Below are 65,507 nucleotides of genomic sequence, written 5' to 3'. Positions count from 1 at the left end.
GGGGGGGGGGTTGGGGGAGGGGCTAGCCTGGTGATGGGTATTAAAGAGGGCACGTTCTGCATGGAGCACTGGGTGTTACGCACAAACAATGAATCATGGAACACTATATCAAGAACTAATGATGTAATGTATGGTGATTAACATAACAATAAAAAATAAAAATAAATTAAAATAGTTTACTAAAACATTTTTTTATCATATGGTACCCTTATTATCTCTGGTAATACTTTCAATGAGAAAGCTTCTTTTATTTTATATTAATATAGTCACACCACAGTTCTTTTGCAAGCTGTATTTTATTCCATCCTTTTACTTTCCACCATTTTATATCCTTGTATTTCCTAGTGGGAGGGGTGATGGGAGGAAAGGGAAATTTAGAATGAATTGCACATACCTTCCATGTGTGCCAGTCACTTAGCTGGGTTCTGAGTTCATAGAAGAGAACAAGATACAGTCTCCTCTCTCCAAAAGTTTACAGTATAGTAGCAGAGATGACTTGGGTACTTCAAAAATCACGTGGAATGTAATAAGTGCCAGACACCTGATACGTGCCTTTATAAGTCATCGCTGAGTGAATGATGTGAATTGCCACAAGAGTTCCGAGGAGAGAGAAATTATGTCTGATGGGAATGGATCCAGGCAATCTTTGGAATGGCATTTGAATTGGGCCTTGGAAACCAGTTATTTTTGGATATTCAGAGAAATAGAAGAAGGTAAGAACAATTCGGGCATGGGAGCAGCATGAAGGCATGAAATATCTTTTTATGTTTATGGAGATATAATTTATATACCAGAAAGTTCATCCACTTAAAATATACAATTCAGTGGTTTTAAAGTATATCTAAGAGTTATGCAACCATCACCATAACCTAATTTCAGAACATTTTCATCATCTCCAAAAAGAAAGTACTCATTAGCAGTCACTCCCTACCCTCTTGACTCCACCCTGGCCCTGGCCCACCCCGTGGCCCTAGACAACCACTGATCTACTTTCTGTCTACTTGTCTATTCTGGACATTTCGTATAAATGGAATCATCCAATATATAATCTCTTATGACTGGCTTCTTTCATGTAGGCCTAAAGTTTACCAGGTTCATCCATGTTGCAGCATGTATCAGCACCACATTCTCTTTCGTTGCTGAATAATATTCCATTATATGAATGCCCCACATTTTATTATCCATTTGTGAGTTGATGGACATTTAGGTTATTTCCACTTTTTAGCTACTGTGAATAATGCCGCCCTGAGTATCTGTGTTCAGCTTTTGTGTGCAGGTATGTTTTTATTTTCTGATTCCACTAGGAGTGGAATGGATGAGTCAAATGGTAACTATGTTTAACCTTTTGAGGAACTGTCAAACGGCTTTCCAAGGTAGCGGCACCACCTCATTTCCAGCAGGCACCTATGAGAACTCCAATTTCTCTACATCCTCTCTCACATCTGTCTTGTTGATCACAGCCATCTGGTGGGTGTGAAGTGGCAGCTTGTGATTTCGATTTTCGATTCCCAGTGGCTAATGATGTCGAGCCTCTCTTCATGTGCTTATTGGCCATTTGTAGATCTTCTGAGACATGCCTATTTAAATCCTTTGCCTAGTCTTAAATTGGGTTCTTTGACATTTTATTGTTGAGTTCCAAGAGTTCTTTATATATTCTGGCTACTAGACTCTCATGAGTTACATGATTTCAAATATTTTCCCCAACTTACATGTTGTCTTTTCACCTTCTTGCTGGTATCCTTTGAAACACCAAAGTATTAAGTGTTTATGAAGTCCAGTTTATCAGTTTTCTCTTTTAGCACTTGCGTTTTGGGTGTGGTATCAGTCGTTCTATTTTGTTCACCTAAGTGCTGGTCCCCTAGGTGGTTCAGTTTGTGGAAACCCATCGGGCTATTATAATTTGTGCACTTTTCTGCACATATATGCAAGATCTCCATAAACAAGTTTTTTTAAGGGGCTGATCATAATTGCCGCTTCCTCCACTGTGTCATTGTGGGGACTGGATGAGTGAATGCATGCACGGTGCTTGGCCTAGGTCTGGCCCCACTTAGTGCTAAGAGATGGCAACTGCTGTTGGCATCATTGTAAATTCTAGCTCCGCTCCTTATTGGGTGGGTGATCTTGGCCCCAAGTCACTTCACCTCATCAAGCCTCACTATCCTCATCCATAAAATGGGTTAGTGCCACCCACTTCACCAGGGCCAGCAGGGACCTCGATGACATGAGATAAAATATCGTCAAGCTTGAGGTCTGCCCCAAGGAGGCCCTCATGAAGGCTTGGATCAATAAAACAGGAAAAAAAAAGAAAAGAGAGAAAGAAAAAGAAAAACCAGAGTCATGACTGAAAAGAGACAAACTGTCAGGGCTGTGAGGGTGTGAGTGGCTGCCAAGAGCTGGCTGTGGGCCCCTTAGGGCTTGCGTGAGCTGGGCTGGCCAGGCCTGGGAAGGAATGAAGGGGGAGTTGGCTTCCAGGTAAAGCCTGGCCTGGTGGTGCCAGGGTACCTGGTTATTTGTGAAGTCATCAGAGACCAGACCTCCTTCTATCCCTCAACCTCCCACCCCGGTTGTCTGGGTTCAAATCCTGTTTCTTCTTTGCCCAAACGCTCCCTCCACCTCCCCAATGCCTGTCTTGCCCTTGAGGTCCCACCAAGGAAGACTCATCTGCCCATTCCCCTGCCCTGGGCCACTCCACATCCCCCACTCCGTCTTCACCCTGGTGCTCCGACTCCCTCCCAGGCAGCTGGAGGGAGCTTCCTAAAGCATCCAGGAGGTCATTATCACCCGCTGCTCACAACCCTCCAGTGGCAGTGGCTGCCAGAGGATAAATTCCTTCTCTGGTCTCAAGGGCAAGTGCAAGTTTTCTTTTACCATTGTGTGAGCATGGGCGGAGGGGGGTGTTGTCATTAAATATGACATACATATAGAGAAGTTCCACATACTGAGTGTACGACTCGATGAATTCCACCAAACTGAACACATCTGTGTAAACCGACACCGCAGTCAAGAATCAGACCGTTACAGGCACCCAGACACCTGCCCCCGGGGCCCCTCCTAGTTTATCACCCATCACCTAAGGGCAACCACTTCTTACATTACAGAGGAGTTTTGCCTGGCGTTGCACTTCACATGAATGAAATCATTCGGTGTGTACCTTGTGTCTGGCACCTTTTGCTTAACACGTCTGTGAGAGTCAGGCAAGCTGTTGCCTGGAGGCAGACATTGTCTTTTCTCATCCCTGTGCGGGCGCTTAGAGCCCCTGCACTGCCCTTTAGATGCCTCTCCCACTGGGTTTGGGCCTCTAGGTTGTTTTCGGCTTTGGGATATGACGAAAAAAAGCCATTCTTGCCCATGTCTTTTGGAGGATACATGGACTCATTTCTGTTGGGTAAACATCCGTGAGAAGAATTGCCACCCCATCGGGACAAATGAACGTTCGGCTTTAGGAGATACCACAAATCATTTTCCAAAGTGGTCCTGCCAATTTACACTCCTCTCCCGGCCACATAGGAAAGTTCTTGTTCCAGATCTTCATGGACACTTTGTGTGTGTGTGTGTGTGTGTGTGTGTGGTGTGTGTGTGTGTGTGTGTGTGTGTGTGATATAGACAGAAAGAGAGATTATATATATGCAGCCTCTTTCATTTTAGCCATTCTGGTGAGTAGGCTGTGTTATCACATTGTGGTCTTAATTTTTATTTTAGGGGACTATCTTTTTTTAATATTTTTATTTATTTATTGAGAGAGAGCAGGAGAGTGAGAGAGAGCATGAGCAGAGCGGAGGGAGAGGGAGAAACAGACTCTCTGCTGAGCAGGAAGCCCGACATGGGGCTCAATCCCAGGACCCTGGGATCATGACCTGAGCCGAAGGCGGACACCCAGTGGACTGAGCCACCCAGGTGCCCCAGGGGACTATCTTTAAGAGAAAAAATATAAAATAGAATTTTGGATATAACATTGGGTACAAAAGTGAATATTTATTAAGAATGTGAAAAGAAATCATAACAAATTTCTGGAGACTCAAGCTTCAGATTCCTTTCTTGTGAGATTTTTGTGAGGCCGTTTCCCAGAAATGCTTACATGGAAGTTCTTCCTGATAGCGACCTGGCTCCCCTCCCTGCCTGCAGTGCTCAACAGCTGCTTTTGGTGAACAGGCCCCTGTGAGCGAGGCGCCCAGAGCTCAGGCGTCACCAGCTTCCCGGGAAAGGACCTCTGGCCCCTGCCCATCTCCTACTCTTTAGGGTCTCAGCTTCCACGTCAGCTTCTCAGAAGGCCTTTTCTGCCCTCATTTTGTAAGGCCACATCCTGAGACAGATGATGACAGAGCAGGAGCTTAGGAGCAGTCACTGTGGCCCCAGCCTGCCTGGGTTGACCTCTTAACTCCACCATCTTCTAGCTGTGTGACTTTGGACACGTCACACAACCTCTCTGGGCTTCAGTCTCCTCACCGGTAGAGTGAAGTAGGCCGTGCTAGCTCCCACATGGTGGGGTGTCATGAGGACCCAGCCAGTTAATGCACATAACGCAGTTGAAAGGGTGCTTGGCACCCTTGTCTGTAAGATTGTCACGATGGCCCCCATCATCATGAGCCTTGGTTCTCTCCTGGCACATCTCACCTCACACTGATGATCTGCTTGAGTGCTCCACAGGACGCGTCTGCCATGGTGCCCGCTGTATCCCCAGGCCGAATGTGGCCCCTGGCACATAGCAGGAGCAAAGAAGATGTTGAGTGGCTGTCTTCAACGGATCTCACATCCGTCCAGGTGTGTCCAAGCCACAGCCATACCCTGGTCTGTCTTCATCATTCCATGCAGGCAGCGGCCCCCTTGCTCACCTGGAGCAGGGACTGACTGAATACATGAGCCTTGGCCGCCTACCTGATCTTACCTTTCTCAGATTGGGGCCAGAATTTCTGTTGGCTTCTGTGTCCCCCAGGCCTTTACAGTTTGCAAGGCCTGTTCCCTTCCATAACCACGTCTCTGGGTTCGGTAACAGGGCTGCGATTGGGAGCCCCAGTGCAACAGAGGTCAGGAAGGGGTAAGTGGCTCCTCAAAGTCACACAGCATGAGAAAGCGGGGGGATGGGACACATGCCCAGGACTCCTGGGTGGGCTGCCCACCCTTGGTCCCAGGGCACCTCTCATCCCTTCTGATGAGCACCAGAGGCTGAGCACATAGTAGGCACTTAGGCTTGTTCAGAAAGAGTGGAAAGAGGACAGGCTGGGCTTTAGTCGTTGGCTCTGGGACTGTGGGCATGGCCTTGACCCACCTGTGCCTCAGTTTTCCCATCTGTAAGAGGGGTTCACTTACCAAGTGAAAGCAGATTTATCTCAACTGGCCTGGGTGGTTATTTCTCCTCGGTCCTTCTGTCTGTCTGTCTGTCTGCTCCATGATGACTTTGGAAAGAGCTGGCGTGTAGTCGGGACTGACTAATGGCATGAAGAGAACCTGGGATTTCCCTCCAAGCCTCTGGTGTCCGTCCTGACCCAGAGCAGTGGCCGGGAGCCATGTTTGGAGAAGCAGCTCCTCTGCCATCTTTAAAGGATACTGACAGATATTGATGAAACGTGGCCTGCCTCTGGCGAGCCCAGATGATCTGCAAAGATCTTGGTGAACGGTTAGGGGGTTGCCAGTCCCTGGAATACACCCCCCCACCCACCGCTGCCACCTGACAGGGTGGGCAATGAGCAGACATGATCTTGAACAGTTGTTGTGAACAGTGTGGTAACATGACCAGATCAATGGCACTTCATGACTCCTCTGCTCCAACTCTCTCCTCTCCCAGGTGACACAGGGGCAACTAAGGCCCAGAGAGGGAAGAGATTTACCCAACGTCGCCCGGCACATCCAGGCAGACCTCCCGAATCAGAATCAAGTCTGTGATTCCAGGTCTCAGCCTTCTTTCCCCGCCCCCCACATTATTAATTATTTTTAAAAATAGCTTTGTTAAGATATAATTCATGTATGTTACAATTCACTTTTTTTTTTAAAGTAGATAATTCAATGGCTTTTAGAACAGAGTTGTGCATCCATCACCACAATTACTTTGAGAACATTTAACCACTCCAAAAAGAAACCCCATACCCTTTAGGTGTCAACCCCCTTCCCCTCCCCCAGCCCCCACGAGCCCTCCATCCCCTCAGCCCCAGGCAACCACCCATCCATTTTCTGTCTCCCTATGTTTGTCTATTCTGCACATTTCACATACGATATGTGGTCTTTTGTGCCTGGCTTCTTGCACTGAGCATGGTGTTTTCAAGTTTTATCCATGATGTAGCCTGTATCAGTACTTCATTTCTTTTGATGGCTGAGTAATAGTCCATTGTATGGGTGTACCACATTTTATTTATCCAGTGATCAGTTGATGGACACTTGGGTTGTTTCCACTTTTTGGCTATTGTGAATAATGCTGCTGTAAACATTCATGTAGAGCTTTTTGGGTGGGCATGTTTTCAGTTCTCTTGGGTATATACCTAGGAGTGGAATTGCTAGGTCCTATGGTAACTATGTTTGTGAGCCCAGGTTCCTGGCTCTGGCTTTCTCAGACCTTCAGGGTGCTGATGGTGGAGAGGCTTGCCACTTGCTCTGCCCGGGGTCTGGGAACCTAGTCCTCCCTTCCACTTTGCAGAGTCTTGTGCATGGGAGAGTCAGCTGGATTCTAACTCCTGCTCTCTGCCATCAGTCAACCAGCTAGGTCACCAGGTGGGCTGTGTTACGTCTCTGAACCTTAGTCTTCCCATCTGGGAAATGGGATAGTAATCTCTGTGGTCCCTTCTGAGGGTTAACTGAGATCATAAAAACACAGTTTGCGTCCATTCATTCATTACATTCATTGGTGGCTGATGTGCCATGCACTGTTCATAGCAGAAGAGACACACAAAATCCCTTGTATTTACACAGGAAGCATCTTCCTTAAGCTTCAAGATAGCCCTGGGAGGAATACCTCCCAGTATCCCATCTCGAAGAAGAAGAAGAAGAAGAAGAAAGAAGAAGAAGAAGAAAGAAGAAAGAAGAAAGAAGAAAGAAGAAAGAAGAAAGAAGAAAGAAGAAAGAAGAAAGAAAGAAGAAAGAAGAAAGAAGAAAGAAGAAGAAAGAAGAAGAAGAAGAAGAAGAAGAAGAAGAAGAAGAAGAAGAAAGAAGAAAGAAGAAAGAAGAAGAAAGAAGAAGAAGAAGAAGAAGAAGAAGAAGAAGAAGAAGAAGAAGAAGAAGAAGAAGAAGAAGAGAGAACTCTGGAAGCTAAGTCCCTTTTCTCCATCCCCTTTGGGACTTAATTTTAGAATCTAGGACTACTCTATCTTTTGAACTTTTATTGCGGTAAGCCCTACAAGCAAAAAGAGCACCATTGTGCGTAGCTGAATGTACCGGGTGCTGAGCACCCAGATGAAGGAAATCGAAACCCGTTCCCATCCCCCCAGTCCCCTTGCGCTCTAGCCCCGTCTTCCCCGCCAGGGAGAACACAGATGAGTTCTGCCCGTTCGTGAACTTCCTATGGGGGCAGTTCCGTAGTTCACGGTCTTTTGTGTTTGCTTCTTTTGGTCAGCGTTAGGTCCGTGAGATTCATTGTATTGTTGTGTGTCATCATGGCTCCCCTGTATTCGAGGCCGTGCAAATGATTGAAAACAATGATGATTGTTTTCACTGCCTCTGCTTTTAATGGGTCTCTTTGGGCTTTTCTTCTTGAAACAGAACACCGGGTCTCACACTCTCCGGAGCGTGTGTGTCTGGGCATCGGCCCAGGTCTGTGTGGGAGGGAAGTGGGGAAGCCAGGACGGGGTATGTGCTGACCCAGTCCTGGCCCCAAGGTGCATGTGCTTCTAGGAGGCTGCCACCTGGCCCTCTTCCTGAGGCCCCTCCCTTTTGGACTCTGTCAGTATTCTGTTATTCTAGGCTTGGCTTGAGGCTGAGGGGTGAGCTGGCAGGCATCCTAGGAAAGCAAGAGCAGCTGGAGAGGAGAGGGACTTTTAGGGGTGGGGAGATGGACCCAATCAGATCCCCACTGAGGCCTGTACAGAGCTTGTGTGGAGTATGCTGTGCCACCCGTCCTGGAGTACCATGGGAAGGGAGGGTTCGGGTGGAAATCAGACCTCCCCTGGGCTAGGCTGTGTGCTGGGGAGGGCAGGCTGCCTGGGTGCCAGTCCCAGCTCTGTGACTATAGAATCTGTAAAATGGGGGCAACAACCTGTTAGGGTTGTCCGAGGAGGAAAGAGCTCAATGCACAGAAAGCTTCCTGACGTGAAGTTGGCTCTTAGGATTATAACATGTAAGAGCCAACTAGTTTATGTGTGTCATTGTTTTGAGCCTGCATACTGGTCATGGAAGGAGACACCATATCATCCCCATTCAACGGATAAGAAAGCGGAGGTACAGAGAGGTTGAGAACCTGCCTGAAGCCACACTGTGAATCTATGGCAGAGCCAGGCTTTGATCCTCGGTCTGTTTGGCTCCCGCACCCAGGCCTTTGAGCCCAGGGCTCTGAGTCGTCTTGGAGCAGGGCATAGCCCTGCAATGTAGAGACCTGGACTCAGCCCTCCCCTGGTTCTGGGAGCAGGAGCTCAGGCTCCTTTTCTTTGTCTGTAAAATGGGCCAATAGGAGCAGCAGGGCCTTTCTCCTTCCTGGGTTCCTGGCTAGTAGGCTCCCAGGGCTGGTCAGGAGAGGCCTCTGAATCTGCTCAGCATCGGCCGACTTTGCTGAAGCAGCCTTGCCCTTGCATTTTAGAGGGGAGGTAGTCAGGCCTGGAGGCAAAGTCAGCAGTCCTGAGTCCACCTGGTGACCCCCTTGCAGGGTGTGTGCGCTGACTCTGCTCTTGGGGTGCTCCAGAGCCCCGGCCAGGCACACAAACAGCTGTTCCTAATCCAGGCTGCTGAGTGGAGCAAATGCTACCTATGACAGACCCAGGAGAACCAGAGATTGAAGCCATTGGCCGCAGTCCAGGAAGGCCTCCCAGAGGAGGCCTCCTTGGAGCAGGGTCTTGAAGGCTGATTAAGAGTTCCTTAGGTAGAGATGATGGCAAAGCTTAGCAGAGGGAACAGCGATAGGCATCAGCTACTCAATTCCATCCCCACGCCCCACCCTTGCTTAGCCATCTGTTTTTCAGGGGGGCTGGAAGCCTGAAAATGATATTTTCCAGGGCCCCTTGCCAGCTCGTTTCTGGTTAGGCTCTGCCAGTGGGGAGAAAGCAGGAGGAGGAGAGATGCCTGCCCACCTCCAGCTCGTGCCGCGGCCGGGCCGGCCCACTTGGGCGGACCTCAGACATTCCGGGCGGCTCTGTTGGCTCCAGCAGGCAGGTGGTGAGTGCCAGCTCGGCTGGGGGCTCCCGACTATCCTGGATGGCAGCTGCCTTGTCATCTTCCATCTCCCTTCTACTCTTCCTGCACGTCGGATGCCTTTGGAACCCATGTCCCTCATCCAGTCAGCCTGAAATGGCCCAGAGGTTTCTGTTTTCCAGCCGGTCACTAACTGATAAACTGCTCAGGCCACGTAGGCCAGGACAAGCTGTAGTTTTCAGAGGACAGAAGGATTCAGTACCCAGAAAATGTGATGTCATGTTTTCATTTTGATTCATTTTCTTAGGTGCGTGTCGTGTGTTTCAACAAGAGTTCCCCCAGGGCAGAGACTGTCCTCCATTGTTTATTCAATCAACAAACATTTACTGGTGGCTGGTCAGTGGGGAATGAGGTGAATGACCAAGTTCCCCTACTTTTACAATCCCAGTCTAGAAGCCAGCTGTGGCTGTGGAGAACTTGAAACGCGACTAGTCCGAATCGAGATGGACTGTGGGTGTAAAACAAAGGCCGTGTTTCACACACTTAGTATGAAAAGAATGTAAAAGATCTCACTGTTTATATTGATTACATGTTGACATAATATTTCACACATACTAGGTTAGATAACATACGTTATTAAGACGTATTTTACCTGTTTCTTTTTACTCTTTTTAACGTGGCCACTAGAAAAATTTCAGTTACTATAGCTTTGCATTTGTGGCTCCCAAGCTCTCTCTCTTGGACAGCCCTGGTCTTACGGGAGCTGAGCTGAAACACATTGGTTTATCAATTCAGCATTTATTGGAGTCTATTTAAGAGACAGACTTCAGATAGGAAGTTTTTGGGGACTTAGATAGGATGGGAAGGGGGACAGATACAGCAACATGGAACTAAAATTCATGGTGATAAATGTTTGAGTTGGTCCATGTTCCAGGGCTCGGGGCAGGGGAGCTGAGAAGAAATCTAGGAAGGCTTCACAGAAGAAGTGACTTTGGTGTTAAGCATTATAGGATGAGTAGGAGTTTGCTAGATGGATAAGGAAGAGGAAGAGCACTCCATGCTCAGGGAACTACCCATGCAAAAGCTAAGAGGTTGACAGGTGCCCAGGGCATTTGAGGGAGTCAGGAAATTTACTGTGGCCCAAACATGATTTGTTGGAGGAAGAGGCTAGAGATGGAGCTGGACTGGGTAGAAGCTTAAATGCCAGTCAAGTTTCGACCCGGAGGGTGGGGGGCTGAGGCTGGGGAAAGACTCTTGGGCAGGAGGAGGTGGCTGGTCCCAATGTGGGTGAGTTCACCTACCTACCCACCCTCCTCAAAAGCAGAAAAAGGACCAGCCAGACCAGACCTTGTTTGAACGTGCAAAGCAAACGCCTTTATTTCGGTGCTCATGCTTTGTGGCTCAAAAGCACATCTACTTCCTGCTTGGAATCCAAAAACGTTTACAGAACCATAGAGAATCACTGCAACCTTTGGAAGAACATATACATGTGGGCTTATTTTGTGATCCTTCCCTGTGCAAATCAGAAAGTTCTACGTGCATCAGAATGACTTTCTCCAAGTCCCCCTCTGAGATTTTGGGGGCCCTGGAGGCTGTGACCCCACCCCGGATAGAGCATTCTCCTTCATCCTTCTTCCAGCCCAGTCACATGGAGAGAGGCGGAGATAGAGTCAGAGATGACAGCCCATGGGCTCTCGGAGCTTAGGGCGAGGGCTGTGTTCCTGGGCCCTAGCCCTGCAGAAAGGGGGTGGCTGAGGCGCTAACTTTGTTGGTTAGTGACCAACACAGGCAGCTAAGTCTCTCGTGAAGTCTAGGCATTGCAGTGGGCGGGTTCATGGGTAGGACAGGGGCCTCTGGAGCTTTCTTCCCCAAAATTGTGGTCTGAAGGAAGGTGCCTGGGCACAGGCAGGGGACCCAGACAGGGCTGGGGGTGGGAAGGTTTGGTCATGGTCAGGGTTTCACACTCAGAAACATCTAGGCCTGTGGCCTCAGGCTCTGTGGAGCCAGGGAGGAGGACTTGCTGTCATTTGCAAGGCTGGGTCTTATAAGCATTGGAAGAGCAGAGCTGAGAGGGCCTTGCTCATGAGCTGGGTCAATACTCCATTGCCCAATGAGGAACCCGAGACCCAGAGAGAGGAAAGCAGTGGCTGATCGGACTTGGGGCTCAAACCCAGGGCTCTGACCCCTCCAACCTCCTCCCCACCTTACCCCAACTGTATCATTTCTGCTCAGGTCCCAAATGGCCTCTTTAATATTCTCAGGTCAGGGCTGGTGCCATGAATGGGGAACTGGACTCGGAGTCAGAAGTCCTGGGTTGTGTTCCAGTGCCTTCCTACTACCCAGCCTTGCAAATAGCCTGCTGGTGCAGAGTGAGCTGCCTCTCCCTCCTCCAAGCCCCAGTGTCTTCACCAAGAAAGCAGCTCCTACTCTGCAATTTCCCATGGTGACTTAAATGGGTCAGTAGCCATGTGAGCACTAGCAAGCACAGGAAGTGCCCGGCACATCGTAGGTGCCTCACAATGGTGGTGGTGGGGAAGGTTGGGCCAGGGCTGCTGGGATGTGAGGAGACCTCGGGTCTGGCCTTTCCTGGGACTCCACCTGCACCTGCTCTGGTTCTCCCAAGGGCTCCTGGGGCCTGTGTATTGCCTGGGATCTGGTCAATGGGCACACTGTCTCCCTTTGCTGGTTCCAAAGGGCTCTGGAGTAAGCCAAACAATATGGTGGGTGGTCAGCGGTTTCCAGTGGCATCTGGGTTGTAAAGGGAGGCATGGGTCCCTCCTCCCCCACCCCAGACCCAGTCAGCCAAGGGCAGTGCTCCTAATGGGGAAGCACAGAACATTCTTCACAGTTAAAGGGAGATGGGGATCCAAGCTCAGAGGCACAAGATAAGCCAGGAATACATTCCATTCCAAAGAACCCCCACAAGCTCTGAGGTCTGGGGCCCAAGAAGGGGCAATTGGTGCATTAGCTTGGAACAAAAATTGGGGTCAAGTTAGGGGCTCTTAGCTGGCTGAGGCGGGGCTGGGCACACGGCCCTTAGGCGGGACCAATGATGATGTTCCTGAAGCCTTTCACGGCCTTCAGCTTGTCACTCTCGAAGTTCACCACCAGCTTATGGCGGCCCACGTGGCATGGCAGCAGATCCACTCTCACCTTGACCTCCTCCCCCGCCGCCACGGGGTCCGGGCTGTGGAGAGGCCAGGATGACGTGTGACTACTGGGGACTTAGCACAGAGCCTCAACTTCATGCAACAAGAACAAAATGGGCCCACTCACCGCTCTCCAAGAGCCTGAGCAACCTGCTCTCCCACGTGCAGAGGGGCCCGCGTGTGTGTGCGTGTGCACAGAAGTGGACGCTGTGCTTTGGGGTAAGAGTGGGAACACTCAGGGGACTCCATGTGTGAAAATGCACTGAGCTGTACATACAGGACTTGTGTTATTTACCGTATGTAAGTTACCATACAATAAAAAAGTAAAAAAAGGATCGATGTTTGTCTTTGTGTATGTAGATAGGTATCTATGAGGACACACCCACACGTGTACACTCGCACACATTCCAGATGTGGATGCTTGTGTGTACGTGAGGCCCTAGAGGCGGGTGCTTAGTGACTGAATGTGTTAACTGTGCAGGTTCGGGAGGACACGGGCACAGAAGGCAGCTAGAATGGTACGGGTGCTCCGGGAGGATGCGAGGGTGGAACTGTGCCTAAGGGGCTGGGGAAGGGTCACATGGTGTATTAAGGCAGGTGTGTGGGTGGGTGTGTGAGAGATGAGAGGAGGGAGTTACTGGCCAGGGTTTGGTGCCTGCAGGCAGCCCCTCCCTCCACCAGCACCTGCCCTGTGCTCCCAGGCCCACCAGCTGGAGTGACCGGCACTTACACGTCCATGATCTTCTGCTCCTCCATCAGGCCGGCGCCCTCCATGGTGAAGGTGCAGCCTAACAGGGGCGTGGGGAGGGGGTTCCGCAGGGACGCCTCAGCCATCAGCTTGCGGTTCTGCTTGGGCTCTCCCAGGATCTGGAAGACGGGACAGATGTCAGGCGCAGGCCTGAGGGAGAGGAGCCTAGAGACCCTCAAGGGCAGGCAGGGGCCTGGCGGGGCCATCTCTATATTTGCTGCGATTTGGCCCCGCTCTGGCACAATCGCTCCCCACCTCTGTGCCTGTTTCCTCATCTAGAAAACACGGACGTTCACGGACCTGCAGTGAGGCTCCACGTGACTCGGGGGATGTAGAAAGTGCCTCCCTTGTTCTAGGGCCTGGATGGAAAGATCACAGGCTTTGGGGCCAGGCTGATCTCTACCCCTTCCTCACTGTGTGACCTTGGGAAAGTAACTACCCCCTCTGAGCCTTGGTTTCTTCTTAGGAGAGAAATGCCTTGCTGCAGGGCTGTCCTGAGGATTAATTGAGCTAATATGTGCAAGCTCCTAGCGGAGCGTGTGGCATGCAATGCTCGCTCCTGCCCCCTCTTGCCCTTTACCACTTATTTGTAACTGCAGCATTTGGGATTCTGGGGCTGTGGCTCCTCCAGGCGAATCACTATGATGCCGACGATGATGGTGATAAGAATAGTCAGCCCTTATGAGCCCTTATAATGCATTTCCTGGGATGCGCATTTAATTCGTACAACACACCTAGGTGCTAGTATTAACTCCACCTCGCAGACAAATAAACCGAGGTCGAGAGGGGCAAAGTGACCTGCCCAGGGCCACCCATGCACAAACCCAGGGAGTCAGACTGCAGAGTCTGTGCCCTTAAACCCTCTGCCTCTCCCTGCCCCACTAGGGCCCCAGGGCCTGGGGATCTCACCTTAGCTTTCAAGGGTCCATGATTCTGAGATCCCTAATTTCCACCACCCCACCACCACTCTGGGATTCTAGGATTCATTCCTAGAGGTAGGAGTCCCAAATTCTTTCAGCTTCATGATGCTTTCCTTTGATGAAGTTAGGATTTGAAGAACCCTGGGGCATCAAAGATCTGGAGGTGGCAGGGCTGCTGGTATGTGCATGTGGGGTGGGGGGAGCTGTCCTGGGACCCCGCCCCCAGCCCCATACCCTGCCCAGCCCATCCCGTACCCGGATCTTGATTTCTGGATTCTCCAGATAGATGTCCCTCTCGGCCAACAGGTAGCTGTTGGCATCCGGCTCCATGAGGAGGCCCCACACCTTGATGAGGTTTGACTCGGTCAGACACTCACAGTACTTCTCATAGAGGATTCGAAGTGGAATGCTCTTCTCTGCAGGAAAGGAGAGGGAAGAACACTCATGATAGCTGATATACGGCCCCCATCTCTCCCACGGCATCTCCACGAGGCACAGAGAGGGGAAAGAATGTGCTTGAGGTCACATAGCTAGTGAACGAATAGGCAGATCCCAGGCCTTTTCCCCCATCTGCCCTGGCTCGGGGGTCCCCAGGAAGGAGCTGGGAGGGGAGGCAGGACAGCTGGTCAGGGAAGTGTTGGAGCTCCAACAGGCCTGGGTTCTGATCTTGCCTCTTTGCCCTTAGCCAGCTGGTGATGCTGGGCAAGTCACTCCACTTCTCAGGACCTTAATTCCCCCACATGAAGCTGGTGGGATTGTACCCATTTTACAGATGAAGAAATACTTCCACCAGTAAGTGCTCAGATCAGGAGACCTGGTGCAGCATGGCCACTGACTGGCTGTGTGACCCTGGGAAGGTGACCTCTCCTCTCAGTTTCTCTTCTGTTCCCTGGGACATCTGGCACCTGCTGGGAGGAGCTAAGACCAGAGGACACTTCAGAGCAAAAGCCACACAGTGAGGAGGGGATGAGAAGAGCCAACCCCTTCCACCGCGGAGAAGCAAAGTGGGGTTTCTAGCCCCATTTTTCTGACAACACTGAGGCACAAGGACACTAGGGGTCAGCTTGCAGGAGGCAGGAAAGAAGAGCAAAGAGCACAGGACTGAGAATCTGCAGGCTTGGCCGCGAAGTGCTCGTCCACTCAGTCTCAGAGAGCCTTGGGCAAACCCCTTCTGGAAGGCTCCGTGGACCTCCCCTCACATGGGAGCGCTGGAGGGCTGGTCTTGGGGCTCAGTGGAGCCCAGCCAACCCCGGGCCATGATGGGAGACATGGCTGCCTCTTTTCCTGCCATCTGTCCCCTCACTCCTCTACCAGGCTCCAGCCACTCGCCGGAATTTGCACACATCTGAGGATAACCTCATTATTTGCTCATTGTTTTGCTCTCAGTCCACTCGCCTTATACTTTTTAACCTTTTTTGCCTGTGGACGCTTTTCCTTATTTGCGGCAAACCAGTCTCATTTACTATAAATAGAAGGTAACTGGCAAAAATAAATATAAGCCAAGTCATGCTCGTTCAGTTCCAGCTAGATATTCTTGTCTGCCGAGGGCTCTGCGCTGAGGCGGGCGGTCGGCGAGGGGTAGGGGTGCTGAGCCTGCAAGCGCCACTGAGATTCTCCTCACGGCGTCCGTCTGAAAGACGGTGGGGGCCTGGGCGCCGGGGTGGCTCAGTCGTTAAGCGTCTGCCTTCGGCTCAGGTCATGATCCCAGGGTCCTGGGATCGAGCCCCGCACCGGGCTCCCTGCTCCGCGGGAAGCCTGCTTCTCCCTCTCCCGCTCCCCCTGCTTGTGTTCCTGCTCTCGCTGTGTCTTTCTCTGTCAAATAAATAAATAAAATCTTAAAAAAAAAAAAAAAAAGATGGTGGGGGCCTGACGGACAGCCACCTTCTCGCTGCAGGTCAAGGTCTAAGCCCCGGCCTGCCCCACGCCCCAGCTGTTCGTTCCCGGGATGGATCTGCCCCAACCTCTGCGCAGACGACGTGTGGGAAGAAAACCCAACCTTCTGCCAAAAAAGACAGAAAGGAGTAAAAATCCCCTGGTCAGGGCCTGGTGGAACCGAGTGGAAACCGGCCAGCTACACGGGAAGGGATAACACTGCCCTCCAGGAGCTTAGAGGATGTGGCCCCAACTGTTGACTTTTCCAGAAGGCTGAAGCCAGGGTGGGGCCGAACCTTTGAGAACCTTGGTCCATGGAAGCATCGTGGCCTTGGCTGAGAGAGGAGAACACGTACAGCCAGTCTCAGTTGTTCCTTAGATGGCTAGCCCTGTTCTAGAAAGTGCTCTGGGCGTGGCCGCAGAGGCACAGTGGCCGCACTCCCAGTGACCCACCTGGAGGGGTGAGGGGAGGAGAGAGAGCACAGGTTGGGGCAGGAAGGGGAAGGGAGAGAAGCAGTGCAAGGAGGCAAGGGTGGGGATGGCTCTCTGTCCTAGGCCCGGTTTCCTATCAGCACATTCTGGAAATTCCCCAGATCTTATCATCAAAGAATAACAAGCCAGCCAGCCAAAGGCTGGGGTCTTGGTGGGGGGCGGGGTGGTGAAAGCATCTATCTGAGGCCGAGCTTGGCACTGGAGGCCTGACCGAGCACCCTAGACTAGCCCCACCTTGCAGCCCGAGGGCAACACACAGGACCTCTGCCCTCCTCCGCCCTCTCCCTGCAGGCTGCGCCCCTCACGGGTCTCCGAGGCAGGAGGGAGCGCTCTGCCGTGAACACATCCCCGGGATGATGGGAAACACCGACAGGCTTGGCTGAGCCTTGGCGGAACAATGCTCCAAGGGCCCAGATGGTAACTGGGTGGCAAAGCGTGACTCAACAGGAAGGAAGTTCTTCTGGCATCGTTGGCCCCGGGCTGGAGTTCACCTAATGCCTCACATTCCAGGAAAGACAGTTCCTCCCTTTGAAGCGGTTCTGAACATGAGAAGAACCTGTTGGTGCACAGTCACACCCCGGGGCTGGTGGGCTCTTCAAAATCAAACAGCCTTCCTACAAGTGGGGAACCTGAGGCCTGGAACGGAGAACACAAATCCCCAGGGGCCCACAACCCATCGTCAGAATGATTAGGAACTAGAACTTGGGTATGCTGGCCACGAAACATACCCGTAGGGACGGACCCCTGCCGAGGTCCCCCGGGGCCGGGATGCAGAGGTGACAGCTGGGTCCTTCGAAAGCCATCGGGGTTGGGAGGGGCTCAGGAGCCACTGGGCCCAGCACCGAGACCGCCATCTGGCACAGTAGGTGTTCAGGACACACCCTCAGGGCTTCTCTGCCTTCCCATGATCAGGCCCCATTTTATACTTTCCAGGTATTTCCTGAGCGCACGGTCTCCTCCAGTCCTTCCAGCGGCCCATCAGCATGGTGTGCTGTTGCCCCATTGAATGATGGGGGTGATTCGAGGCTCCGAGAGCAAGTTCATCCCACCCAGGTTTGTACATTTAGAGGGTGGGGGAGGCCAGAGGCAAAGCCAGGCCTGGCTGACCTCAGAACACATGTTCTAGCAGCCCGAAGTGTTGGGGTCCTGTCCTGGTGCCACTGGCTTTGCCCCTGAGGGCTTCCCCCTGCTCAGGGACCCTGCTAGGCAGTCTGCTCTGGGTATGCGGCCCCAGGAGTGCCCGTGGTGGGCCCGAGATAGAGAAACCAGGAGGTGGCACTGTCGCTACCACGGACTCCAGGCCTGAAACACAGACAGGCCTTCTGAGGAACTCCAAGGCCGTGGCCCTCACGCCGGACCACTGGGGGCCAAGGGCAGAGGCAGAGGTAATGAAGGGGAGGAAACATGCGTCTGACAGGCAAGAGTAGGGGGCCACGCGAGGGCAAACAGACTCCATAAACACAGAGCTCTCCGCGCCCTGGGCCTCTCCACCAGCTCCGCATGTGAGCATGCCGGCTCCCGGGTATGGAGCACCTACTCTGTGCACGGCCTCCTCCCCCCCCACCCCCCGCCCCACCGGACAGTCCTCCGCTGCAGGGTCATGACTGACACGGGCCTCATGGGGACACTGAGGTTCAGGGAGGCAGCCATTTGCCCAGGTGACCCAGCAAGTGGGACCCTCCTTACCGAGGCCCCAGGATGAAAAGCGTTCACACTGCCCCTCAGAGGACGATCAGAAGACCCCACCACCAAGACCCCTTTGCCTCCTCAGGCCTGAAGGCTGCCAAAGCACAAACCAGGATCAGGTGGCTGGGGGGCAGGACACCAGGCTCTATGCTGCCTCACTAAGTGACCTGAGTGGCCACAACCCCTCCCAGGGCCTCAGGCTTGTGTTTAGGAAGATAATCGGGTGCAGTGACCAAGCCAGGCAGGGAAAGAGACCCAGGAGGCCTGTGTGCGGGTTTCTGACCAGGAGCCTTGAGCGACAGAGGCTCTGTCCGGGGGCTGCCGACTGGGTCGGCTCTTGACATTATTTTGCCCCAGAACAGGGCAGGGGATCTGCCTCACAGGGAGGCCAGGGCGGAAGAGAAGTTCAGGCCGGGAGGAAAACACTTCCTCGCCGGGGGCTGGGCCGTTCTCCTCTTCCTGCTCCCAGAGCTACACTGCCCAATAGGGCAGCTTCTGGCCACAGGCGGCTGGTTAACTTGAAGTGGAATTAAAACTCGAGTTCCACAGTTGCACTCAGTTCGTCTCAAGTGCTTACCGGCCACATGGCGCTGGCCGCCAGCGTCTGGATAGCGCAGACGCAGAACAGCTCCCGCATGGCAGAAAGTTCTAGAACCCCTTCTCTCTGAAGCTGAGAACCTCCCGAGGGACAGGGGCCGTGGGGGGAGCCGGAGGGAAGGAAAGAGCTGAGAGCAGGCAGTACCGCGTCCAGGGAAGTAACCTGAGGTCCCATGAAGGTGACATGGACCAAAGCAGTATAGTTGCTAAGGGTAGAGGTTCCAGTCTCAGGCCTGTCCCTTCCTAACTGTGAGGCCTTGGGAAAGTTCCTTAACCTCTCTGTGCTCAGTCTTCTCACGGGGAGAATGGGGCAATAAAAGAATCCACCTCCCACTTTTGTTATAAGAATTAAATGGGTTGCTCGTTATAAAGGACGTGGGCGGGGCCTGACCCAGAGGACGTGCCACAGAAACATCTGCGAGGTCCACTGCACCTGCCAAGTGCTGAGGTCACTACCTAGCGCATCATTGCTTGGCGGTCAGTAACTGCCCCAGGAACGCAGGGCCTCACCGGACAAGGGCTCCAGGGAAAGACTGAGCAGGTCCTTGGTGCCACACTCAGGCCCCAGGACCCCGTTGTAGCTGACGGTGCGGGCATGCAGCAGGAGACGGCAGGTGTGGCTCTTGGCCGTGTTGTTGGTGATGTAGGCGAAGACGTCAAAGTCACTGCCCATGTTCATGCTCTGGCCCACGCGGATCCGCATGGCCACCCCCGTCTCCACTTTATCAGTCAGCTTGTTCAGGTGGTTGGCCCTTTTGAAGGCTTCTCTCTCCTCCGGGGACCCTGTGAGGATGGGGAAGAAAGCTCCACTATGGCCCTCGAAATAGGGACCAAGGACAGCAAGGCTGGGGCAGGGTGAGCTGGCTTTTCAGAGTCCGGGTGACTCAGAGCAGCCCTGGAGGAGCCCCTTGTCTACCCTGCTGTGCCAGGAGGACGGAAGAATATTTTATTTACTTTCCACAAGTAAACTCCCATACATCCCTCAAGACCCAGCCCCAAATGACACCCCCTCCTCCAGGAAGCCTTCTCTGACCACTCCTGCCCCAGGATAAATGAGTCACCATGTCTTCTTGAGTTTCACCTCTGCCTATTGCCTATCATGCTTTTCACTTAACCAAGTTGTTTTCTGTTTATGTACTTAACCCTCTTAAGCCGCTCAAAGCCCAAGACTGTATTTTACTTATCTCTGTCATACCCAAAGCCTCTAACAGTGCTTGGGGGATGGGAAACACCAATAGGACGATGCAAACTTTCTCACCTCCCAGTGTCCGCCCAGGGATTACTTCTCCCTGAAATCTTTTCCTCCTCCTGCCCTACCGGTGAAGCTCCCCACTTCTGTGTCCCATCGACCTCTCTCCTCTGCTCCTTTTCATTTCTTCCCTGGTGTTGCTGGGTGCATATCTATGTCTCCCATCAAACCATCAGCTCTAGACCTTTCAGAGACCAGGGGAAGCACCTTTGCCTTCTGTTGTCTCCCTTCCGGCTGGAGTATGGCTGCTTGTTCCCCAAACCGTGGGACAGCGCCGCTAAGTCAGCGGGAGTCAGATGAAGGCAGGAGTGATGTCTCCTTAGGCACCTAAGTGAGCCCCCCTGGGCTCCCGGATGCTTAGAAAACATCTACTGTATTGAATTGGCTGCTGGTTGTGCTCCAAAACAATTTAAAAAAATAGGCTGTGTCCTTTCTTCCCTCTCCGGATTTAACACGAGATGTGGAGAGCGGCTTTGCCTTGGTATTGGATTGCAGCTCCCTTATTAAGTTGCTCTTGCCCCATTTCTCTCCTCCTTCCCCATCCATCTTCACGCTCACCTCCCCAGCTGTGTGTGAAATACGGCACAAATAAACACTACAGTGTTCCTGGAATCTCTTCTACAGGACCCGCCCCTCTGGACTTTCAAGCTGTTCTAGTCCAAACACATTGCAATTACAAGAAAAAGGGGGAGGTGGGATAGCCCATCTTCGGTTGGAGGTGCCATTACGACAAATACTGTTACAAAACAACACAGACATCATTAATCTTTCTGTTCAGATGCCTGCGTCTCCGACATAACTGGCATCCCTTCAGTTGTATTTAAGTCAAACCAGCCAAAAAAGCAAGGCTTAAAAACCCCATGGAATCCTTTTGTGGAATACAGAATTCTTTTCTTCAGTGAATACTCCTCTACTACTGTCTCCCAGTGTGCTTTTTTCTAAGAAAAGATGTAAAATGGAGAGTAACCTACAGGTCCTTATTGTATGCAGGCTGCCAAAGAAAACACGCATGCACGCGTGTGCGCACGTACACGCGCGCACACACACACACACACACACGAGCCCGCTGGCTGGTAAAACGGGCGGGCAAAGACTCTGGGGAGCCGGGCACCTACCCTCCGGGTACTTGTAGTTGTGGGTGATATCCTCCCGCTCATCACGGCCCACGCTCTTTGTGCTGATCTTCATCCCCACGGTCTGGGAGTTGTTGGTGGACTTGCACAGGGACCCATCGTCCTGCAGGATCCAGTTCACAACATCGGCATTGACCTCAGCAAAGACAAAAGGAGCGTCGTACTTGATGCTCAGGTCACCCTCCTTGATGGCACGAACTGGAACTGGGCCACAGCAGTATGTCCCTGGTTGGGGGTAAGAGGAGAGATGGGCCTGGACTGAGGGGAGGGTGGCACCCTCTCACACCTTCCACATTTCTTTTTTTTCAAAAAGATTTTATTTATTTATTTGAGAGAGAGAAAATGAGAGGGAAGGAGCATGGCGGGGGAGGGTCAGAGGGAGAAGCAGACTCCCCGCTGAGCAGGGAGCCCGATGCGGGACTCGATCCCGGGACCCCACGATCATGACCTGAGCCGAAGGCAGTCGCCCAACCAACTGAGCCACCCAGGCGCCCACACGTTCCACATTTCAACCACACTGTTGCAAAGAATCTCAAGCCCATCCAGCCCTTTGACTTGGGGACTCCATTGCTGGGAAGGAAGGCAGCAGAGAGTAAGAATTGAGAATGGAGACTCTGGAGCCCGTCCAGCTTCTGGGGTTCAAATCACAGCTGGCCTCTTATTAGCTGGGTGACCTTGGGGAAGCGACTTAACTTCTCTAAGCCTGTTTTGTGTGGTGGGGATATCCGTACGCACCTAATGAGGATTCGGGTATACTAAATGCTATGTAAGTGTCTGAAATATAAAATAGAAGCGGATCCTCAGGCATCCCGAGGAAGGGAGGGAGCCATGCGGTAGAAGGCAGTGCGTCCGTCTGTCCTGCTTCCTGCCCGCACAGAGAGCCACACCCGCCCATCAGGGTACTCAGGGAGTGGCACGTTGACTGAATGAACATGAGAGCTGGATGTTTCTCTCACTGGGGTTCACAACTGCTTCAAACTGGTCACAAAGTTAAATGTGGAGGGCTAGAGGCTGGGTAGCTTACTACAGTATATCCATTTGATGCAACACGGTAACATTCATTTAAAATTAAAATCGCGGAGGGGCACCTGGGTGGCTCAGTTGGTTAAGCGACTGCCTTCGGCTCGGGTCGTGATCCTGGAGTCCCGGGATCGAGTCCCGCGTCAGGCTCCCTGCTCGGTGGGGAGTCTGCTTCTCCCTCTGACCCTCCTCCCTCTCATGCTCTCTCCATCTCATTCTCTCTCTCAAATAAATAAACAGACAAAAATCTTTAAAAAAAAAATTAAATTAAATTAAATTAAATTAAAATCGTGGAAAACTATGTATAGAGAAATGCCAAGGACGTATGGAGAAGTGACAGGGCCCAGACAAAAGGCCACGTGCAGCCGGAGATCTTAACGCAGGGACCAAAGACCCCCAAAGCACTGCAAATAGAATTCAGGGGTCCGTGGACTTGGATGGGGAAAAAAATTACATCTTTGTCTTCACTGAATTTGGATAACGCTTCCTTCGATTGTGAAAGCAGACAAACGATAGTCTTAGGTGCACTTCTGACTTCTCACTCATAAGGAACACAGACACTTATGTATCACTTTATAGCTGTCATAGATCACTGGAAACACCGCTTAAACACATCTGTACCAGTACTTTATGGAACTTACTATCTCTACCACTAGATCTTGTTCTGTAGACCACATATTATTATATCATAGTTATTTTTTTTAATTTTGATAACCATGTTTCAGTGCGATTGGTTTTCTTTGTTACCCTAGGTAATATATTCTATGCATTTAAAAATATTATTCTCTTGGGGGGATGGCGAAACTGGGTGGTGGGCATTAAGGAGGGCACATGATGTGATGAGCACTGGGTGTTATACGCAACTAATGAATCGTTGAACACTACGCCAAAAACTAATGATGTACTATATGTTGGCTGATTGAATTTAAATAAAAAAAAATAAATACAAATAAAAATATCATTCTGAGAAAGGATCCATTTGGTTTCACCCAAATTTGCCTTGGTGTTCTGTCTCTTTTTCTCTTTCTCTTTTTTCTATCTCTTTCTCCCTCTCTCTGTCTCTGGCTCTCTGTCTCTCACACACACACCTACAAACAAATATATAATAGGAAATTACTGGAAGCTGTGTGTGAATGTTAACGACATTTCTTTTGAGGGGAGAGGACAAAGATGCTGTTTGATTTTTTTCTTTGTGCTTTTCCATATTTGCTGTTCTCCATAATGCATGTGAATTACTTTTCAAATCATAAAAGAAGCGGATGGTACACTACGAGTGAAGACCCCCCCCACACTCGTGCAGACCAATCAGTGGTCTCTGGAGTCAGCCAGACTGGGGTTAGAACCTGGCTCTGCCTCTCCGGGCTGAGGGACTGTGGGGGAGTTCTCACCAAGCCTCAGTTTCCCCGTCTAGGGAAGGGGACCACGCCCACCCACCTTCACTCTTCTCCTGGGGTGTGGGGTCGAGGGCCTGCCACCCCTCGTAGCCAGGCTGCAGGTCCGGCCTGCTCATCCATGACTCGGCCCAGCAGTGGTAGTTCCTGTGGGAGAAATGAAGTGAGGACTCACACTCCTCCCGCGGGCAGTCCACACTCGCCTGTCCTAGGCTCAGCCCAGAGCGTCCCCAACACTCCTCCTTGCTCTTCCTCCCCTGGGCCGCAGCCAGGTGCTCACTCCTACCTGGGGAGTCACTGTCAGTGCCTCTCCCACAGCCCTCCCCTTTTCAGTGGCTCCTTGAGTCCAGCTGATGGGACCTCCTTGCTTCTTGGCTGTCCCTTCTTTTCCAGCTCCGGGGCTCTGCCGCGTTTCAGGCCTGCCTGGGCCACACCCTGGCCCCCCGCCTGCAATCTCTCCCCTTCTGATCTGCTCCAGTGTCATCAGTGTCCCTCTCCCAGTTTGAAGCCTTTGGTGACAACCCGTTGCTTTTGGAGTCAAGCCCAGACCCTCTAACCTGGCATTCCAGACTCCTGAAAAATCATTCCCCTGACACCTTTTCATGCATTGTTGACTTTGTGTGTTGACTTTCCCTCCTTTGCTCATGCTGGGGCCCCTAACTGGAGAGCCCTCCCCAGGCCCTGTTCCCCCTTGTCCAAATACTGTTCAACTTCTAACCCCAATTCAAATGTGACCTCCTCTGAGAAGTCTTCCTAGGTTTCCCTTCCAGGCGACCCTCCCCAGTGGGGTCTACCCCTGACCCCGGGCCCCAGCTTACCAGATCATCTCGCTTTTGTCCTTCTGGATCTCCCCAGATTTGTTGTAGACATACTCAATGAGCAGGTTGCTGTTCTGGTCATGGGCCGAGTTAAAGTTGGTCACCACTCGGGTGGGGATGCCAAGGCACCGCAGCACTGGGGGTGGGGGAGGGGACAGGATGGGGAGAGGGATTAGGGGATGAGCTGAGGATCTGGAAACATCTGCCCTGCTCTGCACATCCACATGCCCATCTGTATCCCAGGCAGCACTGTACCCATTATCCAGGTGGTGAGGGTGGGCACCATCCCCTTACCTGGATGATGGTGCCCACCTCACTGGTCACTCCATGTCTACTCTGCCTCCTCACATCACAGCTAACAGAAGAAGCCCCCAAAATGCAAGTCGGACATCAACACTCCTCTGCTAAACCTTCGATGGCTCCCCATGGCCCTTGAGGTCAAGGCCAGACCTCTGGCTATGGCCGCTGGCCCTACATGGTTTGGCCCCTGACCATCTCCTGCACACTTTGCCTGAGCCACACTCGCTGCTCCTCCAGCACTCTGCACTCCTGCCAGCCACAGGGCATTGGCATATGCTATTCCCTCAGCCTGGAAGGCCACCCACCAGGTTTTGATTGCTCCACCATTTGCAGTCATAGCAAGATTGGGGATTCATCATCCTTCACAATGGACGGGCATGTGCGGGATCCTTTAATTTGTCCTCTGAGGGCAGTGAGTGATCTGTCTTACTTTACGTGCCCAGAGCCCAGCACAGGCCTGGCACAGACAATTTTGTCAAATGGATGAAGGGGTGGACGAAGCAGAAAGAGGAGGAGGAAGAAGGGGAAAAGGGAAGAAGGGCAGGAATGGTAGAGATTAGGGCAAGGAGCACACAGTGGAGCAGGCAGAAGAAGGAACAAGGGTCCGGGGGGCCTTCCATGCAATGCCAGTTGCTTTGGGCTGTGTGGCCTGGGGCCAGTCCCTCCAGTTCTCTGGGCCTTGTTTCCTCCTCTACCGCACAAGGTCATGGTACACACGCAGGGCCCGCCGTCGTGCTGGGGCACCGTCGTGGAAGGGGAGGGCCCTGTGCTCGCGCCAAAGCATAGTTTACAGAGGTCACAGTGACGGGGGAGGGACAGGGGTCACAGTGATGGGGGGGGACAAAGAAGCTGGACAGCAGGTGACACCTACAGACTTCTGAGGAGGGAGGGGGGCCCGGGGCGGGATTCGAGCCTGAATGGCGGGGTGCTCCTGACAGGTGGCGTTTTGGGTGCCTTTTCACTCCCTCATTTTTTAATGAGTTTTTTATGTGTTTTGTGAAAGTAACATACTCTTGGGGTGGGATAAAGGAAATAAATAAATCTTTTTTAAAAAGTGAGAAAAGGGGGCGCCTGGGTGGCTCAGTCGTTAAGCGTCTGCCTTCGGCTCAGGTCATGATCCCAGGGTCCTGGGATCGAGCCCCGCATCGGGCTCCCTGCTCTGTGGGAAGCCTGCTTCTCCCTCCCCCACTCCCCCTGCTTGTGTTCCCTCTCTCGCTGTGTCTCTCTCTGTCGAATAAATAAAAAATCTTTAAAAAAATAAAAATTAAAAAAAAAATTAAAAGTGAGAAAAGCCCTACTGAATGGGACTTTTGCCTTTTAGTTTTGATTGAGATTGAGTCTTGGAGTTGGTGCGTGGAGTGTGTGCACGTGTGCGTGCGTCTGTGCGTGAGTGTGTGTCTGTGCGTGTGTGTGTGTGTGTGAGTGTGTGTGTGTGAGGGACCTTTGCCCTGTTGCCCTTGGTCCACTGTCAAGCAGGGTAAGAGGTCCCGGGATGGCCCTGGACGAGGGCCCCTGGGAGCGGGAAGGAAGGACCGTGTTGACACTCCCCCTCCTGCCTGGTGGCTCCCCCTGAGGCCCGGGCAGTAGATTCTCTGCGTCCCGACCCCAGGCCTTGCCCCATGACATGACAGGCCTCAGGATACAGACCAGGCGTGGGGAGGAGCAAGGCATCACCCCTGTCCTAGAGCCGGTGTCTCAAGAGGGCTTGTCATCACAGGCTCAGGCCAGAAGGCTGCCCCAGAACCGGGAACACCTGACCTCAAGCCTGGCCGTGCCGCTCCCCAGCTGTGTGACCTTGGGCAACCACTTCCCGTCTCTGAGATTCCATTTCCTCTTTTAAGAGGGGCCAAAAATAGCAGCTTTTTGGGATGTTGCGGTGATTCAGAGAGGCAGTGGATGTGGCAGTCTCGTCTGCCCCGTGCCCAGGGTGGAAGAGCAGGGTGCCACGGTGCCCGTCACTGCAAACGTCCATCCAGTCACGGTGGGCTGACTCTGGGACATTTCAAAAATGCTCCAGGGTCCGGCTGAGGAATCCCAGCTTCCCCCAGAAGCCCACAAACCCAAGCCTAACCTGAACCAGAGACTGTGCGAAGTGACATCTCCCCGTGAATTAGGTCCGTCACCTCTGTGTCCATTTCGTAGGTGAGGATACAGGCTTGGAGACCCCAGTTCTCTTGCCCAAGTCCACCCAGGGACTGGTGACAGAGCTGGGATTCAAAACAGGCAGCGAAACACCAGAGTCCCTGGGCCAGTCCAGCAGGCGGCTTCCTGCAGAAGCCCCGGGGGCCTGCTCATCCAAGTCACTTTTCCCCAGCTCTGTCACACCAGGCCTGGGAGAAGGCTGCAGGGACCCAGACTCAGCCCTGGCCTTGGGGAGAGAAGGGTCTGGAGCAAGACCTCCAGAGGTCACAGCCCCAGGGGAGGGAGGTGTCCACGGGTGAGCTTGGGGACCCAGGCCACAGATGGTGGTGGGTCTCCAGAAAATCCTTGGGGTTCTCTGAGGAGGCATTTCAGGCCCCTCGGAGGAAGAGGTCTGGGACAGGGGAGTTTGCACAAGAAAAGGGAATGCCCAGGTCCCAGAAGCAGGCAGGCATGGTGGTTCGGCCATGCGGAAGGGGGTGCAGAGACAGCCCAGCTGGAAGCCCGGGCCTCACCACCCCTACCCAGACTGCTGGTGCAGAGGACAGTGCTGGAATGCCCCGAGGCCCTTCCCTGAGCCTGGGCCCTGGTGCCGGAGTCAGAGAAGCTGCAAGTCAGGACCAGCCTCTTAGAGTTCCTGAGCCTAATAAATAATAATAGCAGTGGTAGTCATCGTAATAAGAATAATCTAACAGCACGAGATAAGTATTTGCTGTTAGGCGTCTGAAATCATTTCTAGCACCTCATACGTTATCCTCACAGCTGCCCCAGGACAAAGGCACTATTAAAAGTGCCTTTAAAGTCCGGTTCACATGTAACAGAGCTGAGGCTCAGGGAGGCTCAGTGATTACCCGGGGACACAGCTGGTAAGAAGCAGAGCTGGGACTGAGATTCAGGCCTTGACTCTGGAGTCTATGTTTTTGTCTGCTATAGGATACAGACTCATTCTGAGATGCACCATCCCCAGCCCAGAACAGTCTTCACCATTCTCTGGGCTCGAATATTTAACATTTTTTAAAGATTTATTTTACATTTTGGGTTTAAATTGCTTTCTCTTTCCGCATCTACATTTTAGAAAGGGCTTTCTCTTTCTTGACATTGCTAATGACTGTTATTATTGAGTTACTAATAGCTAATATTTACTGAGAGCTACATTGGGCTGAATTCTGGGCCGAGGAGTTTTCTATCAACACACCCTAGGAGGGAGGCCCTCTCGCCCCCATTTTACAGACCAGGAACCCGAGGTTCAGAAGGAAATCATTTGCTCAAGGTCACAGAGCAGGTGAGTGTTACTGGGGATTCTTAATTCAGGGGTGCCTGGCTCCAAAGCCCATCTTCTCAACCCTGAGCCCAGGCTGCCTCCCAAATGACATCCCTTGAGCCTAATAACCACCTGCAGGGTAGTGGTTGGAAAAAGGACCAGAGAGGGGCAGCCGCCGACTCCAGGCCTCACAGTACGTTGGTGGCGTTGGAGGCAGAGACAGGACCAGAACTGGGGTCTCCCGATTCCCATTTGAGTGCTCTCCCTGCTCCCGTCCCAGGGCTCAGGGAGGCTGTGAACAGGTTCCAGCCCCGCCCCCCGCCCAGCGGGCAGCTCACCTGTGCAGGCCACAGCAGCGAAGACCCAGCACTGGCCGTACTTGACACGCTGGCAGCCCGAGGTCTTCCAGCGCCGCAGGATGCCCACACTGCCGATCCAGAACATGGGGCTCACGCCATCCTCGTAGTTGTTGTCCCAGCGCCCCAGCAGCACACCCTGGTCATCATTGCAGTTGACCTGCAACCAGCAGGGCATCAGAGGGACCAAGCCTGGGGAGCAGGTGCTGTGAGTTCGGTACGTGGTGAAAGGCAGGGAAAGGAATTTAGGAGAGGGAACAGCCCATGCAAAGATACCAAGGTGTGACAGGCTGGTACGTGGGAGATGGTTGGGGCTGGAGCCCGGGGTGTGGGAGAGAAAAGGGGATGAAGGGAGGAGGTGGTGAGGGGTCAAGGTCATGAAGGTGATGCTGGTGATGTGACTTGGTCCACGGGGTGGCAGGAGAGTGACAAGAAGTGATCTGAGTTTTACGAAGACCCCCCTCCGGGCCCCTCCCCGGATTGTGTCATTCCCCTCACACTCCCATTGCCTTGAGAATAAAATCCAGCCTCCTGACTGTGACCCATGAGGCCTGCATGGCCTAACCCCTGCCCACCTCCTGCACCCCACTCCCCCTCGCTCATTCCACTCCAGCCATGCCAGCCTCCTGTCTGCTCCTCGAACCTGCCAAAGTCGTTCCCTCCTCAGGGCCTTTGCACAAACTGTGCCCCCTCCCTGGAATGCTCTTCTCCCACTTGCTATATCAGCTTAGGGATCATCACTTAGGGGGGTCCCCCCCAGCCCCTCACCGAAGTTGGATTCTGCAGGTAGACCCTCTCACACCTCTGGCTTCCTTCGGTGCCTGCATCATCATTTCTGATTGTGACTCATTCCCACCGTATTTCTGTCAATGTCTGTCTCCTCCCACCCACCCAACCACGAGAATATAAGCTCTATGAAGTTAGAGACCGTACACGTCATACACCCAACTGTTTCTCCAGTGCCTAGGACACGGGTGGCATCTAATAAATATCTGCGGAATGAGTGAATGAATGAATTGCTTTTAGGGACCACATGACATCACCCTTATTTGTGTAAATCTTGTCTTTCCAAATACAAGCTCTCTTAGCTGAGACTTTCCCATCTCCTGGGACCCCCCAACCAAGCCCAGGATGGAGTGTGGCCTCCATCATCACAGGAAGGGGGGAGCCTACTGGGGCCCATGATGGGCCTGGACCCTGGGATGGGCCCCGCCTCTTACTCACCATGGCGCTCACCACCCGGCCCAGGTAGACAGGGTTGCTGCGGCGGGAGCAGTCACGGCAGGCATCCTTCAGGAACTTGGGGTTCATGTCCAGGAGCGTCAAGCAAATGTCTAGGATCCCGTCTTCAAACTGTGTTGGGGGAAACAAGAGGAGGAAGACGGAAATGAGAAGCCACCTCCTCCCGGAAGCCTGCCGTGCAGCCCTGCAGCCATAGGTCCTCTCTGTTCCATCTCACACACTAGGAAAGTCCGGGCGGGCTGGGTCAGCCACATCTCTGTGAGGCCAGCTCTGCCTGGCTCGGGATGGGCAATGGGGGGGGACAATGACTGAGTTTGTGAGAAAGAGGAAGGGATGTGCCTGCATTCAGGGCCTGGCTGGGGCGGGGGCGGGGGGGTGTCCTGGGAACGTGGAGTAGCACCCACAGCGTCCCTGGGGCTTCCCTCTCCTCAGAGTCACGTCAGGCCCTGCCACTGTCCCTTCCCCATATCTGCTGTGCCAAATATCTCATTTCCCCTAAGGCCTGACTCACCTGCAGAGCTGATGAGAACCCTCTCTCCCCCCTGCCCCCTCCACCCCAACACGCTGCTCTGACTGGAAGCGGGGTAAATTATATCTCGAAATCACTCCTTTGTTTCCACTGCACCTAGAATGAAAGCTAGACTTTGCCCTGTGACCTCAAGACCCTTCACAATCTGCATCCCACCCCATCTCTGACCTCATTATCACCATTCATTGCCCCAGGACCTTTGCACTTGCTATTTCCTTTGCTTGGAATGCTCTTCCAGCCACTCTTGTATGGCCCACACCTTCTCATCCTTGCAACTCAGATGTTATCATTATCAAAAGTAGGGCCCTCCCTCCTTGTCACATTACACTGGACCACCTGTCTGACCAGTCCAAAGGCGATCTGCCCCTGGTACCCACCCTCTGTAGTGTTGTCCTAAACCAGGCTTCATCACAGGTCTCCCTCCATGGCTTTGAGCCCTTTTGTGGCTCCCTATTGCCATCTGCCTGACATTCACACCCCGGACCCTGCTGACTTCTCCCACTTCATCTCTTGGGACTCCTCCGGACATAAACTGCTCCATGAGCTACAGAAGTCTTCTTAAGCACAAGATAAACTTTCCCACCTCTGAGCTTTTTGCTCAGGCCATTCCCTTTGCCTTGTATACCGTGTTTCCGCCTCCTCCATAGCTCAGCTCAGACCTTGCTTATTTCAGAAATTGCCCTGATTCCCATCGGCAGTTATTCACTTCTTTCCTCTAGGTCTTATCATTCTGGATTGTGATGGCTTCCAGACGATTCACAAGAGCTGTGTCCCGTGGCTCAACACAAGCCTGGACACAGAATAGGAAGTCAGGAAAGGAAAAGAAGGACTTGGCTTTGTTCTGTTTCTCAGGGGAGAATACAGAGCCCTGGGAATTAAGAGCCAATTTACTCTGCGATGTATTTTTTGTATCCCACCCACACCACCATTTCATGTACGTCCCAGAGCAGGCTATAGGTTCTTGGGCAGATATTCTTGCAATTAGTATCCCCAGTATTCAGATGGGGAAACTGAGGTCAGAGCCCCACACCACACAGGGAAGACTTCCCTGTGGTCCCAGGGCAGGACTCTGGAGACCTGAATATGGAAACCCTAACCCAGGGGCTGTTGGGAAAAGTTTCAAGGTGAACCCCATCCCAAAAGGCCAACACCCCCCAACACCCCAGGAGGTTGAAGGGCCAGGAAGGAGTGTGAAAACTCTTGCTTCTTGAGTTTTCTCAGCAGTGTCTCAAGAATTTTCATGGGAGCCTGGATGGCAGAGGAAATGAGATCCCTCATTCGAACCACCAGCCTGGGCTGACTTGCTAGAAGATGAGGAACCACATGGAACAGAGATGTGCCATCTAGCGGAGGTCAGCCACGCCCAGCCTAGGCAGCCATGCCCCAGGTGAGCCATAGATTTATAAGAAATAATAAATAGCTGTTGTTTTAAGCCTGTAAGTTTTGGGCTTGTTTGTTATTCAGCAGTAGCTAACTGATACAACCAGTGGTTCACAAAGTATGACCACTGATCAGCAGCATCAGCATTGCCTGCGAACTTGTCAAAAATGCAAATTCCCAGCCCACACCCAGGCTTACTGAGTCAGAAACTAGAGGTGGGACTCAGTGATCTGTGTTTTAACACACTTTTCTGGTGATTCTGATGTATATTTGAGTTTGAAAGCCACTGATCTAGATAATGGTGTAAGGCTTCCCCTCAGCACACACAATGGCATTTCTGTTACTTTGGTATATGGCCTTGAATATTCCCTTTCTCCCTCCTGGAGCACCTGCTAGCCCCACAATTCCCAAAGGCTCTCCCGATTCTTTCCCCACTTTGAATCTGGGACTGCCATTCCCACGGTGGGTAGGGCAACCCTTTGCTGTATGACCTCAGGCTTGGGCCGGACCCTCTCTGATCCTCCAGCCATCTCAGGGCTCTTGAATCCCTGACAGCATGGGGTGGGCCAGCTCTGAGACCAGCTCGCACCTCTGCAGCTTTGACTGCCTCAGACCCAGGGCCCCACACACAGTGGGCCTGCAGTGGTTGGGAAGGGCAGGATGTGGCCCTACCTGCCCAAAGTTCCAAGGTATGCTCTTGATGCACTTGACCGAGCCCTGGTAGATGAAGCCCTGCTGGGTGAGCACGTACTCCTGCCGCTCCTCCTCGGAGTCCAGGTACACAGCATCCGCTGGGGGTGGGAAGGAAGGGGCCTGAGCTCTGGGTGTGGCGGAGTGCAAGGTCCCCAGAGACATGGCCGCCAGGGGGCCAAGACCCAGGGCTAGGTGAGTCTTGGAGGACCTTCTATCTTTGAATCAGAAAAGCTAACCATTCATTAATAATCCCATACCCATGAGATAAGTGTTTTCAGCTAGTATTATCAGTGGCTGCCATTTCTCTAACACTTGTCTGTAGTAAGTGTATGGCATATATTAATGTTTAATTTCCACAAGAGCTCTGTAAGAAAGGGACCTTGAAAGCCCCATTTTACAGGTAGGAAAACTGATGCCCACACAAGAGATAGAGGAGCCCTGGACCAGGAGTCAGGAATCTCCTAGCTGATCCTCACTTGTTGTGTGACCCTGGGGAGCTCACTTCTCCTTCTTCATCCCCCTCACTGTGTTCCGAGGGTAACACGGGATGCAGACCTGAAAGGTGCTTGGCAAGCTAAAGCCCTGAGCCGGTGTGAGAAGGAGCTTGATTCAAGGTAGAGAGAAAGCCTACTAGGGTTATTGGGGCTCAGGGGAAGTGGGGTCCTGTCCAGCTGAGGGGAGGGGGTGGTCAGGGAGGATCGCCCTGAAGCAGGTGCCTTGTGAACGCTGCCTTGAGAAATGACTACGATTTAGATACTCGGAGTCTGGTGGGATGACATTGCTAAGCAGAGGACCAGAGTCAGCCCAGGGACAGGTACTGGTACGCGTGGCACTTAGCTCCTCGTGGCTGACGACCACAGAAAAGAGTGCTGGGGCAGTCGGGCCCACGTGGCAGGAGGTCAAAAATCAAGCCGGCCTTTACCATGCCCCACGTCACAGGTGAAGAAACTGAGGCCGGGAAGAGGAAATCCAGAGCCTCATTATGACTTTGGTGGGCCCTGGGCATTTTTGCTTCTGTGGGCCCCTTCCTCCGTAAAAAATAGTAATAATAAAATAAAAATTAATATATTTTATGACTGCATTGGTATCATAACAAATATATTAATGTAACATATTAAAACATATTCTCTGACCTAAGCTTTCATTTTTGTCTTCTGATTTTAAAAGAAATTAAAACATTTTTATGGGTCCCTAAAAATATGGTGGCACTGGCCTGGAATGCAGCTGCTCGGGGCCCTTGGGCCCCGGGGGCTCTGTCAGGCCCATCTGCAGCCCCCCTCTCAGTGCACGGAGAAAGCAAATGTGAAAGTGGCTAAGCATCTTTTGTCTTATGCACACTGCACTGTGGCTCCCAGGACCGCAACAGAACTTAGCCTTCCGGCAGATGAACTATACAGTGGTAAGTCAGCTGATAGTGTGGGAGAAAGAAAAACCCACCCACGGTGTTTCGTCACTGGGGTGAGAGCGTTGTCCCTACCCCGACCCAGGTGGCAGGGACTTTGCCCTCCGGGGGCCTTGGGGACAAGGAAGTCCCCGCACATACTTGGCGCTCGTTCCCTCCTGTCCTCCTGACCTAACTGAGCTCAGGGGTAGAAGGCTCTGGTTTCAGGGGCAGGTCCCAAAGGGACAGCAGTGTTCCCACCCGGCAGCCCCACCCCACTGAGCCCAACTTCCTGCCTCCGAATCACCAGCTCCACCGCGCCCCCGCCCCCCAGGCTCCCACCCTGGCATGTGGGTCACTTTAGTCACTGTGCTGCTTGGCTGACAGCCACCCCAACCCGCAGGGTGGGGGCGGGGCAGGGCTGGAGGAAAGGCCAGAGGAAGGGGACATCCCAGGAACTTTGATCCCTGTTCCCTGAACTCTGAAACCCTGCGGTGTTGGTGAGTGGGGAGGGAGAGGGGGACTCCGGCGTCTTCCTGCTCTGTGCACCGGGCGGCCTACTAGCTGTAAGCTCTGCAGATTGACAAAATCAAAACAAGTCTACCGCGGGGTCCAGCAAGGCCACTTCTGTCCTGAGAAACCATTCCATGTGGCCCCAGGGCGTGTGAACAAGGGTGCTCCATAGACACCCTCCCTGTGAGGATCCAATGGGGACAACCTCATGTCCCTGGGTGGAGGGCCAGATCAATGAACAGTCCACACTGGCAAGACACAGGGCACTCTGAGCTCTTAAAAAGAAAAAGCAGGGGCGCCTGGGTGGCTCAGTCGGTTAAGCGTCTGCCTTCGGCTCAGGTCATGATCCCGGGGTCCTGGGATCGAGCCCCGCATCGGGCTCCCTGCTCCGCGGGAGGCCTGCTTCTCCCTCTCCCACTCGCCCTGCTTGTGTTCCCTCTCTCGCTGTGTCTCTCTCTGTCAAATAAATAAATAAAATCTTAAAAAAAAAAGAAAAAAAAGCAGGGGCGCCTGGGTGGCTCAGTTGGTTAAGCCTTGGTCTCAGGTCACGATCCTGGGGTCCTGGGACTCACATCGGGCCCCCTGCTCAGAGGGAAGTCTGCTTCTCCCTCTGCCTGCCACTCCCCCTGCTTGTGTGCTCTCTCTCAAATAAATAAATAAAATTTTAAAAAGAAAAAAAGCAGATGTGTATGCACGCCAATGTGGAAGGATCGTCAGGATGTATGGTAGAGGGGAAAAGTTAAATAAGTTGTGGGTTAATGTATACTGTGGGATCCTTTTGTGTTTAAGAGAGACAGAGAACCCCATTAAGGTGGCAGTGTCTCTAGGCATATACACTGGAATCTAAGGAGATGAGTCCCCCAAGACAGCTAATAATGCTGCTCCCCAAGGAGAGTCAAAGCGGGGCTGTTTTCCTGCAGTGCTTAAAGCTTATATGAAGAGGACATCTAAAAGCCAAAATACATAAAAGAGAAAACAAAAAGTCTTTCCCCTTGATGGTGTTACAAAATGCCCCAAAACGGAGAAGAAGAAATAAAGCAGCGGCCCAGTAAGAAGCAGGTTGTCTGATGCTGGAGAGGCCAGAATTTGTGGCTGGGCTCCAGCTTTGAGGAGGGACACCCCGTTCCTCGGCTGGGGCCCACCCACAAGGCCTGTCTCTCTGCCTCGCTATGCAGGAGCAGGAAGGAAACAGATCCGGCTGCCCTGTTAGTCATATGGGGAAACTGAGGCCTGGGAAGGGGTGTGGCAGCCCCTGCCGCCCCCTTCCTCCTTGAGTCAGCCTCGGCTCTTCAAGCCATCCCCTCCAAGTTGCTAGTTTTGTCCAGCGTTGTCCACTTACTTCCTGAGGAGCTTCCCAAAGCCACGTGACCTCTCTGAGCCTGCGAGGACACTGACGGGCTCCCCCTCGGGATTGTTGAGAGGAAGCGGGGAGGAAGCGTATAAGGAGGCACTTAGGTAACCAAACTGCTCCTGCCCACCGCTTCTGGCTACCTACCCCTCCGCCTCCCTCAGTTTCCCCTCCCCAAGCCCGTCTGGTGAAATTTCAAACAGAGCCCCATGAACCAGAACCGGGTGTCGGCAGTGAACGGAGGCCCCGGGCAGCCCCTCGGCACCCCATTCCTGAATGGGGCTCTGAACCCGAGACACCTGCGCGCCCAGGTCACAGTGCTCGGGGAACCCACGCGCTTCGGACGCCGGGTGAGATGTCTCGGTAGCTGTGCGGCCTCGGGGAGGGGCATTTTGCTTCCCAGTGCCTTTCTGCCTGTGTAAAGGGGGTAACAGTGTGCGCATATGGCGAGGGTTTTGTGAGGCGGGCCTGAGGGGGCTTCCCTCAATCTTCTGCCCCATTCCCCCTGCCCCGCCCTCAGCAGCCCCCAGGGGTGGTCTAGGCCTGCCCAGCTCCCCCATCCCCACCCTGCCCATGGAGAGTATGGCTCACCTGGGCACCAGGTGTTGAAGAGGAGCGTGAAGTGGCCCAGCACGAAGCTGGAGCCCTGGTAGCCGGTGGAGGCCTCCAGGCTGAGGTGGTACAGGCCGATGGGGGCGTTGGCCGGGGTGCTGAGCTGCAGCGAGACCACGCCGTCCTGTTGGTCTAGCACGGCGGCCGCCCAGGCACCCTCCTCCACAGCACTGGACAGCGGGAAGCAGGCCTTGGTCCCGGCCGTCTCGCTGGGGGCTGGGCCTGGCGGAGAAAAGGCCGTGGCCGTGAGCCGGTCAGACACGGGCAGGGGCCGGGTGCACGCAGGGGGTCCCGTGGGCCAGGGTTTGAGGCCTAGTTCCGCGGCTGACCAGTAAGGGAACTTTGGCAAGAGGTTTCATCTCCCTGAGATTTGGTTTCCTCGTCTATAAAGTGAGGCTCAGACCCCAGCCTTGCTGGGGTGCTTTTGTGAAAATGCATGAAAAGCCACAGGCGCCAGACAGATTTCTCCTGGGAGAGGGGGCAGCTCCACCTGGGGCAGGGTCTCAGTCATGCTGCCTGGGCGGGTGTGACTGTGCACAAGACCCTCCCCCTCTCTGGGCTCTGTGTGTCCACCTGTAGCATGAACAAGAATCCATGGGGAGCATCCCCTTTCCCACCTGAATCCTTTCCCTGCTAGGGTGCAGCTTTCCCTTTCAGAAGAATAAGCCCAGACTCTGAGCAGGATAGGACCTTGGTCCTCTGATGTCCCCACGGGAGCCCATCTGAGAGGCCCCTTGCTGTGGAGTGCTGGGCTGTCCAGCCTCTAGGTGTTTGTCTCCCCAGGCCCCACTCTGGCTTTTGACCTTTGTATCTCCATAGGCAGCTCCAAGGAAGGGTCATAACCATCCCCTCCCCACCCCACAGCCTTGGCCCTTCCTGCTTCCCCTGAGGCCCCTGGTACAGGTAGGAAAACTGAGGCTCAGAGAGAGGAGGGTCTCCCAAGGATATCCCAGGAGTCTGGGGCAAAGTTAGCATCTGAGCTCAGGTCTCTAGGCTCTGGGCTGTCCTCCACGGTGCCTCTCATTCCCGTGCTCTCTCGTTGGGGTCTTGAAGGCTCTTTGAGATAGGGAGCCGGCCTCAAGCTTGGCTGCTTTTTCTGGTGGGGGGAAGGCCCTGCCCCTGCAGGCAGGTCTGAGTCATGGGAGGGCTAGTCATCCTTTCTGGACTTGGGTGGCCGAGAGGAGAAACAGAACCTTCTCTGCCTAGTTGGGTGGCTGCCCAGGAAAGTTTCTTTTTATTCTTCCGAGCTCCCTGTAGCTCAGCCCACCTGCTTCCGACAATATGGGGGCCCGTTCACTGAAGGGCTCCCTCCTGGCACCCTGAGCCCTCCTCCCAACCCACCAGCCCTACCCACACCCAGGCCCAAATATAACCATGAGCTAACAGGCATGACACAGGCCTCCAAGGCCCTGTCTGGGTGCCAGGCATTGGCTGTAAGCCTTTAAATGCTCCTGAGCAGTTGAGCAGCACTGGGCCCCCGAGAGCCAGCCGGGGTCTGGTTCCCCTACTCAGGCTCTGAGCACTGTGTGACCTGGGCTAAGTCACCAGGCCTCTCTTTTCTAGGCAATTTTCTCATCAAAGAAGAAAATAGCCTTAGACTAAATGTCTGGGAAGGTCTGATTCTAGGTCTCAAACTGGCTCTGTGACCTTGGACAAGCTACTTAGCTTCTCTGTGCCTCAGCTTCCTCATCTGTAAAATGGGGTCAATTACAGTCAATTACAAATACCTCCTTATAAGGTCATTGCAAAGCTTAAAAAGGTGGAGGTACATCGTATGGTTCCTGGCACACAGTGAGCGCTCAATAAATGGCAATTATTTTTTGTTATTGTCACTCCCACGTCTTAGCGCAGTTTAGAGGACCGGCAGAGACTTCATAGAAAGCATTCCAAACAGTGACTAGAACAATTATCACACAGGATACGTGAGCATTCCTCCATGTCACCAAAAGGGACCATTACAAGTCAGAATCCTCAGGCCAAACAACAGATTTTGAGGACTGGAGTGAAATGTAGAAATTGCCTCATTCAGCTGAATCACTTTACAGATAGGGAAACTGAGTCTGAAAGGGACCAAGTCAGGGTGACCATATGGCCCAGTCTGCCTGGGACAGTCCCAGCTTACGGCCGTGGCCCCAGTGTAATTCTTAATGGCACTCTTTCATGCTCAGAAATGTCCCTGTTTGGAATGGGAGAAAATATTTGCAAATGACATATCAGATAAAGGGCTAGTATCCAAAATCTATAAAGAACTTATCAAACTCAACACCCAAAGAACAAATAATCCAATCAAGAAATGGGCAGAAGACATGAACAGACATTTTTCCAAAGAAGACATCCAAATGGCCAACAGGCACATGAAAAAGTGCTCCACATCGCTCGGCATCAGGGAAATCCAAATCAAAACCTCAATGAGATACCACCTCACACCCGTCAGAATGGCTAAAATTAATAAGTCAGGGAACGACAGATGTTGGCGGGGATGTGGAGAAAGGGGAACCCTCCCACACTGTTGGTGGGAATGCAAGCTGGTGCAACCCCTCTGGAAAACAGTATGGAGGTTCCTCAAACAGTTGAAAATAGAGCTACCATTCGATCCAGCAATTGCACTACTGGGTATTTACCACAAAGAGACAAATGTAGGGACCCAAAGGGGTACGTGCACCCCAATGTTTATAGCAGCGATGTCCACAATAGCCAAACTGTGGAAAGAGCCAAGATGTCCATCGACAGATGAATGGATAAAGAAGATGTGGTATATATACACAATGGAATATTATGCAGCCATCCAAAGGAATGAGATCTTGCCATTTGCAACGACGTGGATGGAACTGGAGGGTGTTATGCTGAGTGAAATAAGTCAATCAGAGTAAGACATGTATCATATGACCTCACTGATATGAGGAATTCTTAATCTCAGGAAACAAACTGAGTGTTACTGGAGTGGTTGGGGGTGGGAGGGATGGGGTGGCTGGGTGATAGACATTGGGGAGGGTATGTGCTACGGTGAGCGCTGTGAATTGTGCAAGACTGTTGAATCACAGATCTGTACTTCTGAAACAAATAACGCAACATATTTTAAGAAAAAAGAAAAAGAAGAAGATAGCAGGAGAGGAAGAATGAAGGGGAGTAAGTTAGAGGGGGAGACGAACCAGGAGAGACGATGGACTCTGAAAAACAAACTGAGGTTTCTGGAGGGGAGGGGGGTGAGGGGATGGGTTAGCCTGGTGATGGGTATTAAAGAGGGAACGTTCTGCATGGAGCACTGGGTGTTATGCACAAACAATGAATCATGGAACACTACACCAAAACAAATGATGTAATATATGGTGATTAACATAACAATAAAAAATTAAAAAAAAAAAGAAATGTCCCTGTTTGGACAATCAATGATTTGGTCACCATAGTAACAGCCCGGGTCAGGGCCCACGGCTACTGTCATTATTGACATACCACCCTCAAGGACAGGTCAGGAAACACATTTCCCTTTCTCTCCATCCTGGGGCAGCTGGGCACACACACACACACACACACACACACACATACACACCCCTTTCTTCCAAGGGGCCCTGGGCTGGGGGGGATGTGGACAGGCTGTCCCCCCTGGTCCAGCCACGGCTCACGTGGGCCAGCTCTGAAAATTCACTGGCTGCCATTCCACGTGGTACCCTTTGTGGGGCCAGAGATGCTTTAGGGACCCCTCGGGGCCTAAATGACCTGGAGAGTCGGGAGTCCTGGGGACTCTCCTAGACCATGGTTGGCTGGGGGGGGGGGGGGGGGGGGGGAGTGGATGAGGGCAACCTTCTGGAGGAAAGCCCTCCATCAGCCTCATAAAAGTTCTTTTCACTATTTCAGGCTGACCTCAGTCCCACCCCACTCACCCTCCAAGCCCTGGCCCCCTCTTAGAGGGAAGCAGAGCTTTATTCCCATAGTAAGAATGTTATTTGTCTACTGTGGTCTGCACTCCAAAACAGAGCCCAACCACCTGGGCGAAATGCACAGCATCTTGGTATTTATAGGGTCAGGCCACATAGTCTGCTCACTGAGTGACCTTCGCCAGTGCTCTCCCCTCCCTCCGCCTCAGTTTCCCTAAGGAGGTAGGACAGGCTGATCACAAGCTCGAATGTTCTTGCACAAGAGCAGGGTGGCCAGGCCAGGCCCAGGGCTGGGTGCTAATCCAAGCCAGGCCTTGAGGTGAAAGGCCTGGCTTCCTGGTATTGTCCCTCAGGCTTCCTCAGTCCATCGGAGTTCTTGGTAACTCGGACAGGGAAGCTAGGTGCATCCAGAGATAGAGTGCCTTCCCAGACTGCCCGCCGGGGCTCTGGAGGTGATCAGGGCAGATTGGGTAGGGTTTGAGATAAGTTGCTGGAAACTGGAGAACAGAGATTAGTTGCTGGGGTGGGAAGATCAGCTGCCCACCCCAACCCTGAACTTAGGGCCTAATTACCTAGCCCCAGGCTGCCTAGATGAAGGGAGGAGAAGAAAGGGGATGCCTTGAGAAAGAAGAGAAAGAAGGTGGAAGTCACAGGTAGCCCCCTCTGGCAACTCCTCTACCATTCCATTTCACAGAGGAGCAAACCGAGGCCTGGCTGGCCCTTGTGCTGAATAGGTAAATGTGTCTGCTGTCAGCTCACAGCAAGGAAAACCTCAACGCTGAGGATGGGGTTTGAACCCTGCTTTGTCCCTAACTCACTGTGTGACCTGTGGGCAGGTAACTCGACCCTTCTGAGCCTCAGTATTTTCACCTGTAAAACGGGGTCTCATTATGCTTCCAAGATGGGAGGACTTAGGATGAGCATGCAGACAGTAGGTGCTCTATAGGTGCTGTGAGTCTCATCATCACAAGCCTGACTCTTCTCAGGGTATTCTGTTAGACACTACAACGTTCCACTTTACAGAGGCTAGAAAGATCAGAAGCTCCTGCAGCCTCCTCGGGTCAGTTAAAACAGGCCCTAAAGGTGCTGGCTGCATGGGAGGGGGGCCAACGCTGGAGAGTGGGTGTGTCCCTGCCAGAAGCGGAGGGAGAGGGAGGGAAGGCAAGGGGGTGGATACCCACGGCCTGTCTGCAGGCACAGGGATAAAGCCTTATCAAAGGGCTGCCAGGTAAATACGGGCCTCAGCCTGTTTGCGGCTCTCTCTGCCCTCGTAGGTCTCAGAAAGAACTGGCCTTTCTCACCCTTTAGCAGAGTCCCAGCCAGGCGGCCCCTAGCCGATCTCAAGGGAGTGGTTCCCACCCGAAGCCAAATCCAGAGACTCGGCATTCAAGGCTCTTTTCCCAGGAATGGCAAGCCAAGAAGATGGGCACTGGGCATCTGGGAGTGGGGTGGGGGGGCCTCAATGTCCTTTCACCCATCGCTGGACCCTGCCCTGGAACAAGAGCAGGAACAGCGGCTAACGTCTACAAGGCACTCCCCCATGTCCGAACCTTCGGCCCTAACAACCCTCCACCATGAGTGCTTCACACCAGGATAAAACACGAGCTCAGAGAGGCTAAGCAACTTGTCCAAGGTCACACAGCGGGTAGGCAGTTCAGTCTACACCAGGACCCAGGTCTGTCTGTCAGTCCCTGAGCCTAAGGCAGCCTCCCAAGGCTTGGAGAAGGAACTATGGGAACACAAAATTACCCTCTCAGAGACACAGAGCCAGCTGGGTGCTTTCCACCATCCAGACCCGATATGGACCTGAGCCCAGTGGCCTGATCGGGTTATGTAGATGTGGGGAAGTAACTGTTGATAAGAGTTGAAAGTTGTTTTGCTGTGGGGAAGAGTGGGCAGGACTTTGATGGACCTTGCGGTAGGAAGCTGAGCCCCACCCCTCGGTGATAACAGGTTTTCAGAACCCAGGCCGCTTGTCCAGTCCACTTGTCTATGAGGTTGGGTGACCTGGGGCATCATCCCTCCATGCTCTGGGCCTCAGTTACCTCATCTGTAACAGGGAGCTAGTGGCTGATAGCAACTCCCTGCAGCCTGGTGCCCCGTTGTCAGGGGGCCATGAAATCACAGAACACAGCAGGTCAGGGCGTGGGGGTGGTGGAGGGACTCACCGGTCACCACAATGAAGGTGAGGCTGTCTGTGCTGGCCTCATAGCTTCGGCCCTCGAAGTACAGGGTCAGCCAGAAGGGTTGGCCCCGCCTCACCACCAGTCTCTCCCGGCACAGGTCAGCTGTGTGGTGGTCATGGCCGTTGACCTCCAGCTCCAGGTCACATTTCTTCAGAACCAGATCTATGGAGACAGTGGGAGGGGTGTGAGCCATGGTGGCCTCCCTCAGCCAGCTGTGACCCCGGGGCTCCCTGGATGTGGGGACACCCAGGGTCACCCGGGAACCAGCCCTCTCTACCCCCTCCCAATCCCCCTGTCACGCTGGGGCTAGCCAGGCCAGATGTCCCCAACTCTCAATCACAAGGTCATGCCCACTGTGGCGTGTTGGGAGAGGTCTCTGCCACCTTCCAGTGGTGTGACTTCAGGCAAGTCCTCTTTCCAGGTGTTGCTTTCCTCGTCTGTCCCTCTCTGGACCTCCTCGGAAATTTCAAAAGACTGATGTGAGGACAAGGACGGGGTGTTGGGCACGCTTTCCTCAAGGCCTGGCCCAGGGCAGAAGTCTGATATGTGAAATCTCTATTTATATAGTTTCGGAGGGAGCTGAAGACCAGGGCGGAGGCAGGGGTGGTGGGTGGGTGGAGGTCTGAGGGAAGCGCAAACCTCATAAATCTTGGCAAGCTCAAGGTCACGATTAGGAAGACCGTAGCATGGGGAGAGTGGGCAAGGCAGACTCTCCGCGTTGCGGGGTCCTTGGAGAGTATGTGGTCCCGCTGAGGCCAGGGGCAGGGATTTGCCCAAAGTCACCCAGCAAGTGGATCCTTCCACGGGGACATCGACCCACATCCCCTGTCTTCTGCTGTGGAAGATCCCGAAGTGCCCAGGGACTGCTGAGGGAGGGCCCTGACATGGCTTATCTCCACTTAAACCTCACAGCCTCTCCACCCACACGGGTACTATCAGCACCTCGGCTGTGCAGAGGGAGATATTCTGTGGCCCCAGGTCCCACGGCAAGCGGCGGTGTGGGGATTGGAATCCAGGGCTGTGGAGTCTGGAGCCTGCGCTGGAAACCCATCTCATTCACAGCTCAGGGTCTGTTCGCCATCCCCCCACTCCTTCCTTCCCCTCCCTCCCACCCCTGTGTTGTTCTGAGCGTGGGAGGGAGCCTGAGGAAGCTGACCCCCTCTGCACTCGGAGCAGGAGAGACCTCCACACCACCAGGGAGAACTTCCTGCTGGCCTGCTGGGGTGAGGAAACATTGTTTTTGGAAACTTCTGTTCCAGAAAGCTTAAGCAGTTAAGAGACCCCCCCCGCCCCGCCCATGGTCCCCCTGGGAGACCCTAGAGAGATGGTCACTTCCTGGGCTGGGGCAGGTAGGGTGCTTTCTTGGGTAATTGTCTGAAGAAGGATTTCCAGAAAGCACGCCCAGCTCCAAAGGTGCAGAAACACTGAGTTCTAGGATCATAGGATTTCTGCACTGAGAAAGGAGGCAAGGTCTTCCAGGCCAGTGGGACCCCTGTAGGAAGTGGCCACTGTGGTAGTAAGCGGGTGGCTCATCACAACCGGCACTTCCAGGGCCCCCCAGGCCCACGGAGCCTCTCTTGGGGTCAGGGATGGGAAAATGCATTGCGGACAAGTGGCCACCTAGGTCACCCATTACAGCCAGCCCTGAGCTGGTTTTCGATCCCATGTGTTGGGGAGCCAGATCTCAGATAGGGACAAAGGTGGCCCGAGGTCACCCAGCAAGTCAGGCAGGTCCACGGTTCATCCCGCTCTTCCCTTTTCCATGTGCCCCACCTCCCTCTTCACATTCCCTCTCACCGCACCTCCTTCCGGGGGCTACAGTATGCAAGGGCCATCTCCAAATGGACTTGACCCAAGAGTTAGCCGGGACACAGTGTACAGTGGCCTTAGTGCACTGACATCCTCCACTGCAGAAATCCCTCCCCTGGGACAGAAGTGTGGCCACCGTGCGTGCGTGTGTGTGTGTGTGTGTGTGTGTGTGTGTAGTGGGCGGAGCAGGTAAGAAATTAATCAGACTCCTTCTCTACTCCTTTTGGTCCTCACCGATGTACCAAGAGCCTCAGTGCTGTCCATTCTACAGGAGGGGGATCTGAGAATGCACAAGAGGCCAAAGACCAGAGTTGCAGAACCTGAGGGCTGGAGGGACCTTAGAGAACCTGTCTGCTCTCAGCCCAGTCCCCATAGGATGCTGGAACCTCTTCTCTGGCCCCGGGGCCAAGCAGTCTCCCAGGTACCACTAAGGAGAAAGTGCATACCTCTTCCCAGCTGGCAGGGACTAACCAAAGCTAAGTGTTCGGAGGCTGGGCAGACCCCTCTGCACAGCTTCATGGGACACAGCCCCACTAATTGACTGAGGACAAGTGACAATGGTCCACTAGTCCAATACTTTACAGTTCACCACACATTTTCACGTTCCACTGCCTCATCTGATCCAGGGAGGCAGGGGTTAAAGATTATGCCCTGGGGATAGGGAAAGTAAGGGCCCAAGCTGGGCCAGGACTGGGAACCAGGCACTCCTCACCCAGCCCAGCCTTTGTGTTGCTCCCAAACTGGGGGACTTAGGGACTGAGCCCATGGCCAGGTGTTTCCTCCCCTCCCCCATGGCCCAGGCAGGACCACTGCGACCAGGGAGGGATGGCCAGGGTCAGGGCGCTTGCGTGGTGGCAGCGCTGACCCTGATACTCACCCTCGGCCATGGTCAGGTGGTGGCGGTGGCTCCTCCTCTGATCGGGGGCGGCTGGACCCTCTAAGTGCGACCACTGAAGGCAAGCACTGCGGAAGCTGAGGGAGCTGTGAACTTATAGCAGCTTTGGGCGGGCAGGGGGCGGGGCCAGGCTGGAAGGCGGGGACCTGGTGGGGCCACCTTTGCCCAGTCTGGGCCCGCTGTCTGCTCTTGTCTAGTTAGGGTGTCCCCAGGGGCAAGAGCCCGAGGGAGGGAGGGAGGGAGGGAGCAGCCGCTGCGCAAGGGCGCCCCCTGCGGGAGCGGACAGACATCAGGGCTGGAACTGCAACGGACAGGGATACACAAGGAGACCAGGACCCACAGACACACCTGGACACATAATCAGACCTTGGGTAATAGAGACACCGAGGCGCGGAAATAGACACAGGCAGGTACAGACACAGAGCTGCGCCAGGACACAGCTTACCTGGATCCACAGACACAGATCCGTAGTCAGGTCTAGTCCGGATCAAGAACACACACACACACACACACACACACACACACACACACACACATTCTCTCTCTCTCACTCAAATACAGATATAGATGGAGCAGACACGGACACACAATCAGAGACATTGGGACATGGACACTCAGTGACACACACACACTCCAACAGATATAGAAGACGAACCTGGACACAGAGACCCAGTGACATGGATGCAAAATCAGATTAAAATCACAAAGACATGCCAGGACATTGATACAGCCAGACACAGGGAGACAGGTCCCCATCCACAGCCACTTGCGGATCAGCGGATGTCCAGATGCAGCCAGCTCGCAGACACACACAGACAGACCTCATAGACACGGACCCATCATCAGGTGTGGACACAGAAACAGATTGGGGCACCCGTAGACACACAAACCTGCAGATACTCTCAGAGGGACCCACACGCAGACACGGACTCATGTGCAGACATGCAGACATGCCCACAAAGACAGATACACCCCCATCTCTTCCTGTAGCCCAGCTCTGATAATCTGCCTCTCCCAACCATCCCTCAGTCCCCCTCATTATCCATCCATCCATCCATCCATCCATCCATCCATCCATCCATCCAACCATCCACTCACCCACCCATCCCTCCCACCTCTCTCCCCCTCTCCCTCCACTGAGCTTCCTTGCAGATCCACTGTGTGCCAGAAAGGACCAAAGCCAAACTCCCAGGGACTCAACCTCTGAGCCCCAGAACCCAGCACCCTGGCTGTGCCCGTCCTGGTCTCTCTGGTTCCCCAGCCTCCTACACTTCTTACCCACCATGAGGCTTGAGGAGAGAGGGTCCCTGGAGAGATTGGGTTCTGTAGGCCTCCCCCAGTTTTTTTTTCTGGAACAAGTTCTGTATCTTATTGATGGATCTGGGCTACCAAACTGGCCTTCATTCCCATTCCTGTATAGCACAGTGCAAGGAATAAACCATGTTGCTTTTGTGGATGTTTGTCCCTGGGCCCAGTGGGCCCTGCCTGGGGTCTTAGTGAAAAAACACATAACCCAGTGCTGACCTGTAAAATATAACCCTGTGAGTGAACCTTGTAATTGCTCCCCATTTTACAGATGTTGTTATAAAAACTGTTTCCTGCAGCTAGCAAGAGCTCAGAGGAAGAAGCAGGGTGAATGGACATCAGCCAAGAAACCCGGTTTTGAGTTCCCACTCTGACCCTGACCAGCCGTGTGGCCATGGGCAGATATTTTGGTTCTCCAGGCCTCAGTTTTCCCTCTGCAAAATGGGGGCAAGAATTCCTCCCTTATAGGCCTGGAGTAAGACTCTACCAAAATGACTGAGGTTGAGCACCTAGTATGTAATGAGCACTTGAAAACCGGGGTCCTTGAGTTTTGGAACAAAGATGCCAGTGTCCCAAAACCTGACCCTGAGGGACAGGGGCCTCAAAAAGAAACAGGAGGCCTGGGGACAGTCAGGCTGTGCAGAAAGAGATCTGCAGGCTGTATGTTTCTACAAGCGTCGGCCCCAATTGAAAGGGTGCATTTTGCTTTTGTCCATTCTTTTCCATTTGGAAATGATAGGTGCTTCTTTACTTGTTACTAATTTCTCTTGTAACCTCTGGGAACTCCCTGGAGGACGGGAACCCACGTGAGTCTTATTAGGATACCCACCAGGTTGTTCCCAGTATGGGGCTTACCACAGAGCCCCGGGCCTGTCCCCGACTGAGAGCTCTCTGCTTCCTTCCTCTCCCGTTTCCAGAGAACCATGGTCACCTGAGTGATGCAGTCACTTGAGCAATCAAGCGCCATTTGGGGTCAGGACTGGCTTCCAGGAAATGTCAGGCAGGAGCCAGTGCCCAGGCTAGGCCTAAAGATGTGGATTTCACCTGGTGACCAGGGGGCCCTTGCCCCCCAACTCTGGGTTTCAGTTTTCCTATCTGTTCAGAGGGGCTGGGAAACCCTCTGGGACATGTAAGGATTCAAAACTCCATTTTACTAAAGGAAAAACAGAGACCCAGAGAGGGTGATAATGGGCTCAAAGTCCTCAAAGAGTGTAGGCAGGGCCTTTATTATCCTGTGCTGGAGAAGTGCCATGCAATGGTTGGATGGGGAGCATCTGAGGTCACTCTTGGCTGTGTGACTCTGGGCAATTTACTAGACTTCTCTGAGCCTCAGTTTCCTCCTCTACAAAATGGGTATAAAAAGGACCCCCACCTCTGGGGATTAGAGATAATGTCTGTTCAGTACCCGGCACAGTAGTAAGTGCTCAATAAATGTTACCCAAAACTTCTCAATGATGATGCCATCAAGAATCAGGACTCCCCTCCCCCATAAAAGGGATAGTGTTTATGTGTAAGTAAAGCAGGTTGCAGACAATGTAGAATGTTCAGGGTAGAGATGCTCAGAAGAATACCCTACATCCCAGATAAGTCTTATACCCAGGGTCTAATGCCTAAACCATTAGAGAGATCAGTCCTTTGCCTCCATAAGGATCTCCAAGCCTCAAGGTAGAGACAAAGGTGAAGTTTTAGAACTTTTGAATAACTCCTTGCCATCCAGATGTGGCATTTAAATCTCACAATATGGGTTTTGTCATTTGTTAAATAAGGAAACTGGGGCTCAGAGCAGTGAAGTGATTTGCCCAGGGTCACACTGTCAGGAAGTGGGGGCTTGGAACCCAGGCTTGATTCAAAAGTCTATGCTGGCTTTCCCATGGTTCAGAGGGCAGGCCTATCCCAGCTGGCCCCCCAGGGGTGGGGTCTCAGGGGCCTGGGTCATGTTCAGTCCTACAGCTCTTGGCAAGCGAGGCCTCCGAGGCCAGTGGTCCATGCTCCAGAGCCATGGTGTCTGGTGTAGGTTCAATAAAGATTTGTGGCATGAGAGAGGGAGGGATGAGTCAGAGAGAGCTGAAGGAAGAATGGAAAGAAGGAAGGAAAGGAAGAAAAGAATAAAGTCCAGGGAGGCTGGGTAAACCGCCCAAGGTCACACAGCACAGCTGGGCTCCCAAGCCCTGGCTGGGCTCTGCCATTCCCCAAGGACAAGGGACCCCCAGGCCAGAGATGGCCCTGGATGGCTGAGCTGGGAGGACGGGGGAAGGCAGGGCAGTAGTGGGTGGGACCATGATAGGGCATTTGAAGGCCTCAACTTTTCTACGAACTGGGTGACTAATGACAGATGAGCAGTGTCTGGCATGAGGGATCCCAGGAAGGGCAGGGCCAGACTCCCCTGAGGTAGGGGTGTTAGGACAGGGGACTTATGGAAAATGTCAGGGCACAGACGTGACCTTTCAACGGGTGGCCCGTCTGGGGCTAGGATCTGGGTGGCCCGGGGTTGGGGAGCAGAGAGCCGAGTGCCTGATTGGGAAGGGCCCTCCCAATGTGTCCATTTTACAGATGGAAAAACTGATGCAGCCATCTTGTCTGTAGCTCTGCCCTCACAATGCCCCTTAGCTCTGGGACTGAGGGCACTTTAGTTCCCCTTGGTGGGGCTTCGGTTTCTGTTTCTGTGAAAGCAGGAATCACATCCCAGACCTCATGGGGCTGCTGTGATGATGAGGGGCGCTGTGGGGCCAAAGGGAGCCTTCTGAGGAGCTGTCAGCATGGGCCCCTCCCTGCTGAGATACCTCAGGGCCAAGGCGAGCTCTTTCCCTGGTATTCAAGGCCCTGCAGATCTGGCCCAACTTTCCCTCCAATCGCATTGTCCACATCTGCACCATCCAGCCTCACTCAGCACACAACTGGCCCCACACACACCCCGAGGTTATCTGCCTCTGGGCCTTTGCTCGAGCTGCACCCTCTGCCTGGGATTTCCTCCCCTCTCCACCTCTCGAAGCTTCATCCAGGCTCTGCACCCTTCCCAAAGGCCATCTCCTCCTGGAGCCCATCCACAGTGGGACTTCCTTCCCCTCACACGCAGGGCACCGTCACCGCCTGCCATGAAGCAAGACCAGTGTGGGCATCCTTCTCCCTCCACCCACCAGCTCACTAAATGTTTGTTGAGTGAGTAAGTGACCTGTGGGGGTGGGGGGAGAGACTTGTTCAAGCCCGGGCTAACCCCAGAGCCTTGATTGGCAAGATTCAGGGTGCCAGTTGCCCATATCAGGACCAGGAGCCAGGGTGTTGTGCTGGGGCCTTTCTCAATTCTTGTTGTGTCCCTCAGAAATGAGATGTTTGGGCTCAACTTACATCTCCTACAATCCCAGGAGTAGGAAGACCCCTTGCTGAGCTCAGGGAGGGCCAACAACTTTTCCCAGGCCACAGAGCAAGCTACAGAAGAGTTGGAGTGGAACCTTCAACACTATACAAAAGTAAATTCTGGCCCCATACCTCTGTTCCTAATTTTGAAAAGGTAGAAAGCTGCTTTCATTTAACTTGTAATGGGGTACTGCGTTGTCCCAGGGAGCAGGTTGGGACATGAGGCATGCAGGATGGGACCAGAGGTAAGCTGGTGTGGCAGGGGCTGACCCAGGTCCCATGGCCCCAGGCTCCAAGCCTAGACCCTTCTTACTGGCTGTGTAGCCTCAAGCCTTAGTCTCCTACGAAAAGAGACTCCAAACCTCCAGCCCACTGAGCTATGAGGAGGAGGTCCAAAGAGGAAGTGAAAGCCCCTCCCAAGAAGAAAGTTGGTTCTATTATTGTTGTCCCCACTAAGTGGTTTCAGTTGTGAACTCTCCAGACACGCCAGGGAGCGGAGAGTTGTAAGACTTTGGAGAGTGGAGTCCTGACCATTTCAGGCAGCAAGATTTGCTCTACTCATGGGAAAACCTACTTCAGACCGGACTCACAACCCATTAATCACTTACTTGGCATTTGGTCCTAACAAAGAGGTAACATCCTGGCCTGATGAAACCACCCCCAAAGATTAGAAGTTGAGAAATTAGGATTGGAGAGAAAAAGCACTAGATGAGGTGCTGAGACAGAGAGAGAGAGAAAGAGAGAGAAAGAGGAACCCGATACCATGCACCAATGGCCAGCTGCAGAGGAGCCTGGACCTTGGCAATGCCGGGGGCCATTGGCCTTGGGTAAATAGTCCAGCTCACTCTGTCCAGCCGCACATTGCACTTGTCAGTGCTCATGACAGTGACCCAGGGGCAGCCCGTGAGCTGCACCTTGAGCCCACAAGACACTTTCCACTCCCTTCTTGTTTCTTATAGTAGCAGTGTGGTTCAGCTACAAGGACACAGGCTTGGGAGCTAAGGAAACCCCTGGGTACCTTCTCCAGCTCTGCCGGTTACTTTCCCGTGTGATGGAGGGTAAGTCGTGGCACGTCTCCAAGCCCCGGCTTCCTCATCTGTAAAACAAGGACAATCATGGTAGTGACACTTCTTGGGCTTTCTGTGAGGATTAACACCATGCCTGGTGGCGAATAAGCAGTCAAAGGGGCGGGGGTTGATTATTTGATGATAAAAAGGCCCAATGTCCTGACACATGCTACAACATGGATGAATTTTCACTACACTCAGTGAAAGAAACCAGTCACAGGAGACCACACATCCCTTTTTGTAGGAGACCACACATACATGACATGCCCAGAAGAGGGAAATTCATAGACACAGACAGTAGACTCATGGTTGTCAGGAGCTGAAGGGAGAGGGAGTCAAGGTGTCACTGCTAATGGGTCTGGGGTTTCTTTGGGAGAAGGGTGAAGAAAATATTTTCACATCAGATTTGGTGATGGTTGTACAAATCTGCGAATATACCAAAACCCACTGAACTGCATAGTTGAAATGGATGACTCTTCTTGGGTATGAATTATATCTCAATAGCATGGTTTTTAAAAATAGGGGTTGCTTTAAAAACAAACAAAACATCAAGAAAAAGCTTTGAAATCCTTGGTAAAGAGTACCTCTATTCTCCAATCAAGAACCTAACAGAAACACTTGCATATGTGTGCCCAAGGGAAATGGACAGGGAGTGTCTTTACGGTATTATTTGTTATGGCAAAAATTGGTCACAACCAAAATGCCCAGCAAGGGGGAATGGCAACAGTTGAAAAAAGGAAGAGGTAGTCCTCTGTACACAGCCATAGTTAACCAACTCCAAGTCGTAATGTTGAGCAAAGAAAGGAAATGGCAGGATATTATGTGGGGGATGACTTCCCCACATAACACATGATTTTTCGCTTTCTATGAGAACAAATAAGGAAATATATGTAAAGTATGTCAATGTAAGTCCACAGAAGTAAGAGAGACTGGGTTGAAAAAATCCACTCCAAATTGCTGACAGTGGTGGGAGGGGTTTGGGGGCCATGCTTGGGAGGGTGGGCAGCAGTGACTAAAAGGGGTTTCAGTATTCCCCGGAAGTTGAGAAAATTGTTAAATGGGGGAAATGTTTTTATGCATCGCTGAGGTCCTTAAAGACCGATTTTTCAGAAGAAAAGAGTAACCCATTTTACACTTAGGATCAAGCTTTTGTAAAAATGGAACTACTCTAAAACAAAGAAATTCTGGCAAGTTGGTAGAAAAAATATAGACAGAGATAAAAGAGAAAATAAGTGTGCTAAAAAAAAAAAAAGTCTGCAACTAACCCACAAAATACCTTTGTCAATATTAGCACAAACATAACAAAATCAAACCCACAAATACAGCATATGAAGAAAGAGGAAACTCATGATGAGAGTTCGCACATCTGAAATTCAGAATTTCGAGGACTGTACACAGATTTTCAGTTTATTCCACAGGCCTACGTATGTCTTACAATGCTTCTGGAGCAACCCCCCCCCCCACCGCGCAAACACACGCACGCACACAGTCCAAGAAAGTGCTCGAAAAACTTTTACTTAGTTGAAAAGAGGGTCAGAGAGGTAAAGGGACTTGCCCAAAGTCACACAGCTTGGGAGGAGCAGAATGGGTGCTCAGAAGTCGTGCTTATAAGCAATATTGCTAGGATTTCATGCAAGGGGAGTTAATTAAGCCTTGGGGTGAGTTCCTGCTAAGCTCTTATCTGTGGCTGCTGGAAATCTGCTGGATGAAGCACCAGATTCTGCAGCATTCCCCAGCATCTCTGCCCCACCCCTACCCCCTTAGGCTGAGTCATGGGCTGTGTCTGCCTGACACACCCAGTTCAGTCAATAAGACTCAAACACACTTTCTTTCGTGAAAATAAATGACCCTCTAGGGCAGTGGCTGAGCTTGTCTGACTAAATCGAACACTTGTTTGGCTGAACTCACCACTTGTTTCTCCTTCCTGTTTGATGAGCCACTTGAGTGACTCTCAGTCCCAGCTGAATGCTTGGAGGGCTGAAGCAACACTCAGCGTGACCCAGTTAGTCTGAAGCCAGACCTTCCCATCCGAGGCGGGCCTGCAGTCACCATGTCTCCATGTCACAGGAGGTGGGAAGTTGGACCTCATTCCTGAAAGGGCAGAACTTAGTGTCCAGAATGATAAACTCCAATACACACAGGTTTCTTCAAGTTCATGGACCCCTTTCTGTACAGCTTGTCCACTGGTTTTCTTCTGGGTAACTGCCCTTTTCTATTGGCTTAGTGGGCTGTCAATCAGTAGCCCTGCCCAAATGGAATAAAGGGCGGGCCTGAGACCCAAACTCAGCCAATCAGATCCTCTCCTGGGACCTTGATTCTTCTTTTGGGTAAATACCGGTGAGCCGTCCCCATGTCCTTTCAACTGAGTTTTTGCATGTTAAGCTGCCCTGAGTCTGTGCTTGTTCATGCAACCAAAGAGCTGAATGGGTGCACCTACATTTCCTTCGTGTAATTCTTCCCACAACGCTATGGGGTTTAGGGTTTATTGTCCTCGTTTTACCGAGCTTACACAGGCTAAGCGAGCCTAAATAACTGGCCCTGGACCACACAGTAGGGACTTGAATCCGAATCAGAGTCATGACGGGAGCCACAGCTTCCTTTCTAAAGCCCTAGTCCCCGGGGTAGGAGGACTGTACACAGAAGGACACAGGTCCGTCACGCAGGTTCTAACCAATGTTCTCTGATTGACAGTCGATAGAATCAAGGCTTCGCTCTCTTCCTCCAGCCTCAGTTTGCCCACTTGAAAAATGACAAGGTTGGATCAATTAATGAATTCCCGATGATCCTAGAGTCTGTGCTTCCCACACGCTGTGACTTTAAGAGCCAAGTCATTAAGCCCTGGTCTTCTGATAAGCAATTCCAGGGAAATAGAGCTGGTGGGGGAAGGAAACCCAGCGCTCACCCCACGGCAGCCCCCATAGAGGGCTTCCCGAGCCTGCACCCGGCTGGCTGACCCCCGGCAGAGCAATTTGCACTCTGCTTTTCTGGCCTAAGATAAAAATACCCCTGTCACATTGGATTAGCATGGCCCCTTTTGCAGAGAATCTTCTCATGGATGCAGCCCCCTTGCTTTGTCAATATTTTCAGCATATTCAGGTATCTAAACAAGACCTGACAGGTTAGGGTCTGGTTTTTTGTTTGTTTGTTTGTTTGTTTTAAGGCTCAAATGAGATTAACCCTGTTCTTTCCTGGCGGCGGTTGGCTGTTGGCTTGCTGGGAGATGGAGAAGTGGGAAGAGGGAGGTGATTGATGCACCATCTCAGGTCAGGACAAATCCTGCCTCAGGACCTACCTTCACCGCAGGCCACCACCCTCCCTGGGTGCTCAGGGCAGTATCCAGGCTTATCAGGGAGCCCAGAGGCAGAGCCGATGGAGGGCTTGGCCAGCGTCCAGCTGCACGACCTTATGCAGGGGTCTTCCCATTTCTGTACCCTTTTTCTCACCCAAAAAATGGACAGAGTGGGAGCACCCACCTCCCAGACTCAGGAATAATGACTCAGTACCTGGGAGAGCATGGGGGCCAGGAAAAGCTGTACAAATATTGCCTAATTTTATGACTCCTTTATTCTCAACGGCTTGGAGGACCTCAATTCCATGTGCCCCTTGGGCATGTGCGAGGGGATACCGGCGTCATTAAGCCCTAACTATGCCAGCTCTGTGTGGAGGACAGTTATGCACGTTATTGCCTTTTGTTGGTTGGCTTCCAGCCCCAGCTGGCTGCACAAGGACCCTAACGTTGTCATTCTCTCTGGTGGTTCTCTGTCAGCCTGATGAATGGCTCTGTCCCCCAATTTCCAGATGAAAAAGGTGAGGGTCAGAGAGAGCAAGGCTTTTGCCTACAGTCCTGGGTGGGACTTTGGGAGCCAGGATGGGCCCTGGGGTCTGCAGGGTGGGTTCGCATTCCATCTGTGCCTTTCTTGCAGTTTTGGTCCTGTGTTTTGACACATTCTGCCAGCTGAACGCAGAGGGCACCTCCACTCCCCACCCCCACTCGGCTGCCATAAGTAGCTTTGGGAAAAGTGCATCTTTCTAGACCAGCAGCTCCAAGAAAGCCACTGGAAAATCGCATTGCTGGCATTCAGATAGGCCATCCATTGGGGCATCCTGAAAGGCAGAGGCCAGAAGGACGTTAGCCTTCATCAACCTTCCCTCCCAAGTTCACAGGGAGCCTGAGATGCTCTTCCCTGAGGTGGTTATCTAAGCATAGTTTTGCATCTGAGTAGTAAGCTCAGAGGAAACTCAATAATGACGGGGTGAAGATTTGGCCAACACATCAGATGCTGTGTTATCTTAGAGATTTCTTAACTTTTCTGTGCCCCAATTTCCTCATTAGCTAACTAGCTCTTAAGTGAGTTGATGGCATCACTGAAGTTTCTGAGTTATCACAGCTTGTGGGGAGAGATAGGTCATGCCCTCAGAAGCCAGCAGGGTCAGCCTTGCCATTTTATAGGTAGGGATGCTGAGGCCCAGAGAGGGCTCACGTTGTCTAGAAACCCATAAAGAGTTAGAGACTGCAGATGGTTTTTTGGGGGGATTACTTTACTTACTAGATAATTTATTTATTGAATATTTATTGAGCACCTCCTGTGGGTGAGCCATGAATAAGACACAGCTCCTGCTGTCAAGGAATTGTCAGGTCAATGGAGGAAATGGGTTATAATTCATTCACCATATAAATAGTAATTCTCATAAACTATGGGACAGAACTGGATTGTGGTGGAGGAAGGCTTGGGGCCTGAGGGACCTCAAATGGGAGAGGGATACTTTCTGTGTGGCAGATCAGGGTAGACTTCACCGAGGAGGTGACACTTAATCTGGGTTTTGCAGTATGAACAGGGGTTTGTCAGACAGATAAGGCAAAAAGAAACATTTCATGCAAAGGGACTATCTGGGCATTCAGGGCCCAAGTCACAGAGGTGGGGGAGAGTGTGTAGAACCCATGGGAAGGGGTCAACCAGCATGGCTGGACTCTGAGGGGATGTGGAAGGAATGTCAAGGCTGGAGAGCTTAGTAGGGGCCAGACCACAAAGGGCTTTGCACACCAGGCTCAGGTCAAGCCATAGGGAGCCATGAGAAAACTTTTAAGCAGGGGAGTGATGTAGTTAGGGCTGAGTTTTGGGAAGATCATGGTATAATTTTTTTTTAATTTTTTTATTGTTATGTTAATCACCATACATTACATCATTAGTTTTTGATGTAGTGTTCCATGATTCATTGTTTGTGCATAACACCCAGTGCTCCACGCAGAATGTGCCCTCTTTAATACCCATCACCAGGCTAACCCATCCCCCCAACCCCCTCCCCTCTAGAACCCTCAGTTTGTTTTTCAGAGTCCATCGTCTCTCATGGTTCGTCTCCCCCTCGGACTTACTCCCCTTCATTCTTCCCCTCCTGCTATCTTCTTCTTCTTTTTTTTTCTTAACATATATTGCATTATTTGTTTCAGAAGTACAGATCTGTGATTCAACAGTCCTGCACAATTCACAGCGCTCACCATAGCACATACCCTCCCCAATGTCTATCACCCAGCCACCCCATCCCTCCCACCCCCCACCACTCCAGCAACCCTCAGTTTGTTTCCTGAGATTAAGAATTCCTCATATCAGTGAGGTCATATGATACATGGCTTTCTCTGATTGACTTATTTCACTCAGCATAACACCCTCCAGTTCCATCCACGTCGTTGCAAATGGCAAGATCTCATTCCTTTTGATGGCTGCATAATATTCCATTGTGCATATATACCACTTCTTTTTTTTATTTAAATTTTTATTGTTATGTTAATCACCATATATTACATCATTAGTTTTTGGTGCAGTGTTCCATGATTCATTGTTTGTTCATAACACCCAGTGCTCCATGCAGAACGTGCCCTCCTCAATACCCATCACCAGGATAACCCATCCCCCTCCCCCCCTCCCCTCTAGAACCCTCAGTTTTATACCACTTCTTCTTTATCCATTCATCTGTCGATGGACATCTTGGCTCTTTCCACAGTTTGCCTATTGTGGACATTGCTGCTATAAACACTGGGGTGCACGTACCCCTTCGGATCCCTACATTTGTCTCTTTGGGGTAAATACCCAGTAGTGCAATTGCTGGATCGTAGGGTAGCTCTATTTTCAACTGTTTGAGGAACCTCCATACTGCTTTCCAGAGGGGTTGCACCAGCTTGCATTCCCACCAACAGTGTAGGAGGGTTCCCCTTTCTCCGCATCCCCGCCAGCATCTGTCGTTTCCTGACTTGTTAATTTTAGCCATTCTGACTGGTGTGAGGTGGTATCTCACTGAGGTTTTGATTTGGATTTCCCTGATGCCGGGTGATGTTGAGCACTTTTTCATGGGTCTGTTGGCCATTTGGATGTCTTCTTTGGAAATATGTCTGTTCATGTCTTCTGCCCATTTCTTGATTGGATTATTTGTTCTTTGGGTGTTGAGTTTGATAAGTTCTTTATAGATTTTGGATACTAGCCCTTTATCTGATATGTCATTTGCAAATATTTTCTTCCATTCTGTCGGTTGTCTTTTGGTTTTGTGGACTGTTTCTTTTGCTGTGCAAAAGCTTTTTATCTTGAGGAAATCCCAAGAGTTCATTTTTGCCCTTGCTTCCCTTGCCTTTGGCGATGTTTCTAGGAAGAAGTTGCTGCGGCTGAGGTCGAAGAGGTTGCTGCCTGTGTTCTCCTTTGGGATTTTGATGGACTCCTGTCTCACGTTTAGGTCTTTCAACCATTTGGAGTCTATTTTTGTGTGTGGTGTAAGGAAATGGTCCAGCTTCATTCTTCTGCATGTGGCTGTCCAATTTTCCCAACACCATTTGTTGAAGAGACTTTTTTCCATTGGACATTCTTTGATCATGGTATAATTTTTAACCATGGATGTTTAAAACTTGAATTTAGTGATTATCATGATCCCTGGGCCCGATTTTAAGGCTGAACAAATTGAGGCCAAAGGGGGAGATGATGCCCATAGCTAGTCAGGGGCAGAAGCATTTTCTCCCACCTGGTCTCTCTAGGTGGGCAGAGTCTGAGGCTGGGATATATTTGCAGGTCTTGTGAGGTAAACTCTCCCCAAGAGGACTAGTTCCCATCCTTTTGTGACATCCCCCCTCTCTGTTTCTCTCCTTCAGTCCTGCTCTGGAGTCTCTGAAAGCCATGACTGATAAAGGAGCCCTCTCCCTACAGGTTCATTTTCTGGTTGTGGGACCCTGACTCTACCCCTTCCCCTTTGGAGCTTCAGTGTTCTCATCTGGTTAATGGGTGTGACAAATGAAATGGTGGGTGCTGACTATCAAGCATCCTGGGGTTTCCCCCAACCCTCACTAAGGCCCCAAGGAGGAAGAAGACCAGTCATTATCAGGTTTCTTGTCCACTGGCAGAAGGGGTGAGGCAGAAGTTAGCTCTTGGTGAGATGATCAGATAATCTGCCTCGCTCCCCCAGACGTGGCTATGGGTGGTACAGAGCTAACTGAGACTCTTCACTTTTCTCATTCTGGTGCCTATGCTCCACTTAATGTGACCTAAGTTCTCAACAGCTGCGTAAGTGAAGGTGGTACAGACCATCCACTGAGGAGCTCCTCACAATACCAAGGAGCAGCCCTGAAGAAGGACAGACACCCCTTTCCGGCCCCCACAGGGCCTTTGCCTGGCCAAGCCCCAGCTGGTAGCAGTGACGTCAGGCCTTCTTGCTGGCAGACCAAAGCAGCAATTGGCCCAGGTCCTGACAGATGCACGGGTGCGGGGGCCGGGGGGCAGGACTGAGTCACTGATCTAGCTGCTAAAGATCCTCGAGCATGACCTCACCCAGGCACAACCTCCACAAGCACTTAAGACTGGCACTTGGGAAGAGTCCCATGTCTTTGGCACTTGGCCAGTGTTAGCTGGGAGAAGCATCACCATGTTAGAGTCAGGATTATCTTAGAAGCTCAACTCTTCCCTCAGGTTCCTTGAGAAAGACCCAGAAATCCCTCAGGCAGCAAGTGAAGGGACACTCACTTGGTCACTGAGCATGAATTGGGGCCCACTCTGGACCCAGGTCTGTGCTAGGCCTTGAGGGAGACAGAGAAATGAGGCAGGCACGTTTTCTTTCTGTGGCTTTAACCGAACATCTGTGGTTTTCTTGTAATTGATATTAATGCGTGTTCACTGTTCAAAATTTATAAACTACAGAAGATCCAAAAGAACAAAGTAAAAGCCACTTCAAATATCATAAGGGCGCCTGGGTGACTCAGTCTGCTAAGCGTCCGACTCTTGATTTTGGCTCAGGTTGTGATCTCCCAGTCGTGAGATCGAGCCCCACATCGGGTTCTGTACTCAACTCGGAGTCTGTTTGAGATTCTTTCTCTCCCTCTCCCTCTGCCCCTCCCCTCCGCGTGTGCTCTCTCTCACTCTCTCAAATAATAAATAAATAAATCTTTAAAAAAAATATCACCTCCGGAGAGAACAACTGTTAGCATTTTGTTGTATTTCTTTCAGTGCTGCTAAATCATATTTAAGTTTATGTGTATTTGTAAATTTATGTACATATAAATAAATTTCCACTTACTAGACTTAGTCACTAACAATAGAATCTCTTTCACTCACCCAACAAATGTTTACTGAGTACCTGCTCTGTGCCAAGCACGTGTGGCATGCACGCGGGATGCACGGGTGGACAGGGCAGGTGTGGTTCCTGCTCTCGTGAAAGTTGCCTGTAAGGACTATCTTGTCACCTGTTATTTTTCAGTGCGTGTCTAACAGTTCTCAAGTCACACGTGTATTTCTACAGTGCAGGTATTGGTTGTCTAGAATGTGACCCAATAGACGAAGCCTAATTTATCAAACCCCTTTGGTGGCGCATTTAGTTTGTTTCCCATTTTTCACTCTGTCGACAGCAGTCATCCCTGCAGCCGTTGGTTATGGTAGGTTGGCTCATTCCACATCCATTTCAACCTCTTTCCAGGTGCCTTCCTGTACTACAGGGGCTGGAAGGGTGAAGACTGCATTTCTTAGACTCCCTTGCAGCTAAGGTCTGGAGACCAGTTAGGTCATGCCCATTAAATGCCCACGTGTGAGACGTGGAAGACAAACATGAGGCACAGGTCGTCTTTTCTTCCTGCTCGGGCTGCTTCAGGCTGGTTGTAAAGTTGTTAGGATTTTCTGCAGCCATTGTCTCAGTGTCTAGTCACCAGCTTGTGGGTGTCCAGGGGATGGTGATGAGAACATCATCGCCGCCTGATCCCTACATTAAAACTACTGTGACAGAATTCCCGAAGACAGCAGTCCCAAGCTTCTGGGTTGTGGTGGGGGCAGCAGCTTCCACGGTGAGGGGGGGGGGCGGGAAGGATCACGGGACGTTCTGAGTCATTCCTGGAGGCCCAGCCCACTCTCTAGATCTTTCCATAATTTTGCAAGAACCCAACTTCCTGACTTAAATGTCTTTCCATTTAAAGCGGTAAATGTAAAAATAGTAATAATAAAGTGGTAAATGTAACGTTTGCTTCCCGCAACTGAATTCCAAGTGATATAAACTACATCTTTGAGCCTGTTGACAATTATGGCCTCGGAGTAAATTTCTAACCATGGAATCAAGGATTCAGCCTTTGTTTTTTTTTGCTTAAATAGTTTTATTGGGCTATGATGAACATGTCATGAAATTCATCCATTTAAAGATTTTAATAGCTTTTAATGTATTTTAATATTTTCAAAGTTGTTGATCCTCACCACAGTCTACTTTCAGGACATTTTCTTCACCCCAAAAAGAAGTTCCATACCCATTCACTCCACACTGTTCCCCCAACGGATACAACCTCTCATCTACTTTCTGTCTCTATGGATTTACCTATTCGGGAAATGTCATATAAATGGAATCATACAGTAGGTGGTCTTTTGTGACATATTTCTTTCACCTGGCATCATGCTTTCAAGGCTCCCCCATGTGGTAGCATGCACCAGGACTTCATTTCTGCTCCATGCCGGACAATATTCCATTATAGGGATTCCCCACATTTTATTCACCCATTCATCAGTTGATGGACATCTGGGTTGTTCCTACTTTTAAGCTCTTGTGAATAATGCAGCTGTGTACATTTGTGTACACATTTTTGTGTGGATGTAGGTTTTAATGTCTTTTGGGTATATACCTAGAAGTGGAATTGCTGGATTATATGGTAACTCTATCTTAAACTTTTTGAGAGACTGCCAGACTGTTTTCCCAAAGTTGTTGCACCATTTTACATGCCCACGAGCAATGACTAGATTTCCATTTTCTCCACATGCTTTCCAACATTTAATATTGTCTCTTTCTAAAAATTACAGCCATTCTAGTGGGTATGAAGTGGTATCTTATAGTTTTGACTTACATTTCCCTAAAAATGAATAATGCTAAACATCATTTTGTGTGCTTGTTAGCCACTTGTGTATCTTCTTCGGTGAATGTCTATTCAGATCCTTAACCCATTTTTAAATTGAGTTGTTTGTCTTTTACTATGTGTATGAATTATGAGCATTCTTTATATACTCTGGATACAAATCCTTTATGTGATTTGCAAATATTTTCTCTCATTCTTGGGTGTCTTTTCACTCTCTTGATGATGCTGTTTGTAGCACAAAAGTTTTTAATTGTGACGAAATCTAATATACCTATTTTTTTGTCTGCCATTTGTGCTCTTGGTGTCATATCTAAGAAGGCTTGCCTAACTCAAGGTCATGAAGATTTACTCCTATGTTTTCCCCTAAGAGTTTTATAGTTTTAGCTCTTACATTTAGATCTATGATCTATTTTTAGTTGATCTTTGTGTATGGCATGTATCTATACATCCAGTTGTCCTATCATCATTTGTTGAAAGACTTCTTTCCCCCATTGAATGGTCTTGGCATCCTTGTTGAAAATCATCTGACCATAAATGCAAGGGTTTGTTTCTGGATTCCCAATTCTATTCTCTTGATCTATCTTATCCTTAATGCCAGCACACACTGGCTTGATGACTAGTTTTTTATTTAGTTTTAAAATTGAGAGGTGTGAATACTCCAACTTAGTTCTTCTTTTTCAAGATTGTTTTCACTATTTGGAGTCCCTTGCAATTCCATATGAATTTTAGGATCATTTTGTCAATATCTGCAAAAAAAAAAAGCCAACTGGAATTTTGATGGAGATTGTCTTGAATCTGTAGATCAATTTGGAGAGAACTGCCATCTTAACAAAATCAAGTCTTTTGATCCATAAACATGGAATGTCTCTCCATTTATTTAGATTTTCTACTCCTTTCAACAATGTTCTATAATTTTCAGTATACATCTTGCACATCTTTTGTTAAATTTACTCCCCAAAATTTTATTCTTTTTGATACTATTACACATTGAACTTTTTTCTTAATTTCATTTCAGATTATTCATTGTTATTGTATAAAGATAGAATTGATTTTTGTATGCTGAACTTGTATTCTACAACCTTGCTGAACTTGTTCATTAGTTCTAGTAACTTCCTACTTGGTTCCTTAGGATTTTCTGTATATAAGATGATGTCATCTACAAGTAGAGATAGTTTTACTTCTTTCCAATCCAGATGCCTTTTATTTTATTTTCTTAACTAATTGCTCTGACTTAAACCCCCATTACAATGTTGAATAAAAGTGGCAAGAGTAGACATCATTGGTGGTCTTGTTCCTGACCTTAGGGAAAAAACATCTAGCTTTTTGCCAGTGAGTGTGTTAGCTGTGGGTTGTTCATAGACGCCCTTTATCAGGTTCAGATCACCCATTTTTCGAAGGCTTTGTTTTGTTATATGAATCATGCCCGTTTGACATGTCAATCATTCTCTTTGGCCACTACATTTTCCACATCATTCCAATGATGACCTCAGTGACTACTAAGGTGTAGCCTCCAGAAATTACCAAAACTCTCCAAGTGATGACTAATCAGCAGAGAGAGAGAGAAAGAAAGAGAGAGAATCACCTCCCTTGATCAAGTTACAATACTTCTACTCACACAATTTAATGTAGAACTGACTTTTTGGTGACTGTAATCATAATGTGGATTTCTTGATGAGCTTCAACTAAATTAGTGGTTCTAAACCCTGTCAATCGAAAGGTCCCCTCCCTTTAGTAACTTTATTGAGGTAAAGCATTTTTATGTGTCAATTTGGCTGAGCCACAGTATTCAGATATTTGGTCAAACATTATTCTAAGTGTTTCTGTGAGCATATTTTAAAGATGAGAGTAACATTTAAATCAGTAGATTTTGAGTAAAGCCAATTACCCTCATAATGTAGGTGGGCCTCATTTAATCAGTTGAAGGCCTTGATAGAAAATGACTGACTTTCTTGCTCCACCCCCACCCCCCAGGAAAGGAGAATTCTACCAGCAGACTGCCTTCAGACTCAAACTGCGATATTGGCTCTTCCTTGGGTATCCATCCTGCTGGTCTTCCCTGCAGATTTTGGACTTCCCAGGTATAAACACAGTTGTGTAAGCCAAATACTTAAAAACAAGCAAAAACAAAAACAAAACAAAAAAAAACCCCACCACACCATATATAGATAGATATAGATAATGATATAGATATCTCTTTCTCTCTATGAATATACACACACACACACACAGAAAGTGCACATAAGTGCACAGCTTGATGGATTTTTCACAAAATGAACACAGCAGATCAAGAAAGAGGATGTGACCATCACCCAGAAGTTCCCTTGTGCTTTCATCCAATCTTGAACCACTCAAATGTAACTGCTGTCCTTTCTAATACATAGATTAGTTGTGCTGGTTTTAGAACATTATATAAATGGCATCATTCAGTACATACTCTTTTGTGCCTGGCTTCTTTCACGCATCTACACGTTCACCTGAGATTCATCTGCATTGCCGTGTGTAGTGGTAAATCATCCATTCTTCTCACGGTGGAGTATTCCATTGTCTGGCTCACCTCAGTTTAGGTATCCATCCAACTTTGATGGATATTCCATCGTTCTTAGCTTGGGATTCTTACAAATGGTGTTGCTGCCAACATTCTTGCACGTGTCTTTTGGTGAACATGTTATAGCATTCTAGTTGGGTAGAAACCCCAAAGTGGAATTGCTGAAGTTCCCTTTTTATAGCAGTTTTATGCTTCTTTTCATTTTAATTTTCTGAAATGAAATTCATGGACAATAATCTCCTAACACCCTTATGTGTCAAAACTATGCCCAGTCTATAATATAAAGGTGGTATAAAAGGGAAGTAATTTATACTAAAATCATGTGTATTTCAATGTGTTCTTGGACACAGCTACCCAGCAAGACATAATAACCCGTATCTACTCATAATGAATAACTTTGGATTCCAGAGCTGTAGGCAGACCAGACACCATTACACACAAGCAGTGCAGGAAAATGACAAGGCAGGAGGCACAGGTGGAAATTAAACTAAAAACTGTTGTAGGACAAGAAGCAACAGCCCTGACTTATTTGTGTGTGATCAGAGAGAGAGAGAGAGAAATAAACTTAATTGAAGTAAGAACATGCCAAGACACACTGCAACCTGTCAAATGGGGAGATAAGGAAGGTGAACCTCAGAGTGCAGTGACAAGTAATTCCCATTTTACCACACAGAACAGGGTAGTGGTGGGGTCCCACAGAAAACACATCTTCCTTAGAAACCCATTTCTTGGGGTGTCTGGGTGGCTCAGTGGGTTAAGTGTCTGCCTTCGGCTCAGGTCATGATCCCAGGGTCCTGGGATGGAGCCCCACTTCGGGCTCCCTGCTCAGCTGGGAGTCTCCTTTCTCCCTCTCCTTCTGACCCTTCCCCCTGCTCATGCTCTCTCTCTCACTCTCAAATAAATAAAATCTTAAAAAAAAAAAAAAAAAGAAAGAGGGGCGCCTGGCTGGCTCAGATGGTTAAGTGTCTGCCTTTGGCTCAGGTCATGATCCCAGGGTTATCTGCTTAGTGGGGAGCCTGCTTCTCCCTCTCCCTCTGCCTGCCTCTCTCTCTCTCTGTCAAATAAATAAAATCTTTGGAAGGAAGAAAGAAAAAGAAAAGAAAGGGAGGAAGGAAGGAAGGAAGGAAGGAAGGAGCCCATTCTTCAACAGGGGTGTATTCTGTCTTCAGATCTTTAAAAAAATGCACTTTGCCATCGCATCCCTCATTAGGCAGAGGTGATGAATGCATGGATCACAAAAGGAAGCTTTCCATCCGACAATGTGGAGAAACCTCAGGGTGCATCTGAGTAAGATTGAAAAACAATAAGTTTTTTATCTCAACGTTTAATTTTCATAACATAGATTCAAAACAACTACCCTTAAAAAAATTCTGTGAGATTTCTTGCATCTCTAACTTACTTAAATTTGGCTCTAAGCCCATAAAAAAGGAGTTACACATCCCTATTAAATATTTACAGTTGGCCTCACTGTTTTTGCGGTCACTGCATTCATGCTGTGGAACCCCTTTCCTCGAAATATGTAGCTGGTGACGGTCTCAGGCATCGACTGCACAGACTGCGGAAAGGAACAGATTCAGTAATTGAGTTACTGTCCTTATTGTACGTACTTCCCTGTCCGTAACAACCTTCTCCGAAGTTACTGCGCTTTCCACATCACTTCTTGTATGAACCCTCCGGTACTGGGGTACACGAAAGCCTGACCTATTTTTATTTGTTGTGTTTTCATCCGATAGACATCTGTAAGGTGGGAAGGATATAGGGCAATTTTCAACAGTGTGAGGCTGCTCTGTGTGACGTGGGATGGACCTTACCCCCTAAATGTCATTAGAGCCCCCCAATTGTAGAAATAGCCAAAAATGACCCCATGAAGTCAAATGTGCCCTGAGAACTACTGATTTAGACCCGCTTCGCCACCCTCCTGGCCTCCTCATTCCAGACTCCATTGTTGGGGTTTGGGTCCAAGTCCAGGGGTAGACATTCACTCGCATTCTATTTTGTGTTCTTTTTTTTTTTTTTTAAGATTTTATTTATTTATTAGAGAGAGA

General features: G+C 51.0%; 1 protein-coding gene across 1 annotated transcript; it reads right to left on the bottom strand.

Annotated features, from left to right (window-relative positions):
- Positions 1 to 10,606: 10,606 nt before the first annotated feature.
- Positions 10,607 to 44,982, bottom strand: TGM2 (transglutaminase 2). Its single transcript, XM_025876525.2, has 13 exons — positions 44,832 to 44,982; positions 42,128 to 42,307; positions 36,067 to 36,309; positions 32,213 to 32,331; positions 29,614 to 29,742; positions 28,372 to 28,549; positions 24,334 to 24,469; positions 23,559 to 23,662; positions 21,087 to 21,329; positions 19,233 to 19,505; positions 14,331 to 14,491; positions 13,138 to 13,274; positions 10,607 to 12,445 (listed from the first exon to the last, which is right to left on the bottom strand). The coding sequence occupies exons 1-13, from the start codon at positions 44,839 to 44,841 to the stop codon at positions 12,295 to 12,297; spliced, it is 2,064 nt and encodes a 687-aa protein (XP_025732310.1). The 5' UTR covers positions 44,842 to 44,982; the 3' UTR covers positions 10,607 to 12,294.
- Positions 44,983 to 65,507: the final 20,525 nt, after the last annotated feature.

This window comes from Callorhinus ursinus, unplaced genomic scaffold (assembly GCF_003265705.2).
Source record: "Callorhinus ursinus isolate GAN/ISIS: 27379988/994484 unplaced genomic scaffold, GSC_fseal_2.0 scaffold38, whole genome shotgun sequence".
NCBI classification, from domain to species: Eukaryota; Metazoa; Chordata; class Mammalia; order Carnivora; family Otariidae; genus Callorhinus; species Callorhinus ursinus.
The sequence above is the reverse complement of the archived record's forward strand: the minus strand, read 5'-3'. Positions and strand labels throughout refer to the sequence as shown.

Bases quoted from the DNA above. Each gene is read 5' to 3' on its own strand.
- TGM2 (XM_025876525.2), bottom strand. The intron at 21,330-23,558 runs GTGGGTGGGCGT...ACCCCCAACCAG, and splicing joins ACCCCAGGAGAAGAGTGAAG to GGACATACTGCTGTGGCCCA. The intron at 13,275-14,330 runs GTACGGGATGGG...CCCGTCTTCCAG, and splicing joins ATCCAGAAATCAAGATCCGG to ATCCTGGGAGAGCCCAAGCA.